The sequence below is a fragment of the Dromiciops gliroides genome, chromosome 3 (genome assembly GCF_019393635.1).
Source record: "Dromiciops gliroides isolate mDroGli1 chromosome 3, mDroGli1.pri, whole genome shotgun sequence".
Taxonomy (NCBI): domain Eukaryota; kingdom Metazoa; phylum Chordata; class Mammalia; order Microbiotheria; family Microbiotheriidae; genus Dromiciops; species Dromiciops gliroides.
Window position 1 is genome coordinate 441,695,519 of NC_057863.1, and position 64,114 is coordinate 441,759,632.

The 64,114-nt window shown below is 37.1% G+C and overlaps 1 protein-coding gene across 2 annotated transcripts; it reads right to left on the reverse strand.

Annotated features, from left to right (window-relative positions):
- Positions 1 to 28,089: 28,089 nt before the first annotated feature.
- On the reverse strand, positions 28,090 to 55,096 carry PDK1 (pyruvate dehydrogenase kinase 1). 2 transcript variants are annotated; one of them, XM_043992103.1, is made up of 12 exons: positions 54,807 to 54,943; positions 53,406 to 53,464; positions 51,488 to 51,629; positions 49,150 to 49,221; positions 46,665 to 46,849; positions 46,309 to 46,404; positions 45,028 to 45,105; positions 43,002 to 43,078; positions 41,152 to 41,250; positions 36,560 to 36,670; positions 31,041 to 31,154; positions 28,090 to 30,690 (listed from the first exon to the last, which is right to left on the reverse strand). In XM_043992103.1, exons 3-12 carry the CDS (start codon positions 51,595 to 51,597, stop codon positions 30,550 to 30,552), a joined length of 1,083 nt encoding a protein of 360 aa, XP_043848038.1. In that variant the 5' UTR covers positions 51,598 to 51,629; positions 53,406 to 53,464; positions 54,807 to 54,943; the 3' UTR covers positions 28,090 to 30,549. The 2 variants fall into 2 exon arrangements, with proteins under 2 accessions (XP_043848038.1, XP_043848037.1); XM_043992102.1 differs by lacking the exon at positions 53,406 to 53,464 and having other exon boundaries at positions 54,807 to 55,096.
- Positions 55,097 to 64,114: the final 9,018 nt, after the last annotated feature.

Below are 64,114 nucleotides of genomic sequence, written 5' to 3' on the forward strand. Positions count from 1 at the left end.
TTTTCTCCCTCCCTCCCCTCCCTCCCCCCTCCCCTAGACAGCAGGTAATCTGATATAGGTTATATCTATATATCTCTATACATATACATATAGATATATATATACACACACACATATATATACACATAATAACATTAATCCTATTTCTGCATTAATCCTGTTACAAGAGAAAGAATCAGAGCAGTGATGCAAAACCTCAAAATAGAAAAAAAAAAACAACAGCACCCAAAACAAAAGAAATAATATGGTTCAATCAGCTTCTATACTCCACAGTTCTTTCTTTCTTTTTTTTTTTTCTTGGATTTGGAGATCCTCTTCTATCATGAGTTCCCTGGAACTCTTCTGTACCATTGCATTGGTGAGAAGAGTATAGTCCTTCACAGTAGGTCAACACTCAATGTTGATGAAACTGTGTACAATGTTCTTCTGGTTCTGCTCATCTCACTCATCATCAGCTCACGTAAGACCCTCCAGGTTTCTCTGAACTCTTCAAGAAGGATGGCTTCTAAAGGCCAAAAGAGGAAAGACTTGATGACACACTTAGGAATGATAGGCATTTGGGGCTCCAGCTAAAATAAATAAAGTATTACCTCTTTTACTTTGACAATGGTCTTACTGCCCCCAAAGTATTCATCTCTTTAGCAGATACACATCAGTAATAAAGTGTTTCCTAAACCACAGAATGCTAATAGAGCTGGACATTTTATCTTTTTTCTCTTTCTTCCTAAGATGCTAAAAAGCTGTTAAAGCCAAGCCTTTATCCTAACCTCAATTGAATTCATTAGGCCTAATGTGTAATGGGTTCATTGAGGAACAGATAGTAGAGGTGCACCAAGGAAAGATACATCCACAACTCAGGAATCTGAGATGTAAAAATTAAGAGAAAAAAGATGGAATAATTGGAAAATGAAGGATTGAAAAATCTTAGCAGAAGCTAAAGTCAAATTATCTATGTTGACAAAAAGAAGAAAATTAAGACAGAATTAATGAAGAACCAAGATAGAGGGAAAAGAACAGCCACCCGTGGACATTTCAGGAGGAGGAGTAGAGACCCATGAGTCTTCAGGTTTGGGTAAGCCTGACTGATCATGGATTCAGCTGATGAAGGGAGGCAGAAATACTTGAGTTTCTCAAGATCATCTTAAATGTCTAGAAGAGACATCAGAGACATTAGGACTGGTGTAGTAAATTTGAATGTTTAGGCAGTTTCTGTCTAGCAATGGAGAAAATTGTCTATATCAATGACAATTTTAATGACTTGTTGAAAACAGAATAGTTGATATGAAATATATTGAAGGAATTTTTCACTTTTCACTCACTTTTCACTTAAGATCCAGGAATGATAGGCAGATTAATAGATAAGGATCTAAGAGAGCCTTTTATACTGCTTAGTATATGGAATTAACTCCTTACCTTAGAATTATAGTTATTTCCAAAGTTGCGGATTCCTTTCTTCCCTCATCTTTTCTTCCCTTGTTCCTTCCCTTGGCCATTGTGTTCAAAATTGTTTTTACCAAGTAGAAAATAATTAAATTTTCTTTACAAAGAGATTTGGCATCAAAAGTTGACAAGACAGAAGGCAGATTGTCAAGAAGATCCAGAGATAGGTAAAAATAGACAGCCCTCTCTGGTAAAAGAAAATGAGGGGCAGCTAGGTGGCGTGGTGGATAGAGCATGGGCCCTGGAGTCAGGAGTACCTGAGTTCAAATCCAGCCTCAGACACTTAACACTTACTAGCTGTGTGACCCTGGGCAAGTCACTTAACCCCAATTGCCTCACTAGAAAAAAAAAATGAGATCACTCTCCAGCTCATTACAGAAGAGACTGAGGCCATCAAACAGAAATGCTCTCTGCCAGGTGTTTTTCTCCACTCCAGCTATTCTTTAACTGGTTATTTTGAGGGTCACCTGATTCCTTGTATATCAACTATTAAGAATTCTGTGATCTCAGATCTTTCAACAGTTCTTTGAGTCTTCCACATTATCCACTGGGGTTGTTGTGGCTTTGTGAGCATGTGCTCATTCAGCCTTGCCCTGTTCTTTAGCTGTAGCCCTCAACTGAGTCCTCCATTTACTGATTAGTAAGATTAGTAAGATTCTCCCCATCAGACAGAAAAATCTACACCCCTCTCTCTGTCTCTCCATCTCTATCTCTGTCTCTCTGTCTCTGTCTTTGTCTCTGTCTCTCTCTGTGTCTGTCTCTGTCTCTCTCTGTCTCTGTCTGTCTGTCTGTCTCTCTCCTCTCTCTCCTCCTCCTTCTCCCCCCCCCTTCCTGCCCCACCCCATCTCCAGAGCACTTTCAGGAAATGACAATAGTACCTCAGCTGAGGACTATAGCTAAGAAACAGAAAGATCCTGAAAGAGCAGGTTGAAAGGTGAGCAATCCCAGTGGAGAGTGTGGCTGGCTCAAAGAGCTGGGGAGAGCTGAAAGCACAAACTCCCTAGTGGATGTTGCACAAGAAATCAGGTGGCCCTCAAAATCACCAGAGTTGAGGAACAGTTAGAGTGGAAAACAGCACCTGGAACAGTGGGGAGCAATGCCAGGGAAAATGAGCAGCACAGTGAGACCTGGAGGAGAACCATGGCCATGTAGCCTAAAACTGAGTCAGTAGTAAAGAGAACAGTTGGATGATATCTGCATGAGACATGAATGGCTTCCAGCATCCAAACAATGAATTGCCCTTGCGTGTATGCGTTTTGCATGGGCATCTCTTCATATAGGAATTGTCATGGAGGATTCAGAATAAAGGAGCCCCAAATAAGGGTATATAGCCTATGAGCTCTGGATAATAGAATTCAAAAGAGACTGGAAGGGAAGCAGAAACAAACAACATAATGTGAAGAAAAACTTCTTGGAAAGGGGTATAGGAACAATTATATTTAATAGGTAGGGTAGGGAAAGAGAAGGTTCCAAAGGAAGAGAGAAAAGTTAATAAATTGGGAGTTGGGGTGGAGGAGACAGCTAAGTGGCATAGCAGATAGAGCACTGGCCCCAGAGTCAGGAGGGCCTGAGTTAAAATCTGGCCTCAGACACTTACTAGCTGTGTGACCCTGGGCAAGTCACTTCAACTCCCTCCAAAAATAAAAAAAGAAAAGAAATTGGAAGTGAGCAAGAAAACATAAGATCTGGGGAGAAGGGTGCCTGGAATGGATTAGCATCATTGTACTATAAGCAAAATTAATCACCGTACTTGATTAAGGAAAAGGATTATAATCAATGCCAATAAAATAAATGGAAAAAACCACCAGTCTGATAATCATAACCTTAAAGGTAAATGCCTCCAAAGAAAGAACTGATATTGATTGAACACAGACTGAAGCATGCTATTTTTTACTTTCATTTTTATTCAAGTTTTCTTATACAAAATGACTAATATGGTAATGTTTTACATAATTGCACATGGATAACCCATATCTGATTGTTTACCTCCTAAGGGAGTGGGGAAGGAAGGAAGGAAGAAGGGATGGAATTTGGAACCTGAAACTTTTAAATAAAAATGTTTATTATTAAAAAAGGTAAATGGATTAAATAGTCCAATAATTTTTTAGGGTTTTTTTTCCGGGCAATTGGGGTTAAGTGACTTGCCCAGGGTCACACAGCTAGTAAGTCTCAAGTGTCTGAGGCCGGATTTGAACTCAGGTCTTCCTGAATCCAGGGCCGGTGCTCTATCCACTGCACCACCTAGCTGCCCTAACTTTTTAAATCAAGGTTAGCTAAGAAAAAATTAACAATGGAAGAAATAAATCTGAAAAATGAATATACATTTACAATGAAAATTAGAAACTTGGACAAAATATCCTGTGTATTAGCTGAGATCCACAACACCAGCCCCCAAACAAAAGTCATAACATGCTTTTAAACAAAATTAAAAATCCTTATTCAAAGTGGTGAGATAAAGATGTTACAGTTTGCTTAGAAACACCATAGTCAATGAAAAAATATTAGTACCAAACATGTGTACCAAAGGATAGAATCCCAATTTACAAGGGGAAATTTAACTGAATTACAAAAAAGAAAAGAAAAAAGAAAAAGTAACTCAGAATATAAAGGTCTTCCCTCAGAACTGGATAAACCTAAAAGAAAAAGGAAAAGAACCCACCTCACATCTTCTAAAGGGAGATTAAAAATACATATATACATAACTATAAAGAATATAAATATGTAAACTTTATTAAAAAATAAATCATAAAAGTATTCTATAATTTTCTAGTTACATGTAAAGATAGTTTTCAACATTTGTTTTCCTAAGATTTCTAGTTTCAAATTTTTCTCCCTCCCACCCACCTCCCCAAGACAGTAAGCAATCCAATATAGGTTATATATATACAATCACATTAAACATATTTCTGCATTAGTCATGCTGTGAAAGAAGAATCAGAGCAAAAGGGGAAAACCTCAAAAAAGAAAAACAAAAAAGTAGAAATAGTATGGTTCAATCTGTATCTAGATTCCACAGGTTGTTTTTTTCCTGGATTTGGAGAGCATTGTCCATCATGAGTCCTTTGAAACAATCTTGGACCATTGTACTGCTGAGAAGAGTCAAGTCTATCACAGTTTTATCAACATACGAAGCAGTTGATACTGTGTACAATATTCTCCTGGTTCTGCTCATCTCACTCAGCATCAGTTCATATAAGTCCTTCCAGGTTTCTCTGAAATCTGCCTGCTCATCATTTTTTATAGCACAATAATATTCCATAAGGAAGTGAATTTTTAAATACAGAAAGAACCTTAAAACTCATCTTTCTCATATAATAACAGTAAAAATAGTTGTTCATGGTGAAACAGGTAACTAATAAAAGCAAAATAACAGACCTAAGTGAAGACTTGATATGACATGTTAAGTAATGAGCTGTTTAATGGAACAAAAGATGAATATTAAGAAGGAACACTACACACATCCTTTAAACACAATAACCATGCAAGCAAAAGACAAGATATGAATGTATATGTAATCATAACATGTTCAATGATGAGTCAAAGTATAAGTCACCAAAACTATGTGAAAGAAACTGATAAAGTTGAAACATTATGCTAACATTTTTGTCATGTAGCTGAACGTCCTTGGAGAAAACATTTCATACACTAAAAATATATATATTAGCAAAAATAAAAAAAAAATTAGACCTATCCATAGATAACTGGGACTAGAAAAGCACAGAAAATCAGCAAAGAAACTAGTTAAAATAATGGGGGAAAAGTTTCAGGATACAAAATAAATGTATAAAAATGTCAACATTTCTAAATAGCAATAACAAAGTCCAGGAAGACATAGATCAACATCTTACACCATATACCAAAATAAGGTCAAAATGGGTACATGATTTGGACAGAAAGGGTGATGCATAGGTAAATTAGGACACGAAAGAATAGTTTACTTCTCAGATCTATGGAGAGGAAAAGAATTTATGACCAAACAAGATATAGAGACTATTATGAAATGCAAAATGAATGATTTTGATTACATTAAAAAGTTTTTGTACTAACAGAAGCAATGCAGCCAAAATTAGAAGGGAAGCAGAAAGCTGGGAAACAATTTTTTTCTAGCCAATGTTTCTGATAAAGGACTCATTTCTAAAATATATAGGTAACTAAATCAAATTTATAATAATGCAAGTAAAAAAATACAAGTCATTCCCCAATTGAGAAATGGTCAAAGGATATGAACAGGCAGTTTTCCAATGAAATCAAAGCTATCTATTGCCATATGAAAAAATGCTCTAAATCACTTTGATTAGAGATTAATTAATTAATTAAAACAACTCTGAAGTACCACCTCACACCTATCAGATTGGCTAATATGACAAAAAAGAAAAATAATAAATGTTGGAGAAGCTATGGAAAAATTGGAACACTAATGCATTTTTGGTGGACTGATCCAACCATTCTGGAGAGCAATTTGGGACTATTCCCAAAGGGCTATCAAATTGTGCATACCCTTTAACCCAGCAATATCACTATTAGGTCTATATCCCAAAGAGATCATAAAAAAGGGGAAAGGACCTGCATGTACAAAAATATTTATAGCTGCTCTTTTTTGTAGTGGCAAAGAACTGGAAATTGAGGGGATGCCCATCAATTGGGGAATGACTAAACAAGTTGTGGTATATGAATGTAATGAAATATTAGTGTGCTGCAAGAAATGATAAGCAGGTGGATTTCAGAAAATCCTGGAAAAACACGAATTGATGCTGAGTGAAATGAGCAGAACCAGAACATTGTACACAGTATCAAGAACATTGTTTGATGATCAACTGTGATGGACTTAACTCTTTTCAGCAATACAATGATCCAAGATAATTCCAAAGGACTCGTGATGGAAAATGTTCTCCACATCCAAAAAAAGAAGAAAAAAAACAACAGTGGAATCTGGATGCAGATTGAACCATACTGTTTCTACTTTTTTTGTTTTTTTCTTTTGTGAGGTTTTTCCCTTTTGTTCTGATTATTCCTTCACAACATGACTAATGCAGAAATATGATTAATGTGATTGTACATATATAACCTATACCAGATTACTTGCTGTCTTGAGGAGGGAGGAGGGAAGGATGGAGGGAGAAAAATCTGAAACTAGAAGAATTATAAAAATAAATGTTGAAGACTATCTCTACATGTTACTGGAAAATAATAAATACATTTAAGGTTTTTTTTTTAACCCACAAAGTCCAGGAAGAAAGAGGAGAAAGGGAAATGACATTCAAAATTCAACAGTCTCATAAAATTCTGTGTCTACAACAGAACTATGAAAAGATAGGCAAGCTAGTATATTGTTGGTTAAACTATGAAATAAGCATTTTGGAAAGCACTTTGGAATTATGCACATAAAGTAACTAATGGGTCTCCACTCTTTGACCCAGAGAGGCTCCTACTAAGCTTATAAGGCCAAGGAGGTTGTTGATAAGAAACTTATACTTCACAGAGGTCATGGATAAGAAAGACTCCACACACAACAAAGGATTTATAGCAACACTTTTTATTTTATAGTAAATAAATGGAAATAAAGTAGATTCTCATCAGTTTGGGAATAGCTAAGCAGACTGATAAATGAATATAATGGAAGATCACACTGTTGTAAGAAACAACAAATATTACAGCACTTGTATAAGCGCTTCTTGTTGATATGATGGAGACAGAAAAGCATAGAAAGACTTATATGAATTGAGTGTAGAGTGAAGTAAGCAAAGTCAAGAAAACAACATACACAAAGACTACAACCATGTAAATGGAAAGAACAAAAACCACAAAACAACTGAACATGAATGTTGCAAAATTACAAAACACAAGTCCCCCCAAAAGAGAGAAGACAGCTCTCCAAAAATGGGGAATACACTATTGTCTTTTTTAATCATAAAAGTATTTTATTATTTTGCAATTACATGTAAAGGTAGTTTTCAACATTTGTTTTCATAAGATTTTTAGTTCCAAATGTTTTTCTCCCTTTCTCCCTTCCCTCCCCCCTCCCCAAGACAGAAAGCAACCTGATATAGGTTATATATGTATAATCACATTAAACACATTCCTGCATTAGTCATGTTATGAAAGACGAATCAGAAGAAAAGGAGAAAATCTCAAAAAAAGAAAAGAAAAAACAAAAACAAAAGTAGAAACAGTTCAATCTGCATTCAGAATCTACAGTTCTTTTTTTCTGGATGTGGAGAACATTTTCCATCATGAGTTCTTTGGAATTGTCTTGCATCTTTGGATTGCTGTCTTCTCAGCAAAGCTAAGTCTAACACAGCTGATCATCATACAATGTTCCTGTTACTGTGTACAGCGTTCTTCTGGTTCAGCTCACTTCACTCAGCATCAGTCCACTTAAGTATCTCTAGGTTTTTCTTAAATCTGGCTGCTCATCATTTCTTACAGCACAATAGTATTCCATTATGGAATATACTACTTTCATACTTTTTCTATATATTAATTGAATACACACATATGCAAAGAAAAAAATGAAATGCCCTGTCTCCCTGCTTCATATCTCTTTCTGCTATACTCTTTCACATAGCTAAAAAAGTTTTACTGTTAACATAATTCTGAACTTGTCACTTCCATACTCAGTAAATTTCAGTGTATCCCAATTACCTCTAAATTAAAGTATATACTCTTTGTTTTTAAATCCTTTACAACCTGCCCCAACCCTCAATCTTTCTAGTCTTATTATATGGTATTCCCTAGCCTATGATCAAACAAAATTGGCCTCTTTTTCCTTACTATTTACACATGCCACCCCATCTCCCTTCTCCCTGCCTTTGCCCTTGTGGTCTCCTCTGGCTAGCATGCATTTCCTCCTCACTTCCATCCCATAGAATCTCTTCTTCAAGATAAAAACCAAACCCTACATTCTACAAGAGGTCTTTTCTCATCCCCACCATTGCTAATGCCCTCCCTTTTCCCCTTCCCAGATACCAACTATCTTTCATTGGATTACAATACCTTTTATTTCCATTTATTCTCTAATGGAGAGGTCCTTCCCCCCACCTCAGTTGGTGTAATCATAGAGGACTTGTCAGCACAAATTATTGCACAGGTGTTGGAATTTTTCTCCTGTTCCACAACAAGGAAAGAATCAGTTCCTTAATCATTCTGAGAGGGTTATAGGGAGTAAGCTATTGGATGAAAATAACAGAGCTTTTTCACTGACCTTCCCTCATCTCTAGAATGGTTCATGAGGGTAGAATAGCTGCCTTTTAGATCTCTTCTTAGCCCTTTTTCTAACCTGGAAAGAGAGAGAAGGGATGAATCCAACTGGGCTTTCACTTTTCTGGGGAGAAGGTGATACAAGGCCACTCATTATTCATTCCATTTCTCTCTTTCCTTTTCTCTCTGTCTGCCAGGAGAGGGAAAGTCTGCAGTTCTATTCCCACTTCTTCTATGAACTATTTATGATGCTGTGCAAGACATTTAACCTTCATTGAATTCAACATCAATGGAACAGAGGCACTCAGATAACCTCTCCAGATACCTCTCAGTGTCAACATTATATGACTACTTAGGACTAGAAGTTGGCTTTCAAATGGACGGTTCTCAGGTTGAAATATTTTTTTCATCATAAAAATATAATAAAAGTGATGATTTCTTTCCTAAAACATTGGAAGAAAGACCAATAGCAAAAAATGAAGAAACTTATCTATGGATGATTTTGTTATCTTTAGCATTTAATGCAGCCTTCCAAACATTCCCAGTAGAATTCTTCTAATAATTGTGAACATTGTAATAGCAACACTATGAAATTCCATACCTTCTCAAATGTTCAGTTCAAGAAAAGGCTGTGTCCACACTTAGAACATGAGCAAAGTGTTTCTTGCTCACATGACTGATCTAGTCTGTACATGGCTTTAGTGTTATTCAAGAAAAGGTTGTGTTCATACTTAGAACCAATATGAACAAAGTATTTCTTCTTCTCATGATGGATCCAGCCTATATATGGCTTTATTATTTCTGTGTGATCTAAGTAAAGGTTACTGGCACAGGACTACATTCCAGGCAAGAGTGAGCTATTACTAGGGCTTCTAATCACTCAATCCTACAATCAATCAATCAATCAATCACTTAATCAGCTCACTTAAGCAAAACTGAGTGTCAGACATGTTAGGTGCAATGAATACCAATACAAAGAATCAATACTTGCTATCAGAAAAACATGGAAAGTCCTACATGAGCTGATGCAGAGTGAAATGTACTGTATACAAAATAACAGCAATATTGTAAGATGATCTGCTGTGCATAACTTGGATATTTTCAGCAGTGCAATGATCCAAGACAACTCTGAAGGACTTATGAAAAATGCAGTCCATCTACAGAGAAAGAACTGTTGATATCTGAACACATATTGAAGCATAATTTTTTCATAAGTTCCTTTATCTGAAGTTTTGTTTTTGTCTGTTTTCTTTCACAACCTGGCTAATGTGGAAATGTTGGGGGCAGCTAGGTGGCACAGTGGATAAAGCACCAGCCCTGGATTCAGGAGGACCTGAGTTCAAATCCTGCCTTAGACATTTGACACTTAATAGCTGTGTGACCCATGGTAAATCACTTAACCCTCATTGCTCCACAAAAAAAAAACCAGCATATGTAATGTGGAAATGTTTTGCGTGACTACTCATGTCTAACTTATATTGAATTGCTTGAGTTCTTGGGGGGAAGGGTGGTGAGGGAGGGAAGAAGAGAATTTGGAACACAATGGGTTTTTTTAAATGATGTCAAAATTTGTTTTTACATGTAATTTGGGAAAATAAAAATTTTAAATAAATAAATAAAAACCTTTTTTAAAAAGAATAAAAAAACTCCCAAAGAATCAATACCTACTTGCAAAGAACTTTCATTCTAATGGGGGGGGGAGGGAGGAGAACAACAATTACCAAATTATAGACAGAACAAATATAAAGAGAATAAACACAAATCAAAACAAAGTAAATTGAAAAATACATGATAGTTTGGGAGGACACTGGCAATTGAGAAGTACAGAAAGGCTTCATGTAGAAAGCAGTGCTTGACTTATGCCTTCAGTGAAGATAAGAGTTTCTTTTTTTACTCTGTGATATTATTTGTTGATTTGATTTTCACTCCTCATATTGCTATCCAACAAAGTTCTGCAGCTGATACTTGTCTTATGAAACATCTTAGATATTTATGTACAAAATACATAAACTTATAAGAATTATAAGTAAAGACAATATAAAGCAATGGATGGCAACATGACACAGTAATTTTATTTTCAGAGGGACATATATTCAAATACTGCTTTTGCCCCCTTACTATCTGTGTGATGTAAGAACAGACACTTTTCTGGACCTTTAAACAAATCTGTAAATCCAGGACATTGGACTAAATGTCCTCTAAGTTCTTCTCTAGCTCTAGATTGCTGATCCTATGCCTGTATCTCAAAGTATAAAAGGATAGTTGAACAATTATGCAGTAGTGAAGCTTCTCCCACAAAATAAGCTAGATTCTAACTCATAACCACCTTGATTCAAAAAGAGGAATTCCATAAGGCAGAGATAAGAATGGGGTACGCTCAACACAATGAAAAGGCATGGACATTGGGAATGGAGTATCCTGTAAGGAACAGAAAGAAAACAAGTATAGTTGAGTCATAGATTATGAAAAGGAGAGTAACATCCAATGAAGCTGGAGAGAGAAACTGGGATCAAGTTGTGAGGACTTTAATGTTCAAACAGAAAAAATACCACTTGATCATTGCAACAATAAGATGATATATGGGCTGTTTGAGGAGAAGAATAACATGGTCAGATGTTCTTAAAGAAAATTATCTTGGCAGAAGTGTAGAACTAAGTGGAGTGAGAAAAGACTTGCAGAAAGGAAACCAATCAGGAAGGTGATGCAATAATCAAGAGAGAGGTGATAAGGTCTTAAATCAAAGGGGTAGTTGTGTGAATAAAGAGAAGGAGTCAGATGTTTTGGAAGGAGAGATGGCAAGATTGGGAAAATGACTGGATATGAAGGTGGGAAAAAATGAGAAGCCAAGGGTAATGCTTTAGTTGTTACAAAACTAAAAGACTGGAAGAATGGTGGTACCTTTGACAGAAAGAAATGGGAGTTAGGAAAGAGTTTTGTGGGGAAAGATGAGCTTGGTGTTAGCCACATCAAGTTTGAGATATCTTTCAGATATCTAGTTTGAAATGCTCATTAAGTATTTGATGATGCAAGACTGAAGCTCAGGAGAGACTGGAAGCGCACTGTGCACACACACACATACATACATACATCATACATATGCACATATATGTACCTAGATAAAGATATGGATAGATGATAATCTATATGGGAGCTGATGGATGAGATTACCATGATAAAATATTGAGAGAAGAGGGTTGAGAACAAAATTAAGAAGAATAGCTTCTAACTCAGGAAGATGAGTCTTCCTGACTCCAGGCCTGGTGCTCAATCCAGTATGCCACCAATCTAATTATAAGCCAGAGCCTCTAAAGAACAGAGGCTGCATTGGATTTCTCTTCTCTGCAGTACAAGGTATAAATATATAAAAACATATTAAAAAACTAAACTATTCAAATACACATAAGGAACTTAACATTTTAAGCCAGTTGTCTTTTTATCACAATGGTTTGTCATTTTTGTTTCATTCTAAATATGACTTACAGACACTAAATGGAAACTGTTTTTTGTTGAGCAGCATTTCTTTGAAGCCATTTCAAATGCCTAGAGGTTATCTATTAGTCAACAATATCACTATTTGGTCCTGCAATTTATCAGCATATATTGGACCATCACATTTTAAGTAAAGCTTTGGTCATGGGTAGAACAGACTTTGCAAGAACAGACAGGTGTAGGGGCAGCTAGGTGGCGCAGTGGATAGAGCACCAGCCCTGGAGTCAGGAGTACCTGAGTTCAAATCTGGCCTCAGACACTTAATACTTACTAGCTGTGTGACCCTCAGCAAGTCACTTAACCTCAATTGCCTCCCCCCAAAAAATAAAAAATTTTTAAATTTAAAAATAAAATAAAATAAGGGGCAGCTAGGTGGCGCAGTGGATAAAGCACTGGCCTTGGATTCAGGAGTACCTGAGTTCAAATCCGGCCTCAGACACTTGACACTTACTAGCTATGTGACCCTGGGCAAGTCACTTAACCCCCATTGCCCTGCAAAAAAAAAAAATAGACACGTGTTTTGAAAACCCAACTGGAATGATTCTAGTGTGGACCCACCCTCTTTGGGAAGGAAAAGAGTATGCTTGGCATAACTGATCTCCACTCATGGGACATATTCACCTTTTACAAATAAGGTGTATTTTAGCTATTTTACTCTTACCTATTTATCAAAAACTATATTTTTTAATTCTACTAAAATCTCATAATTGCAAGCAACTAAAGTCTTTTAAGCACTAATTAAGCACTGATAATTGAGGACTATCTAAAAGATGGTCCTCAAAAATGTGAAATAACACATTTGGTGATTGGTAGTTACATATAACTAACTAATAAGAAATAAGAATTAAAATAGTTTTAAAAGTGCTTTCTATATGCAGGGTACTATACCACAGTTACAAAGATGAATAAGATAACCTATTAATACAAGCTATTAGAATTTTCTTTTTTTAAAAAAATAAGTAGTTTTTACTTAACTTTAGCAATTACAGAGGTGCTAAATAGCACCCGATAGAATCAATGTTTATGCTAGTACAGAAACGGGAATGAATTGAATCATCAAAAAGGTTGGCCTTTCTTTCACTAGGGAAATACAGCGTCTTTGAATATTACAATGGGATATTGTTCAAATTATGATTAAGAATGTACAGCTTCAGGGCAGCTAGGTGGCACAGTGGATAAAGCACCAGTCCTGGATTCAGGAGGACCTGAATTCAAATCTGGCCTCAGACACTTGACACTTACCATCTGTGTGATCCTGGGCAAGACACTTAACCCTCACTGCTCTTCAAAAAATAAAATAAAATAAAAAATAAAAAAAGAATGTATAGCTTCTATGGAAGAACAGATTGAGGTAGTTGAGAATGGAAGGTTGATCACAATAGATTCAACTGTTCTTTAACTCCAAGATGCCTGTATCCTATCACCTGACTTCTCTTTTCTTTCACCCTTTGTAAGCTTAAAGCTATTATTAGGAAAAGAGGGAGGTAAGATCAGAGGAAAGAATGAATAAAACAAACTTTTTTTGGTCTGCCAATGTATTTTTTAAAAAAAAAAAAGATTATTGGAAGGTATTTCATGCAGTATGAAAAAAAATGCCCCTTTAAAGGGAAACCTTTATCACATCCAAAAATCAAGTCTTTGCATGAATTTAAAGAAGCTGGGTGCTTAAGATCCAAATAGTTTTCCCTGTAATGCTATGCTCTTGGCATTCTCTTAAAAGTCTCAGTATATCAATCATTTTGGCATCCTCTCACTGTAATTAAATGCTACCACAAGTATTACCAGTAGAATTGCTTCCCCTAAAAAGGATGGTATATGCTGAAAAGTGAGCCAGCAACCACTGAAGAACAATTATTCTTTCCTTAGCCTTATAACATACAAGTTATAAATGAGGTCTTAAATCTGGAAGATCTTTTCTTCTGTCCTAAACGTCTCTGAAGAACCCATGAAAAAGCCGTTAAGGTGACAGAGGCGTTTGTCAATTTATGTTTCTATGGTATTTGGATGGCCTATGCCTAAAAATAAGTTTATAGAGGCTCCATGGGACATAGGACATAACTATCCCTAGCATTATAGACTTTTAATCTCTCATCTTCATTTTATTTCTGTAGAAACTGAGACCCAGTAAAGTAAAGCAATTTACTTAAAGTTAGGCTAAATCTACTCATTTTTGAGAAAGCTCAACCAGAATTCAATTCTCCCTACATATAGTCTAGTACTCTCTCTCCTACGCAATAGTTTTCCATCCCATAAGTGGAACTAAGCAAGTAACTGTTGGTGGGATGAAGAGTTGAGAAAATTCTATTATCCTTTGTACTCATCTGTTGGCGAGTCTAAGAAACATGTTCAACCAACAAGCATTTAAAAAAATGTTTATTTTTCCCCAATTGCATGTCAAACAATTTTTAACATTTAAAAAAAGTTTTCCTTCCTTCCCTCCCTCCCATCTCTAACCCTGGCCTGAGATAGTAAGCAATCTGATATAGGTTATGCACATGGAATCATGTAAAACATTTCCATATTATTCATTTTGTATAAGACTCAAATTTTAAAAAAAAAGAAAGAAGGTGAAAAACAGTAAGTTTCAGTCTGTATATAGACAGCATCAGTTATTTCTCTGGAGGCAGATAGTGTGTTTCATCATGGAGTCCTTTGGGATTGTCTTGGATCATTGTCTTGCTGAGAATAGCTAAGTCATTCACACTTCATCGTACAATATTGCTATGGCTGCGTACAGTGTTCTCCTGGTTCTGCTCACTTTACTTTGCATCAGTTCATGTAAGGCTTTTCAGGTTTTTCTGAAGTCATCCTGCTCCAACAAGCATTTTTAAAGCACCTACCATATGCTATACTGTGCCAGATGTGGGGGATACAAAGACAAAAATAAAGCCATTCTTGCATTTGAGGGAATCATAGTCTATTAGGGGATACAACATATACATAGAGAGAGCATATGCATAAAGAAATACGGGGAGCTGTTGGCATTTAAGAATGGCCTTAGAGATCATCTGTAACAAGATTCATATAAGAGATGAGGAAAGCAAGGTTTGAAGAGATTCACTTCTTTCTTTTTATTTTCCCCCCAGTGGGTAGGAGGAGGTAGGAGAGAGAAAAAAAATACTTCGATAATTTTAAAAAGTATGGGTTGTCACTGATGTCTCTTCTATCTCTAAAAGTCTGTGGTTCTCTGTGTGATTAGGTAGCCAAAAAAAAAAAAAAAAGCTAACATGATATGAGGCAGGTAGGTGGTGTGGGAAATACAGTGCTGGGTCTAGAATCAGGAAGACTCATTTCCTGATTTCAAATATGGTTTCAGACACTTACTAGCTGTATGACTCTGGGTCAGTCACTTAACCTTGTCTTCCTCAGTTTCCTCATCTATAAAATGAGCTGTAGAAGGAAACAGCAAACCTCTCCAATATCTTTGAAAAGAAAACCCCAAAACAGAGTCACAAAGACTTGGACACAACTGAAAAATGACCCAACAACAAATGTGATAGGAAGGCTGGCATAAGAGTGAATTTTCAAGCCTTCAAAAAGAAGGACATAATAGTTTTGCTCTCTACTTTCTTCAAGCCTAGAATCTGGTGTGTTTTATGCAGTTCTGGGAGCCACATTTTAAAATAAAATTCTTGATAAACTGAATAGTATCTAGAGCAAGGGAGGCAGACTGGGGAAGTTAGGCCTTAAAGCTATAATAATAATTGGCATTTATATGGTGCATACCATGTGCCAGCTATAATGCTAAATGCTTTACAATTATCTCGTTTTGTTACAGCAACCCTGCAAGGTACGTGTTATTCTTATCCTCATTTTACACATGAGGAAATTGAGGCAAACAAAGGTGAAGTGACTTGCTCAGGGTCACACAGCTAGAGAATGATTGAGGCCACATTTGAACTCAGCCTTCCTGATTCCAGATCCACTCCTCTATCTATTGCACCATTTATCTGCCCCGTGAAACATTAGTTGAATGAATTGGGCATGTTCGGCTTGGAGATGAGTTTACTGTGGGCAATATGACCATTATCTTCAGATATTTTGAGGACCGTCATGTGGAAGTTATTAGATAGGTTCTGTTTGGACTGAGAGGACAGAAGAATGATGAGCAGTTGTTGCAAGTAGGCAAATCTAATCTCAACGTGTGGGGATATTGACATGTATACTTAAGTCCCTTTGTATGAAGGCAGAGGGTGGGGTGGGGTGGGGTGGAGAGACAGACACTAAGCCAGTGGTTGAACTCACTGAGAAAGGAAGGAGAATAATCTGGGACTGTATGTAAGGGCCAACAGGATTAAGTGATCATTTTAGACAATGTGAATCTAAAAGGAAGAAATATTACTGAGTGATGGGAATAGGGATAGAGTATAGAATAGGAGATGGAAACATTCCAACTTGTCCCCAACAATCAGTGGAAGCGTACAAGAAGAAAATATAGCCAAGGCTGGAAAGATTGCCCAGGGAGGCAGTGCCAGCAGGAGACAGCCAGGTATCCATCAATACCAGAAGATTGAAGGATGAGATAAGAAAACAAGGAGTTAGGTCTTTCTGTAATACCTTTATGATAAAATCCTATTCAAATCCCTCATCATCCCCCTCCCAAAAATGATGAGGAAAGAAGCAAGAAACAAACACATGAAAAGTAAAGCCATTGAAAATGGAGAAGGGGCAGGAACTGGAGCCCTCCAGGACAGTTCAGTTGCCCTGGAACATGAGCTAACCTAGACCTGGTGAACCCATCTTCCAGGCAACTCGTCACCTTATTTCCATTTCCTGGCACAATAGAGTTGAGGATAAGGAATAGAGAGAGCTCTAGGACCCTTTCCCATTCTACCCCCTCTTCTACCATTGGCTAGCCTAAGCTTAGCAGGTACAGAGGAACATCCAGCCTCCAGACAGGCCCAGCCAGAGAAGACAGAGGCTAGATTTCCCAAGAAGGGTGGGAAGGGGATAATCCAAGATGTGCCTGCTGTAATTCTCAGAATGGGGGGTCTGGACAGAGAGAAGAGCAAATCTTGCCCTCATTTTGATGTCTCCAATCATGGCAAGTGCCTAGAGAAATCCTGGGCAGTTTTACCCCATTTCAATCAAAGTTGCCAGAAACTCTTCCTCCTCAGAAAGTCAACCAGCATTCATTAATAACTAATTTAATACTATGTGCCAGGTAGCATGCTAAGCACTAGGGATGCAAAGAAAGGCAAAAAAACCAGTTTCTACTGTGATAAAATAATAGGATTTGGCAGATGCCCAGGGGCCCCACCTGAAGATTGATTTGGAATTGATTGAATTGGGTGAGACTGAGAAACTGACTGAGAACCTATTTAAGGATGATTAAATCGAGACCATGCCTGGCTGGTCCTGAGTGGGGTGTTGTTCTCAGAGGCTGTGGACTATGCCATCAACAGGAGACCACTCTCAACCAATCAACTTGAAGGACCTCCCTTTTTGGGGAGGGAGACAGGCAGTAGGAAGTGGAGGTTGGCTCACTGGATCTTCTACTTTTCATTCAGGAACTGGTGCGTGGTGGGAGATGGAGAAAAAGAGAGGGCCTCTTCATTTGGGACTTTGGCTTGGTGGGAGACAGAGAAAAGGTGGACAGAGAAAGAGAGCAAAGTAGATAGACTTTTCTGGCGTTACGGGATCCCATGTGCTGTCTTTACTCTTTAATAAATCCTTGAAAGCCTAAACTCTTGCTGAATTTATCAGTAATTTTAGCAAGTTTCCCCCCCCCAAAAAAAAATGGGGGGGGGGGGAAGGTTAGGAGCCACATTTAGATTTTTAAACACCACACGAGTTCACAGTCTAATGAGATATTAAATTGCAAGGGATGGCTTGGGGCAGGAGGAGTCTCAGAAGGCACTAAGAGCCAGGAAAATTGGAAAGACTTCTTGCAGAAAGTGAAACCAGCCAAAACTTGAAGAAAGCCAGGGAAGCAGGCTAAGAGGCAGAGATGAGGAAAGAGGTCATTCCAGTCATAGAGGGCAGTGAAAACACTCAGATTCAGAAGATGTGCAAGATAGTGTCCATGGATCACAGAGTATATGAAGTAAGGTGTGTAAGAAGGCTGGAAAAGTAGTGTGAGAAAATTTTGTCCAGAGGGGTAGTCCCTCATGGACTCGCACTTTGACAATGTCTACAGAGGGAAGGCCTCTGCAAAAAATACATATTACAGATGTTGTATATAGTAACAGAAGGAAAAAACAAAAATATTCATTTAAAGTCCTTGAAATCTTGTCTTCATTGAGTGCTAAGATGCCATCAGGGAGTCTGGGTTCCAGTCTGGATTCTGGTTGTCTCTGGATACTTTTACCTCTTTAGCTGTTTAACTGCTGGATTTCCACTCATCTTTAGCATAGCATTGTCAATGATCAAATTAAATAGTGAGAGTTCCTCAAAATATAACTCATATAGAACAAATTTAAACTTGCTACATACAGCATATTCCTTTGAAGGATACTTATACCCATATGCAATACAGAGTTGAGGCAGTTATGACATCAATAACACTTTTTACCACCATATGTCTGGATCAAGATCAAATTTAGTAATGTGTCCGTGATGACACCTGAAAATGTTATGGGAAGGTTACCATACCACATCTCATGGTTCCGTAGACATCCAGTAATTGTGCTAGGCCTCAGGTGGATGGATTCTGACCATGCCACCAGACTGAGTGAAGAAACCAAGTTAAGTTAAACCAGATGCATGTGTTGGAGCTTCCATGACAAGAGGCCATTTTAGGAGGGAGAGAGGAAAAAACTGGACTATATCCAGCAATTGTGCTCTACATAGCCACTATCATCAGCGAACTATGGACTTCCTGAATGTATTTGGACTAAAGGAATCCCGCCTCCAGGTTTCACTGAATGGCTGTTCTCTCAGCCATGGCTGTTCTTTCAGTCTCCATCAGGTACACACCTGTCTCTCCTCCTGTTGTACATATATTCTCTTTAGGGCCTGCATCATGGAGTTGAACCCTCTCCTTGTCAAGCTCAGTATAAGAGCAATTAGTCTCTGAAATGATAAGTTTCCATAATTTGTAAATCTCATATTAATTTCACCAAAGATAATATGATGGTAAAAATGTATGTTATGCTGCATAACTCAGAATATATTTGTACTATATACAATAATCCCAAACCATACCCAGAGTAAACATAGTCACAATGACATATAAATGTAAATGGATGATAATATTAAACATTATTACAGAATCTTCATTAAGCAAACCACATCATTTTGTCTATGAATTCTCTATCTAGTACAATAACAATAACAGATACTTGAAGTGATAAAAAATTTATCAAAAAGAAATAAAACATCAGCAAGACTCAATATGTTCATTAATTGCCTTATAAATCAAGCAATAAGATTCAATAACGCTTTCTAGAAGGCAGAGCCATGTGCTCTTGGTGGAGAAGTTCTTCACCTCTAGGAGTAAAAGCTTGTTTAAGGTAAGAGCTTATATTGCTAGAATTTGGGGTACACCACATTCTTCAAACTGGTTCCTCCATTCTTTGCATGCCAAAGTGGAAGGGGTTTCCAAATTATCAACTAAAGAGGCACAGTCATGCAGCAGCTCCCCTGAGAGTGGTAAGTTAGGGAGCAGTGCTGCTGGATTAAGGACTATACAGCATTTTAAAGCTAAATTTAGTTCCCTAAAACTTGGGACAATATAGGGCAACCCCATATAATTTTAAATACCACAATAGGAAAGGTAGGGGTTATGAAGAACTTTAAAAGCCTTTTGAAAAAAGATGAGCAGCCCATGGCTAGGAGCTGAAACCTGCTTTCTGATGGGCTGGGGTGCTTAGCCCTCTCTACTGCCACAGGCAAAAGACACTGTCTTCTAGCACTGGAGAAGGGAAGCTTTAGAGTTAAGACCTAAACTGACTCCCCTCCAGAGAGCTGAGTGGAGACTAAGACTCAGCCTGGTCCCTCTGCTACTCCCTGCCCCACCCCCAAAATTCCACTCTTTTTTTCTGCTCCAACCCAAAACTGAGGGGGCTCCCTATCTCACCCTGATGCTCCTAACCAATCAGACCAGTTACTAGGCAGAACCACACACCTTACACAGCAACCACAGTTCACACTAGGACCATCTTACTACTCCCATCTGGGAACAGAAAAGTGAATAGTGCATCCAAGAAAACTTGAACCTCAATAAAGAGATTTCAGTATGTAAAAGACCTAACAGATAAAATTCCTCCAGAAATCCAAGTTGAAAAATTGATGAATGAGCTGGAAAGAGCACCAGTGGAAAAATTAAATCAGGCCATTAACATGGATCACAAACATCTGGCCTCAAATGCAATTTCACCCTGGGGAAGTTGCTTAACCTCAGTTTCTTCAACTATAAAATGGACAATAGTCCTACTTCCTAGGGCTGTTGTGATGATAAAATGAGATTATACTTGTAAAGCACTTTTTAAACCTTAAAGTTCTATATAAATGCTAGCTGTCATCATTATTAATATTAATATTATTCGACACTGGGTTTTTCTACAATTTTTTTTCTTTGTAATTCTAATACTGGCTTGTCAACATATGCTGACTAGATATATAGAGAAACTTTTAAGTGGATGTTAGTTTACAACCATTCAAAATGCATTAAACATTCAGGAAGGTCTTTCTTTGCATCCCCAGGGGGGAAAAATGTTCATATTCCTTAGGTCTGACCTATGATAAAGAAAAAGAAGAATTAAATAACATCTATCATTGACTATATGGAAACCAATCACTCAATAATTCAGACCTGCCAAGTCCAAAATAAAATGTATAGGGAAAAAATGAATTGGAATAGGAAGGAGACAGGAAGAGGTGGGAGTGAGGGGGGTTGAAGCATGAAATGGATGCATTCAAACTAGCATGCAACATTTCCTATGTAAAGCTAAGTGGTCAGAGGGAAAGAAGTTTCTGTCACAGTCTGGGCACTGGAAAGGTTCGATCCCAGCATTTTTCATGAGAATACCTTGTTAGTTCAGCAGATTGAGCACATGCACAACAACTAGCTGTACCAGAGGAAGAATTCCAGGGTTTCAAATTCCTTGTGCAGAAAAAGCCACCATCGCTAGAGGGATTGACACGGGCCAGCTGAGGAACTGTACACCTTGGAGGTAGAAGTGGTGTAAAGTTTTCATATGTGGCTAGGAAAAGTCATCTTTAATACATGTGAAATAGTGCCCACGTAAAGTCTGAAATTTTGGGGGGAAAGAGAAATTCTGGTTGGTGACAATGATATCTATTATTTGTATAGCACTTCTCATATGTCAGAAGCTGTGCTAAGCATTTTACAAATATTATCTCATCTGATCCTCACACAACAACCCTGGGAGGTAGGTGCTATTGTTATTCCCATCTTACAGATGAGTAAACTGAGGCAGGCAGCATGACTTGCCTAAAGTCACACAGATAATAAGTGCCTGAGGTCACATTTGAACTCAGGTCTTCTTGCCTCCAGGCATGACTCCATATCCACTGTGTCACCTAGCTGACCATTATTGGTTGAGGTGCAAATTAATACAATCTTTTTGGAAAGCAATTTGGAATTTTGTAAACAAAGTGACTAAAATGTTCAAATCCTTTGACCCAGAGATTCTGCTACTAGGCTTTTATTGATACTAGGAATTTATTGATAAGAAGAAAGTCTCCGTTTACACCAAAATATTTCTAGCAGTACTTTTTGTAGTAGCAAAGACTGGAAACAAAGTAGATAGTCATCAATTAGGAAATGGGTAAACGTAATATATGACTAATAGAATATTACTTGCCATAACAAATGACAAACATAGTGAATATGGAAAAGCAGGGAAAGATTTCCATGATTTGACACAGAATGAAGTAGAACCAAGAAAACCATACAAAATGACTACCACAATGTAAATGGTAAGAACAACCACAAAGCAATCAAAAATACTGTGAACTTATAAAGAACAAATATAGCTGCCAAAGAAAATATATGAGAAGATACTCCTATTCTACTCCTGTGAAGAGATGGGAGACCCATGATTGTGGTTTATTGTGTTTTCAGCCTTTTTTTTCAAGTATTGATCAGTTTTGTTGATTTTTCATCTCTTCTTCCTCTTTCAATTTTTTATCATTAAAAATATTATTTCCTATTGTGAAGGCCAAAATTTGATATACGGAGCATTACTTGGGTGACTCGCCTTAATATTGGGGGCCCAGAAATATGAGGGACCTTTTAGGTTTTCCCTCTGCTCTGAACTGCCCTTTTTAGATATTTCTCCCAGGCCAATAAGAAAGGAGCCTCTAAGCTTTAGTTTACAAAAGGATCAGATTTTATTACTTGGGAATTAATTAAACAACAAAGGTGAAACTAATAAAAATCAAAGATAAGGAAATAGGAAAATAGAAATACAGATAAATATTCTTAACTCTAAGCTTAACCTATTCACTGCCCAGACCGTTCCCAATTAAGCTGGTTCAAAGGAATTTAGGGTTTTCCGTAATTAGCTCACCAAACCTGAAAGTCTACAGTTGCTCGAGCCACCAGAACAGCTAACATGCCACTGCAAGAGGAGTTGCCAGACAGAGAGCAAACACGCCACCAGTGCAAGGACCAGGAAGGAAAAAGACCGAGTTCTGAAAGACACCTAGCATTCCGGAAGCAGTCTGCCTCCCTTCAGGGAGTGTTCAATCTCCTCTCCCCCAAAAGGGGAGGTCCTTCAAAAGCTGTCGCTGGAGAGTTCTCCTTCTGACCTCAGTAGCATACATAACCTCAAGGTGGACCAGGTGTGGCTCCTCCCAAATGATTCAGCTAAAACTGCGATATTAATCTTTACCACAAATAATTTTTACCACACTATAGCTGCTCTTTTTGTGGTGGCAAGGAATTGGAAATTGAGGGGCTGCCCATCAGTTGGGGAATGGCTGAACAAGTTGTAGTGTATATGAATGTAATGGAATTCTATTGTGCTGTAAGAAACGATGAGCGGGAGGAGTTCAGAGAAACCTGGAAGGATTTGCATGAACTGATGATGAGTGAGATGAGCAGAACCAGAAGAACATTATACACACTATCATCAACATTATATGTTGATCAACTGTGATAGACTGGATTCTTTTCACAAGAAAGTTCCAGGGGATTCATGTTGGAAAAGGCTCTTGAAATTCAGAAGAAAAAAAAAAGAACTGTAGAATATGGATGCTGATTGAACCATACCATTTCTTGTTGTAAGATTTAAAATTGGATATTAGAGCATTAACCTTCCCTTTTTAACCTTTCCCTTCTTCATCTCCCAGACTAGTAAATGGAAGAAGCCTCTGGTCTCTAGTTAGAGCTTTTATTGTTTGGAAATTACAAGGTGATGTTGATTAGAGGGAAATACAAAACAAATAGTCTTAAGTCTAAGCTTAGTCTATATTCCATATAAAACTCACCAAAAACCCAAGGCCACCTTTGAGGGGGAGAACCGCGTCAAGCACGTGCTGCTATGGCGAGCCGGGCCAAGTCCAACCTCCGTCAGCGTCTGTGTGTGCAGCGCAGTCATCGGACAAGGAGAGCGGAAAAGAGATCTCACTTCCGTTCTCTCCTTGCCTTTTAAGCTCGCACCCCGGAAGCGGAGTGCTTAGCAGCCGGACAGGCGTGCATAGCCCATGCACGGCCGTCAGTCTCCTCCCCGAAAGGGTGGTCCTTCAAAAACTGGCGTACTTTTTACCACATTGTTTTTGGTGCTGTTGTTTTTCTATTTTGAGGTTTTTCCTTATTGCTCTGATTCTTCTGTTATAGCATGACTGATACAGAAATATGTTTAATGTTGTTATATATATATATATATATATATATAAAACCTATATCGGATTGCCTGCTATCTAGGGGAGGGGGGGAGGGAGGGAGAAAAATTTGAAATTGGAAATCTTATATAAACAAATGCTGAAAACTATCTCTACATGTAACTGGAAAATAATAAAATACTTTTATTTTTAAAAATACTTTGGGATGATTTACTCAGAAGTTGTAAGGGAGAGATACTAGGAGAAACTCTAGTGATATAAAAAACAAAAGACATTAATAAGAATTTCTTCTTTTTTTAGTGAGGCAATTGGGATTAAGTGACTTGCCCAGGGTCACACGGCTAGTAAGTCACCTAGCTGCCCCAAGAATTTCATTTTTTAAAGAATCTTCCCATCACATTTTTTGTATATAGGTTTATGTCAGTGTGGGCATCTAGGTGGAACAGTGGATAGAGTTCTGGGCCTGGAGTCAGGAAGACTCATCTTTGTGAGTTCATATCTGTGTGATCCTGAGCAAGTCACTTAATCCCATTTGCTTCAGTTTCCTTATCTGTAAAATGAGCTGAAGAAGGCAATGGCAAACCACTCTAAAAAAACCCCAAATGGGGTCACAAAAAGTCAGATACAACTGAAAAATGAACAACATATGTCAGTGTAGACATACTCTCTTCTCTTTATATTTACAAGAAATTGTTAGTATCACATTTTCTCAATATCAGTCACTGGGTATACGTCCATGAATGAATGGGTAAATGAATGAATGAATGAATGAACAAAAAAGCATTTATTAAGTGTTTATTTACTATGTACCAAACACTATACAAACAGAAAAGAAATATTTCTTGCTCTCATAGAACACATATTTTAATAAGGAAATACAACATATAGAAGGGCAATTAGGTGATGCAGTGGATACAACACTGGCCCTGAAGTTAGGAGGACCTTAGTTCAAGTCTAACCTCAGACATTTACTAGCTGTGTGACCCTGGGCAAGTCATTTAACCCTATTTGCCTAAAACATCGGGGGGCATCTCTCGTCATCCTGATAAGATATCTTTTCACTGGATCCAGATGGAGGAGAAAGTGAGGCAGGTGACTATGCAAAGTCCTCCCTCATTTAAATCCAATTCATTGCAAGTCATGACATCTGTCATGGTCCTCTTTGAGAACGAAGGACAAACAACATATAGAGAATAAATCATTCAGCAAGGCAATGATCCAATATAACCCTGAAAGACTTATGAAGATTGCAGCCCATCTGCAGAGAAAGAACTGATAGTATCTGAAAACAGATGGAAACACATTAAAAAAAATTTTTTTTTCATTTCCTCTGACAATTCCTTAATCTAAAGTTTTGGGTTTTTTGACTGTTTTCTCTCACAACTAGCTAATATGGGAATTTTTCCATGACTACTCATGTATAACTTATTTTGAATTGCTTGAGTTCTTGTGGGTGGGGGGTGGAAATGGAAGGAGGTAGAGAAGTTGGAACACAAAGTTTTTTAAAAATTGATGTTAAAATTTTGTTTTTACATACATTTTGGAAAATAAAATTCTATTCAGAATAAAAAAAAAAGAAAAAGAAAGAGAATAAATCAGCTAAAGGACAGATGGAAATGCCCAGTTGACATTAGGATGAAGCCACAAAGCAAATGTCATTCTTTAACATCATTTCTATTAACAAAACCATATCGGCTTTTTTGTCCTGATGTAAGTACTGAGTTCATTAGAAACAATCTTAACAAAGCTTCATTTCCAAGTTCACTGTGCTGAGGCTTAGGCAATTTGTGTGACACACCAAAGAAGGGAGATGAAAATTCTTTCAATTTTCTTTCAAAATTGACTTAGTATGTGCAGGGAAAGAACCCAATCCAAAATGAAGAAGAAAATAATGGTTATTACATGAACACAAGAACTGGAAAAAGAAATTTATGAATTCAGAGAGAAGTTAGAAAGATGGAAAACTGGTAGTTACTACTAAAGTCAAGAATTGATGAATAATTTATAAAAGCATGATAGACATTTTTCAAAAATGGTTATAACTATTCTCCGAAATGTTATTTTTGTGAATGCATGTGTTTCAAATACTGTATTTTATAAATATGCATATACACATATACAGATGTATACATACACATATATCACAAATTTTATATACATGTATGCTATGTTAATGTGGGACAAAATCTATACTTTGAGAAGAGGGGTCCAAATCTATGATTTCTCTTACTGTATAATGTTCTCCTTGGTCTATTCAATTCACTTTGCATCAGTTTATGTAGGTCTATCCACCTACTCATTATTTCTTATAGCATAGTAATAATTCCATTATCATCATATACCACAACTTGTTCAGCTATTCTCCAATTTATGGGCACCCTTCAATTTCCAATTCTTTGCCACCACAAAAAAGAGCTGCTATAAATACTTTTGTACAAATGCCCCCCACCCCTTTATGGTTTCCTTGGGATACTGACCTAGTAGTAGTATTCCTGGGTCAGAGGGCATGCACAGTTAACAATTGTTTCAGTTCAAACACTACCAACAGTGCATTAGTATCCCAATTGTGTTCATATACCCTTCAACATTATATTCTTTTCCTGTCATATTAGCCAATCCAATAGTGATACTTCAAAGTTGTTTTAATTTGCATTTCTCTAATCAATAGTGATTTAGAGCATTTTTTCATATGACTAGATAGCTTTGATTCCTTCATCTGAAAACTGCCTGTTCCCATCCTTTGACCATTTGTCAATTGGAGAACGATTTGTATTTTTATAAATTTATTTCTTGATCCTAGCGCTAGTTCCGGGGGCCCTGGCTTCTCTTTCTGCCCTGGTATTCTCTCTAAGCTCGCTTTTTGTCTCTGGGTACTGTAATATTCCCTTGTCCCCATGACCATTGCCACCTGCCCCAATATTGGCAGACCTGTCTTCCTGTTTCCCTGGGCTGGAAAAATGATTCACTGTGACTTTTTCTTGGCTTTTGCCTTTAGAATTTGGTCTAGAACATTTCCTAGATTGTTACGAAGATTTTCTGGGAACCTAAGGCAAAAATATTTCTCACTCTACAATCGTGACTCTGACTCCAACATATCTCTTTTCAAATGTAATAAACATGCCATTTTCTATTAAACATTTTGTTCTCTCTGAACCACTTTATTTCACAATGTCACCTAGAGAGGATTTTGCACACTGAATCTGAACTGTATGTGTGGGCTGTATCTTTTCTTCTCAATGCAATGCAAAATCTGGGGGAATTAATTTATATATTTGTCAATTTCAAATGTTGTTTTCTCAAGGATAAATACTAGCTATAATAATGATAATTATAATATAATAAAATATGTAGTATGCTATTATCGTTATTAATTATGGTAGGTGCTAAAATGTTGGTTGAATTAAATAGAAGCCTGGGAGCCAGGGATCAAGATGAGGAAGGATGGAGATCTTTGGGGACCAAGTGGGAGGAAAGCTGCAAAGCCTTGAGCATGTCCAGAAGAGGTGATCCAGATGGGGAGGCTGGAAGCCATGCTAGGCTGAGGAGTTCCTTTACATCTCACCACATGAAGTAACCTTGTTCAAATATCTTTCATGACTCCCTATTACCTATAGGGTAAAATACAAACTTCCCTGTAACATTTAAAGCCCATCATCATCTTGCTAGCTCCATCTTGTTTTTTCAGGTTGATTTTATGTTACTCCCCCTCATGTACTCTTTAATTTCAATCATACTATTGTTTGAATACAGTCACTTGGGGGGAGTTGAGACACCTCTTTTTCGGAATTCAGGGAACTGTACCTGTTCATTCTCCCCCTCCCAATTTGAAAAGACTTTAATCTTTCCTCCAATTAGAAATCAGATTGCCTAATTGTATATCCTAATTGTGTCCTGTTAATTGTTTTCTTTTAATTAACTGGTCTTATCTAATTTCCCCCCCCATACTTCCCAGTTTCAGGGTCCAGTGCCAAAGGTGAGGAAGACCACTGGTCACCAATTTGTTACACAATTGGTACGCATTGCTTAATAAATCAATATGCTCAAAAGCTTGAACAACCTTTGTTTCTCCAGTCATTTTCCACTCTCCACAACATCATTTATATCTAGCCACTAAAGAAAAAAAAGGATTCATATAACTCATAAAGCTGCAATTTCCTATTTTCACCTCATCCTTTTCTGATGAAAATGTACTTTAACAGTAAACACGGATAGGGAGGAAAAGTTGACTTTATTGTGTAAGACACATCGGCTCTGTAGTAAAACTTAATTAGTTCTGAAAGGTTAGGGGTTTTCTTAAGTTTAATTCATGGTATCAATTGAGTTCCATATACAAAATGTTTCAGAAAATTATGCTTTACATTGTCATTTGAATAGCTCACTTAAATTTCCTAATTCAAGAAAAGGAAATCACAGCAAAAAACAAAATTATCGATTTTACTATAACCTCTGTCATAGTAACAGTCCATGACTTTCTCAGCTCTGTTGATTTAGAAAATGAATGACATCTATATATTATAGTTAAAGGTAAATTATCTCCACCATATTTGCATAAATTAGGTCCTGATGACTATGTTTTAAAATAGCTTAGTCATCAAGAACTGTTAATCACTCAAGTAATAAGCAAAACTACAAGGAACCAGGAGGAAACAAAACATGTCATATTTGTAAGTTTCTGTGGATGATCACAATTATCAGAAAGAAGTCCACATCAATCATCCTATCTACAAATGTTAGTATGTCTAAGTTAAGCTGTCTAAAGGAAAAGGGCACTCTTTATGACAGGATAAAAAAATTAAAATGTCAATCTTATATGCCTCAATTGCAAAAAACAAAAATTCCTTTTAAGAAAGACAATGATCATTTTATAATTTATTCAAAACCTGTTCTGATTTGAATAGTTCCAAAAATTTATACATCATTATTGCTGGAAAATTTTAAGACAGTTATAAATAGCAATGGTAATGCATGAGAATCATTTGCCCATCATCAACTAATATGTAGTAAACTAATAATACATTGTTTTTTTTAAGTGGTCGATTATTCCTCCAGAATTAGGTCACAATGCAATGTTTATATAGCATACACAGTAATACCTCATGTAACCTGCATCATCAGAAAACACACTATTTTTTGTAAGTGAAACTATTTTAATATTTTCCAATAAAAAGCTTTTTAAAAAAATGCACGAGACACTTCCCCCACTGGCTTAGACAAAATGATAAAAGGTTCACAAAATAAGTCTTATTACTTTATAGTCAAATCTCCAATACTGAAGAACTGACCTCTTTTTGGTAACATCACAAAAATCAATTACTACTGGTGTTGACAGAATAATGCTACTGGGCCTACCAAGATACATAGGATTTTTATAGGTTAGTCTAATTTCTGCAGTCAATTGTTATTTATTCTATTCTTATTCTTTCAGTTCTACTGTGCTCTCTTATATACAATTGGCTATATAAGTGCCCTACCTATACAATCAGATTCCCAGTAATTAGGAAGCTAGGAGACTGACCAATTGAGAGAGAGAGGTTTTATTATGCTTTTCTAGATGTCTATGGAAATCTAATCTACACCTGTATCATTATGCCCATGTGATATGTATGAATTATTCTAACATTATTAGGATCCCTTTTTTAGGAGGAAGCTAGATCTGTGATTTCATTGTTATGGTGAATTCTTGTTATGAAAATTCCCCCCGCCAACACAAATAAACTTATAATCTTAGCAAATTAAGGCAAGGAGAAGTTAAATGGCTGACCTTTGGTAAACACAACTGGTAGGTGTCAAGGCAAGTCTGACCTAGGTCTTCCCACCTCCAATGCCGGCCCTCTATCAATTGTCAAACTGCTTCTTAATGGCATAATTAGGATCACCACACAAATTATAATCACATAGGAAATAGTGATCCCCTCAAAATTTCTGAGGATTTTGTTAAGAGTTGCTAGTTATTTAGCAATAAACAATTTTCCTCCTGAAATTAATCAAAAGAACATTCATTGTAAATTTCACAGGATCTTGATCTTGACTTAACACAAAGAACTAGATACTGATTGTTCAGAAAAAGAAAATTTACCTCTAAAAGTAAGTGGCTCGAAGTCAACTACAACATTTAAAAAGTAGGTGGTATTAAACCCACAGGGTAATAATTTTCTGCCTTAATATGTGCAACCAATAGGCAGTTATTGATTAATGTGAAAATAATTTTCATTTACTCTCATTCCTGAGTAGAATCAAATAACAGGATTTTCCAGACTATGAAAAGCAAGTTAACCAATTAATCAGTACAATTAGGGAAATGCTTCTACCAGATATAAATGAAAGATATAAGATAAATTGCACGGGTCCCATGAGGAACCTGATCATTTCTATACCTGAAACCTAGTCCCTGAAATCCATTGAAAAAGAAGCAAAACATGTTAGCCATATTTGCAGTAGTTAAAGTACATGTACACAGTAGCTAGAATTTTCTTTCTTCTTAGAGTTAAAATGGTACAGTTCAATGCTTTGGGAGGTCTGAAAGATAGCTATGGAATTCATTTTCCATTTATTCTACCCAGTCATTGAGTGTGAAAATCAGAAGTGAAACATTTGGCATAAGTTTTTCAAAGTCCCTCTCAAATATAATATTTGAAACCTGCTTTGTTTTTTCAGATGGCCTAGATAGAGCTAAGCACTGCGGAACGTGGTCATGTCCTTTGGTTCGCTACTTGGCACACACCAGTCATCTGCTTCATGATTGGTATTATAATGTTTCCAAGCAGCTTTATTATATACCGGGAGCCTTTCCACTGACTCTGTTGATAGGGCCTAGAAGAAACAGAAACTCTTATTAATTTCAGTTTACAACATAGCCACTTAAACCTTAAAATGGACATGTCTCAGCCAATGTTTCTCTATTAGATAGAACGTGGTCTGGTGGCCACTGTAGGAAAATGAAGGTAACCAAATTGATAAGCTAGGTTTATCACTTATCTCATTGCAGTATTTCTCAAAGTTCATTAAGATGCATTTTTTTATAGTCATACACATATATAATGCAGACACACATATATGCACACACACCCACTGATGTAAAGTTGGATTATAACTTAAAATTAAGCTTTTTGACCAATCTAAGACAAACTGACAAGGTAAATAAAAAGGGCTGTAGTCATTACCTTAATGTAGATAACAGCATCTGTTCCATAACCTTCTAAGGAATACAATTTTAGGTCTCCTTGAAAGTACTGTGCATAAAGCCGAGATATGGGCAATCCATAACCAAAACCAGCCTTTTTAAATAGAAGTAAGAGAATAAAAAACAAAAGCAGTGTAAGTTATAATAATGCCTCCCAGATCCATTTACTTATTAGACAACAATTTGTTCACTTTTACATATTATTTATAATCCACATTAACATAAATGTTTAAGAAAGCTCCAGTGAATTTTTTCTCTTAATGCCCAAAACAGTTTATTGTAAATAATGAATCTTAAATCTGAGTAGCTTTTGTTTACTTCAAACTCCCATTTCCTTTATTTCATATAAAATGACTTGGTCTTGATGTGTTCCTACTAAGCTGACTGTTTTATGTGCCATTATATGGCACAGCCCAAACTCCCTTTTTCTTTGGTATAATTTGTCTTTGGCTACCCCTCTCAAAAGAACATTCCTCTCTGACCATTTCTAGAGGTACCAAGGAACAAGGAACAAAAGGACTTGGAGTCAGAAGACTGTGACTTGAGTACTGGATCCACTACTTACTAGCAGTGTAGACCTTGGGCAAGTCACAAAAACTTTTCTAAACTTCAATGTCCTCATTCTGTAAAATGAAAAGAATAACAGACCACTAAGTACCTCACAAGGTTTACTATAGGGATAAAAGGAGATAACGTATGTATATAAAACATCCTGACGCCATGAAATGCTAAGAAACAAATGTCACTTATTTGACACTTTGGCCTAAAAAAGCTGTGATCATAAATCTAATATCTGTAAGCCATGAAAAAAAAATCAGTTGCATAACTTTAGCCACATCACGAATTTTCTTTCAGCTACATCATTAATTTTCTCTAAGTTCTCAACCTGATGAACTCTTTTTTTTTTTTTAAACCAAGCCAACTTCCTTGGCTCCACTGTCACTTTTATCACAAATGCTTTCACTTACATAATGGTTACAATAGACTTTCATTCATACACACATGCGTGCATACCTACACACTTATGTATATACATACACACCAATCATTTGTGCCTTGGGATCTACCACTTGATCACTAAAAGTCTTAACAGTAGATTTCCAAACAGCTCCTCCTTGCTAATTAGAAGAAATAAAACCATTTTAATAAAAAATAAAGATTTAAAATATCATTTTGCTCAGAGGACCTTATAATATTTTGCTTTCCCAGTAGCAACCCAATTAAATTAAAATTCTTCATTATTACTAGATCTTGATTTGGACGATATGATGTCTTGTAAAAAAAGTTTTAATCTAGTTTGGGCTGCATTCAAGAGTGCTGTGGGCCACATGTTTGACACCTCTGTTCCACACCCATTACTGCCTCTCTTTAACCATGCTGGTTCCTCTGCCTGAAATGTCCTCTCTTCTCCCCTTGGTCACACTTATTACACTCATCATAAATAATATACCACTTAGCACCTGTTCTCTAATTCTTCCATATATGTTGTCTGTATCCCCAAATCTAAGCTCCTTAAAAGGAAGCATCACATCTTATATGTCACATAATGTCAGGCACAAAATTGGTACTCAATAAAATACTTTTTATTGATTAAAGAAACTAAGGTTGTCCTAAATTGTCCCGCTAACTTATGAATTGTTTTTTTTTTAAAAGCATTTTCTTGAAGTGAATTATTAAGCAATGACAAGATATGGATGTACACATATGTGCATCATACAGATACATGAATATAATGTGTATGTATAGAAATATATAGTTACATATGGGGGGGGAGCTGTAAGCTGCTGGAGTCATGAGAAATTGTCTTTCCATAAATTCTCCACAAAGAATCTACCTAATGCATGGAAGACCTTCCCTTGGTTCTTTACAAATTTTCTGTATAGCCAGTGAAGGACCTGGACTATTTATCAGTTATCCTCACAGTACATGATCAATTGCTTTCTTTTCTAGTCATGAATGCCTCTTGCACTACTTCTCAAAAGCAAATTTGCAATGATAATTTGTTGCAGTCTATTCACACCCACCATGCATCTCTCTTTTCATTGTTCTTTGGGTACTTTGAAAGGGTTGCATATTATTAATTGGCCATCATAGAATTATCTCTAGGAAAAGATTGATTTTTAAAGTCAAGCAATACATTACAAAAAATGTACAGTCGAAGTATGAGTAAGAGGGTTAATGTAAAGATAATGATCTATTAACAAAGAAGTTTGTCTATTACTTTCTACCATTTAGATCTGAATTTTGACTCATCAAAGAAGGTGGACAACCCATCACCAAAGGATATGAAGCCAGATTCTTTTAAACATGCTTGTGCTTCATCAATTAGAAGAAAATGTACAGTAATTAACAAAGAGGAACTTAGTATTTATCAACTATTTTCAAAGGAACCTATATCCTGGTATAAAAGAAAGAGAATTTTCAGGGAAGATCACTACTGATGAATTTTAGAATATGGATTTAGTTTCAAAACCAAAGAGCTAGACAATCAGCACTACAGAAAAAGTAGGCATCTCTGACTTCAACCAACTCAAAAAAATAGATGCACCCAGAAAAGTCATCTCCAAGTCAAATTCTCAAAGAGGACCTCCATAAATGACTTCTCCAATCATGAATTATTACCACCAAATACAACTAGGTCCAACTCATGGTCAGAGCCAGGTGAACCTAGTTGGGGAACTGGCCCAAGAAGTAACAGCTTCTTGGAGGAGTACAGCTTCAACCACTGAGGTTGCTTGCTCAGCATGTTATTTCCCCAAACCATCACTTTGGTTCCTCCCCAACTCTAAGACCATCAACTCAACTTCAGTTTTGTGCTTTCTCCAGGCCAATTTCCCAGGAAAACTTCAATCAGTGTGCATCTTCCTGGGCCCTGAAAGAAATGCAAGGGCCAAAGAATTATAGCATATAGGCCTCCTTTTATGGAGGAGTGAAGCCATCACTGCATCCTCAGGAGCAGGACAGGACAATGGTATGCGTACTCACACTATCACCCACTGCCTTTTTTAGATATGTACAGGAGCTCCTACCTCAACTGCAACAGCCACATCCCCAATAGCCATCAGTTCTGTTGCCCTCAGTGTCCCAGCATCCCACCTTCCAGGTGGAACAGCTGACCCCATCTCATAATCAGTCACCATGGCTGGATCAAGACCGGACACAGGCACCCCCATTGGTAAGTGAAGAGCAGCCAAATGAATTGTTCCCTTCTTTTAACCAGCAAGAACTACAGTCTGTCCATCTGTCCATCCATCCATCCAGTCTGTCCAAGATAGTTGCTGGGTTTAGGTTTACACTGATTCTCCCTAATGTCTATCCCTGCCCCCCAGATCTAGATACCACCTTGAGAGATCTGCCTTCCTTTCAGAAACAGCTAATTGCTGAGATACCAAAGGTTAAATACAAGGCAAATCAATGACAGTCTGAGGAATGTTATATACTGTGGTGTGACTCAGCACTATAATGGTGCCTGTGACTCTAAAAGTCATCCTGAGATAGATGTTTCTTGCTTTCAGGGCTTGCAAACTCACAAAATGGAAAAGAATAAAAGAATGTATTAGAAAATCAAAGAAATCCTACAAATACTACTGTCTGCAGATTATATTGTGCTGATTTCAAAACCATTTGAGCTATATTCAATATAATCCTATCTTTTTCCAATTTGAGATTCAAAGTAAACCTTTTCAGGAATTACATGGTAATGCCTTACATATAAAAATATATGTGCTTTTCTCGTGTCCATGATGAAATTTATCCTGGTACTAATAACAGCATTTATATAATGCTTTATGGTTTGCAAAATGCTTTAACAAATATTATTTCATCCAATCTTTATAACATCCTAGGAGGTAGGTGCTACTATCCCCATTTTACAGATAAGGAACTGAGGCTCAGAGAGGTTAAATGACTTGTCCAGGTTCACACAGCTAGAAAGTATCCAAGGTCAAATTTGCTCAAGTCTTTGTGACTACAGGACCAGTACTTAATCACTGTGCAGCCTAGATGCTTGTTACTGAAAGTTTCACACCAGAATTAATCATCATTTTAAAGAACCTGTGGTGTTTTTTTTTAACTGAAGCACCTTTTTCTTATATGGATTATCACCTCCTTTCTAAGTCCTAGATTTGTATATCAGGTTTCTTGGAGTAAAACACACTAGTAATAAAACATTAGGCAACTTTTAAAAATTAGCCTAAGTATTTAATAGAATCTTAAATATTATTTTTCATCCATAAAATGAAAAGCATTTTGTTATTTCATGTTTGCCTATTTTACTATAGTGCCATAAACATACTTTAATAATTTAAGGATAGGTGACACCCTCACTGTGAGTATTCCTTCCACCAATGCAGATAACTTCTAGGCTTTAGCAGATTATTTTTGTGAGTTGTTGTGATGAATAAATCTGTAGCTCACTGGCCAATTTCCTGGCATTGAACCTCTCTGAATCTAGCTAAACTCGTTCTCATATGAGACACACAGACCTCCGCTTAGATTTTTTGGGCTGCCGTAAAAGTTAATGTGATCTTGAGCTGCATTACAACAGTCACAGCTTTTGAAAATAATCAGCTCTCCTCAGATCTCATCTAAAGTACTGTGTTCAGTCCTGGCCACCACAATTTAAGAACAATGGCAAACTGAGTGTCAGGTAAGGACAACCACAATGGTAAAGGACTTTCGAGTTCAAGTCAAATTACTGAAGGAACTGAGGGTGTTTAGCTTGGAGAAAAACTCAGCTGGGACAGGATATGTGTTCAAGTACCTAATGTTCTATCACGTAGAACAGGAGCAAACTTGTTCTGTTTGGTCTGAAAGGGCAAAACTAAGAACAATGGGTAGATTTAGCAAGGAAACAAACTGATTTCACGTCAGAAAAATAGCCTAACAATGAGAGCTGTCCAAAAGCAGAATGGGCTGTACAGAGAAGAGGCAGGTTACCCTTCCTTACAAGTCTTCAAGCACAGGCTAGATAACCACCTGTCCTATGTTTGGAGGCATTCCTTGAGGGTGGAGATTGGACTAGACGGCTATCAAAGTCCCTTCCAACTCTCAAATTCTGTGATCAACATATTTAAGACTTTCCAGATTGGCTTAACCTTCTAATGTTTGCACCCTGGTAGTATAACCTTCAAGTGTTAAGCATCACCTCCATGCTATGATGAGTCATAATTCAATTTGACAAGCCATTTATTAATTTATTCTTATGCCACATAGGTAAAAATACACCAGAATATGATTTACCACTTTTTGGCTTTGAAAATCTAACAAATACTCAATTCTATTAATTTTGTCTCTCTCTATTGAACTAACTCCAAAAGATTTTGTAAGAGAAGGCACTGTTTTCTTTACTGAATGATCTTCCCTTATTCCTTGTATAGAACCCCACCTTGTGGCCATCCTGAGTAGTTTTTAAACGCTGCCTTTGCTCGCCCATCTCTTTCTACCTTGGGTAGAAAGGAAAATCACTAGAACAGATTTCATTATTACAAAATTACATACCAGGGGCACAGCTCGAGATGTCTCAACACGAGGTCGAGGTGCAGTTGAATACATGTAGTTGAAGAGTCTATCGATTTTCCTCAAAGGAACACCACCTCCACGATCACTCATCTGCCAAAAGAAAACACTTTCTAACATTATCTTACAAAGAAAAACAGTATTAACCTAGCACATAATATACAACTGCAGCTTCATATAGCTTTTGAAACAAAAGCTTTTAAAATATGGTATTTGGTAAATCAGATCCAAGATATGAGAACATGTGGACACTGTCTTTATTGGCAGTTCTAACAACTGAGGCAAAGAAAATCACTTATGTGCCTGTTCTAATTGGTTAATTCCTATTCAATAAAACCTACTCCCATGAAGAGTAAAAGGCTTTAAACAGAACAATGATTTTACACAAAGGTCAAAGTGCTGTTGTTACAACAAAGCCTGATAAAGTGCTGAATTTGGGTCCTTACTTGAATATTACTTAAAAGTTTTTTGAAAGAATATAACACTTTGCTGCCTATAGCAAAACATGAACAATTTTACTGTGAGACAAGAATATATAAATTCTTTAAGTCTTTGTATAGTTTTAAATTTTTAATAAATAAGATTGTAGGTATATAAATAGTATTGAAAGCTAAACTGATTTTTTTTTTCCTCATAACTCCTATGAACTTTAATTCTGTCAGTCAGGAGTTTATCACTTTTCACATGATTTTTGAAATAAGAAAGCACTGGATACTACTGCACAGCATAGATGTCTGAGCCTTAGTAAATTTGTTTTAAATGCCATACCATACCATACCTAATCCATTACTTAATTTTTAGAGACAGTAAGATCTATGAAGACCGAATATATGAAAACTTGGTGTAGGAGAGCTAAGAGCAATTTTGAAATGACCCTTGAGCTTCAGATTCAAATACTTATAGGAGATATAGTAATAATTTGTCTTAAAAAAATCAATGAAGGGGGCAGCTAGGTGGCACAGTGGATAAAGCACCAACCCTGGATTCAGGAGGACCTGAGTTCAAATCCAGCCTCAGACACTTGACACTTACTAGCTGTGTGATCCTGGGCAAGTCACTAACCCTCAATGCCCTGCCTCCCCCCCAAATTAATGAAGTGGTTCTAGGAACTATATAAAGGATTTTTCATATTCCTTAGTTTAGAATCGTCAATGTTTAATGCAAATACTGAGTACTTCTAATTCATTTGCAACTGTCTACACAAGCAATCGACATGTTAGCTAGTTACTAAATAAAATATACATAAAAGCTGTCTCCTTTCCCCCTAAAAGTGAGGAAGGTATTAATCTTAAATAAACAAGCACTCAGAAGGATAGGGACCATTTCGTTAGGAGGAGGAATTGAAGTAACAAGGCAGATAATTATACATAGCTCTCACTGTTTGGTTTCATTTACTCTTTCCAGTTACTATAACCCAAATGCTGCTGAAAGGATTTCATTCAGCTCTGAATAAAAAGGCAAATCAGCAAGAGGTTGTTTCAGATTAATCAGAAAAGCATGAGAAAAGACAGAAAGCTGAGAAGCAACAAAAGAACCCTAACTAAGGTAAAGGGAGAACAACTAGTAAAACCAAACACTATATGTAAAAGAAAAATTATATGAAACCACCTATAAAATTTGAGTGCATTAATGACAATATTTAAGTGCTTACTTTGAAACATTTTAGCAGCAGAGGGGGCCAGCAGCATACATTCAAATAAGTAAGCAACATCTTGTGGAATAGTGTGTGGCAGAGCCTACTTATTACTTTCTAATATCTTCATTGAGGATGTCCTTGATACATGTGTAGATTTAAAAAAAATAAACATTTTATATAAATGGGAAAGTTGGAGGTTTTTTGGGAGAGGGGTTGGGGGGAGGGTAGTAATAAAGTTTAAAATTATTTCCACACCTTTGGAACCTCCTCTCCTTGAAATACCTTGATATAATTGATCACTCAACATCCACAAAACTGTGACACCTCTAACACAGATTTCCTGTTTACAAATGGTCTGGTCCTGCTTATTTTACCATCCTTTTTCTCAAGTGCCTTGAGATTGTGATCAGTCAATCAATCAATCAATATTTATTGAGTGCCTATTATGTCCCAGGCACTGTGCTGGGGGGTACAAAAGATAATCCCTTCCTTCAAGGAGTTTACAATCTAACAGAGGAAGAAAACACACACACAAGGGAGGGGGAAGGAGAGAAACCAAAGCAAGGGCATGGAGGAGAAGTCCAAAGGAGCACAAGTAGGTAGGAAGTGCAGAGATGGCTGTCCTGAGCACCCTCCTTAAATGGAGGTTGGGAGAAGAGTTCTCTTAGCCCTCTAATCAGAGGTACCAAAGGAGAGGCTACAGGTGAGGAATGAGTATCAGGCTGATATGACTGATCTCGTAGGATAAACTGTACCAGGACTATGTCTAATCACTTGCTAGAGGTTAACAGCTAAGTTAAAGTTTTAGACTTTCTTAAAACTGTAAAATTAGGGGCAGCTAAGTAGTGCAGTGTATAAATCACCAGCCCTGGAGTCAGGAGGGCCTGAGTTCAAATCCAGCCCCAGACACTTAACACTTCCTAGTTGTGTGACCCTGGGCAAGTCACTTAACCCCAATTGCCTCAAAAAAAAGCAAAAAACCTGTAAAATTTCAGTATTGTCTCCTTTTCTACCCAATTGCCATTTATTAAAAGGAAGGATTTCTACTTACGGGTGGGGGATTTAGTGGATATGGATTTAGGGGGATAAGCAAAAAAAAAATTTTTTTTAAATGAAAAGATAACCCAAAAAAGTGAAAAAGGGGGACACAAAGCATTTTTGTTACTACTTTATTAAATTTAATATAGATTCACTTCTTAAACTATATATGAGAGGTTCTGGTTTTTAGACAAGCTTTTACTTTTTGTATATGAAAATGTTTCCTGACTGTTAAGTTCACAATAAAGAAAAATCCTCAGGTAAGTAGAAGAGGGATATACAAGCCTAAGGATCATTTTGTATTTTCTTGTTGTGCTTTAATGAGTTGCCATGGCCCAAGAAGTCATCATCAAGAGAGAACTCAATGAACTTTTACCTTTCTTTGTATTCCCCAGAGCTTAGCACAGTGCTTGGCACATACCAGGGACTAAATAAATGCTTACTGACTGATGATGGAATTCTCTTGTAATTAGAAAGGTTGAGCCTCAGAAAACAGACAATTTTTTCACCAGTATCTAGTATAACTTTTTTCCTAGGATATCTCAGAATTCCAAAAAATGATTGGGGGGGGAGGGGTTTATTAGCCCATAAAAATAAAAATTATTTGAAAAACAAAATTGCCAAGAATGAAGTCCTAGGGCAGAGCCAGCATTAAAACTGTTAAATGCATCACAGTTCTGTCCATGTGGAGAACTATAAATAGCAGTAAAACATCAAAACAAACTGATGAATGGCAAGTTAAATTTTGACAGCCACATACAAAATAAATAAGAAAAGGTGTTATCATGACCTGCCAGAATAAGTTTAAAACAGTGTTGACTAACTTCAGCTGCAATGTTTTATTTGGAATAGAAGCACCCTGTACTCCAAGAATCATAAAGGCAGAACCACAAACACAACTGCTAGAGCAGTAAACCAAAATAAGTATCAATTATATCTGTATGGAAAGAAATAAGGCACACAGGTTTTTTAAGTCCTATAGATGAGAATGCTGTCAAGGGCCATCATCTAATACAAAGGAACACAGTACTGACTATAAACTGTACAACATATAAATTACTACAAACCCACCACACATTTTTTTAATTTCTTCCAATAATGGTAGCAAGATATGATGAGCCACCCATATTTCTTTTGAGGTGACTAGTCAGGTTAAGGGGGAAAGGTATATGAGGAAAGTTTCTCTATACAAAGTTAATTTGTGCGTATTGGAGTTAAACCATTAACAAGAACAGTAATAATTCACATTTATATAAGGGGTTTTAAGATTTATATGGCTCTGGGACAGCTAGGTGGCACAGTGGATAAAGCACCAGCCCTGAATTCAGGAGGACCCGAGTTCAAATCTGACCTCAGACACTTGACATTCACTAGCTGTGTGACCCTGGGCAAGTCACTTAACCCTCATCGCCCTGCCCCCCCCCCAAAAAAGATGGCTCTGAGCAACTGAACTAACCTGCCTTATATAAAATTATATTATATAAAATCCTACATAAATATTCATACATTTTGAAACTGATTTGTCATAAATACCCCAAATTATTGTTGAGATGATGTGTCTATATTTAAAAATCTACTTTGGCCTGTACTAGTGGTAATTCCAGTTTAATAAGGTTGATATATAACTATTTGCCACAAGTAAAAAGATTTTATTTTATTTAATCATGTTTTTAATTTCACATCTTCAAATTAACAAATCCTTTTCGTTTTGGCATATCTAAGCACATTGGGGGGGGGGGGGAAATGAGGGTTAAGTGACTTGCCCAGGGTCACACAGCTAATAAGTGTCAAGTGTCTGAGACCAGATTTGAACTCAGGTCCTCCTGAATCCAGGGCCAGTACTTTATCCACTGTGCCACCTAGCTGCCCCCTAAGCACCAAATTTTAAAATAGCATTTACCTTCACAGTTAAGTCCTCATTACCCAGTGTTACATGAACCTGAATAGGAGGGTAAACACCCTTGTCGGCATGGTGTTCCATAGTTGCTCTCATTGCATTCTGAAAAACATTAGTTATGTTAAGAACTTCAGTTTTCCAAAATTCATAAGTTTTTTTGAAGTTTTTAATCCCAGTGAAGGAAAATAACAAATGGGCACAAATGACCCAGAGAATTCTTTTAAGTATTTTTAAAGGATCACTTTTTAAAAAGTTCTTAAGAATTCTGACAGAGAGGGGCAAGCTTAGATTACTCTCTATAAACAATAAACATATTTCTAAAACTCTTAAAAAGTTTCACTGAAGCAGAAAATTCTGCCAAAGAACTATTATGTAATCATACTAGATACTAGGTAAAAGAGCTTTCCCCTCCTACAACAAATGTTTTTATAAACACAGTTCCTATCTTTTACATAAGATTTAGAATGTCTTAAAATGCCCAAAAGAACAATTGTTTCCATAAACAATGACTTCTAGAATCTAATCTTAAACCATCTCAATTAAAGATAGGGATAAACAATTCAACAATAATATACATTTCTAACCAATACCTAGGACCCATATCTCCAAGTTTTCTTTATTTTCAACTTGCATTAATCAGTTCTTATAATATGGTAAGGAACACTGTCTTGTTCTACATTTCACATAACATGGAATTAAGTGTTAATGAATAATAAAAACATGTCTACTCCTTTTATCCTATGGAAATTAAACTGTAACAGTAGGTTTTTAAAATAAAGACTTTTAGTTTCAAGTGTTCTTAAAACTCATTCAACAAATGCAAAAAGATAAGTCCTTGAGATAAAAATGCTTTAGCAGAAAAAATTTAAATTCAGCAATGTCTCACTTATCTACCATCACTGTCAAGGGGAATGTTCTAAAGAAAACACCAAAATTTTACTTAAACACGATGAATAGAAATCTTTGTAAAATACATGTCTCTAACTTGATTAAACAGAGCACATCGGGGTAAAAAAGCCTTTCTTGATGATTAGGGTCATCATGGCAGCATGATTTAATACAAAGAACTTAAAAGTTTGGAGTAACAGGTTTATACGTTTATATCCCAGTTCACCTCTCACTTAACACAATCTCTTTGGACCTTGATATTCTCATCCATAAAACAGGAACTGATCTCAGTGGGCCCTTCCATCTCTAAATCCTATCAATCTGTTCACGTAATGGGAAGACCAATGGCTGATCTGAGTTTAAACCCTGGCTTTAACACCTGCCTGCTGAACAACCCTGAATGAATGAATCATTTAACCTTTCTATGCCTGTTTCCCCATCTATTAAGATGAGGATAATACACTGTTTACTTCAGAGCTGCCACAAAGAAAGTAGTTTGTAAACCTTTTAGCTCTCAGTAAATGTCAGCTGATAATTAGCATTATCCATTACAATAGTGCCCCAGATTAGTTTTCTGGTCTCCCTTACATGAAGACTGGCACCTGTCACTCCTAATTAATGTCTACTGTATTTGTTATTAAAGATAACTCCTTTCTCCCAAACACCGGTCTTCCTTCACCTATGTATAAGCTTTTAATTTTCTATGACTTAGAAATTAGATAAGAAAGCTTACTAAGAATTATGTCTTAAGTAAGAGTAAAAAACTGGGTGAAAGGTTATATTTCTCCCTATGCTGTCCATTTCCAGCAAGGCCACCAGAACACTGACTTTCAGATAACTTGGGTGTTATATATTTTTAATTAAGTTACATTTTACTTTTAAAGTGGCTTTAGAAATTGATCAAGATTTCTAAAACTAAGGAAAAGACTAAGCATACAAAGCTTATGTAATCCTACTTCACAAACCTTGAAAAGTTCAAACACCATGTGATAGAGATGTGATGGTACATAAACCACTTGCATGGGCTGTCCTGGTGCTTTCACTACAGAGTGGAAAAAGAAAAATGTAACTATGGAATTGGATCTACTGAAGCATCTTAAAAAGACAAACAGTATAATGAAGGAAGAAAGCATGATGAAAGGTAGTATTGTTTCTGAAGAGTTATTCCATAACTCTCTTCATCTCTTCACGACAATAATGTTTGAATCTCCTTGCGCATAAAACTCACAACTGATAAGGACAACATTGGTAATAAGGTAATCTCAAGAAACACTCCAAAATAACCTAGGAAAGAAAAGTGGCTGTCCCCTTCTCTTTTTCCATTCCTCTGACTCTTACTAAGTATTTTAGGAGGCGCTAAATCTTCAAAATTATAGCACTGTACTTTCCCAAAGAGAAGTTTTTTGTTTTGGGTTTTGTTTTGTTTTGCAGGGCAATGGAGGTTAAGTGACTTGCCCAAGGTCACACAGCTAGTAAGTGCCAAGTGTCTGAGGCCAGATTTTAAACTCAGGTCCTCCTGAATCCAGGGCTGGTACTTTATCCACTGTGCCACCTAACTGCCCCTCCAAAGAGAAGTTTTAAAGAGCTTAAAGAAACACAAACTTCCAGCTTATAGTCTTTTTTTTTGTTTTTGGCCAGTTCACATAAATTCAGAAAGTAAAAAAACAGGACACTGAAAATGGCTCATTAAGGCAGAATTTTTCTATTCTTTTTCAGGTGTCTATAAGTACCTTAATCAAAAATGTATTACTTGTAATACTTTAATGTATTAAGGAATATAATTCAACATTCAAATGTTCACTAAGATCATGATGACAATAAATTAGTCTGCAAATTAACAGTAGGGTTGGGGAGAAAACAAAAAATTATGAATCACTGTGGTTTATTATTCCAATTCTGTCAGAGTGACATTTTCAAAAGATTGGGGGAAAAATCTCTGGAATCTAGGTTCAAATCCTACTTCTGACACAAGCTGTGTTACCTGGGAAAGTCACTTAAACTCATCTGTATGTGACTTTTCTAGGTCACACAGCTTGTGTCAGAAGTAGGATTTGAACCTGGATCCTTTGACTCCAGTGTCAGTGCTTTTCCCACCAAATCTTTTGAGAATGTCACTCATTGGTGGAGAGAACTGGAATAATAAATAAGCCAAAGTGATTCATCTAAAAATCACTTAACCTCATCTGTAAAATGAGGAGGTTGAACTAGATAGTTTCCAAGGCTTCTTCCAGTCCAATATCTATGATCCTGTTTCCTAAGGAGTAAGGTCAGTACTTTTTGGGCCTACCTAAATTTCATGTCACTAAGATTATATTTAATGCACTAAAATAATTGCTTACGTAAAGCCATCTAATGGCTTTACGAAGCTGTTTATGGGGGCAGCTAGGTGGTGCAGTGGATAAAGCACCGGCCCTGGATTCAGGAGTACCTGAGTTCAAATCTGACCTCAGACACTTGACTTACTAGCTGTGTGACCCTAGGCAAGTCACTTAACCCTCACTGCCCTGCAAAAAAAAAAAAAAAAAAAAAGAAGTTATTTATGCTTACAAAAATCCCCACGTCACTTCCTTTATCAGTTCCCTATCTTCTCCACCTACATTTCCATAAGCACAGAGTTTCCTACCCACATGTCCCAGAATCAGACTTAAAAGGAACTCCAGGATCTCTAAGGTCCCTCCCAGCTCTAAATCTATGATCCAATGATCCTTTTATCCTCTTTGAGGATGTTTCCTCACCTGTCCCTTCTAGCTCTAAGCTCTATGAAGTTATAAAATATTTACAATAGTTAAAATAATTGTTACAAAGTAAATATTCTGCAAGCTGTAAATTGTTTTTAAATGTGAGCTGTTATATATTTGTTTTACATAACCACAAAATCTGTGGCTCAATTAATCATTTTACTTATTCATTAAAAAAATCATTAACATTCCTTATCTCTCAGTTAATGTTAACACTAACCATTAGTGAAAGAAAGGTGATACACAGTCTTACCATTTAATTCTTCAAGTTCTAGTTCTGGAGAATTAATATAATACAAATCACAAAGACGCTTAGCATTTTCATAGCCATCTAAAATAAATTGAAAAGGAAAAGAGTTAAATACATTCAGTTAACTGAAACAGCAGAATTGTTGCACTAAACCAGGCCAAACTGCTGAATAAAGTCTTAAAATTGTATAATCAACTATTTCTGTCTCTACTTTGATGGGCTGAAAATCAAAATGAGAAGAATGCTTTTACTGAAAGTATCCTACTCCCATATGCAAGAAGTATTTGGAATATATCCTTACAAAATTAATTGCTGGTGTATTCTGCAAAATATATTCATTTTGTTATTAGTATGGTTGTTAAACATGTATGAAAAAGCATAAAAGTTTTAGACATTTTTAGTTCATCCTTAAAAAGTTTCTCTCCTAGGTATATGACACACAGATGAAGCATATGCTGTAATTCCATTTCTTAAAGTTTTTGCTGCAGGAATTCATTATCAGACGGCTGAAGTTATGAAGATTACTTTTTCAGCTGATAATTTCTGGAAAGAAGACACTGAAGATGAAATCTCATCTGGAGATATGTTATTTTAATTAAGGAGATAGAATAAGTTAGAAAAACTTATAGTTGGGGCAGCTAGGTGGCGCAGTGGATAGAGCACCGGCCCTGGAGTCAGGAGTACCTGAGTTCAAATCCAGCCTCAGACACTTAACACTTACTAGCTGTGTGACCCTGGACAAGTCACTTAACCCCAATTGCCTCACTAAAAAAAAAAAAAAAAAGAAAAGAAAAAGAAAAACTTATAGTCTATGTAACTGACTTGTGATGCCATACATACTGCCAAAATATCATAGGGAAAACAAACTATTGCTCTATTCATTCTATGCTCTTTCCAAACCAGATTATTTGTCATTTTCTGATCAAATTTGGTGCTTTACTAGCTGTCATGTTTACAATGTCCTCCCCTACCACCCACATCTTCTGAAATCCTAACCATTTTTCAAGGTCCAGCTCAAATACCACTTCCCACATGAAGTCTACTGATTCAGAAGTGTTCTCTTCCATGAACTCTTATAGCATCTTGTTTATACCTTTCTTATTTATTGCATTCTGTTTTGTATTCTGGTTATTTGCATACATTTCTTATCATCACTAGATTATATATAAACTCTTTGCAAGTAGGAATCATATCTTACTTATCTTTTTATCTCTCCTGGTGCCTAGCACATTAACACCTTTCATTTCTGTATATTTTTTAAAATATAAGTTCAGAGGAAATTACCTTTAATAACTTCAACAACATTACAATTTGGATTAATGCTTCCAATGTGTTTTCGGTGTGTTGAACTTCCTTTTCCTTTTCCACCAAACAGTAAAGCTACCCAAAATAAAAAAAATTACAAGTTAAAATAGCTAAATACTACATTTCAGTCCTACAGTTTTCTTCTCTAAGTAGACTTTAAACAGGAAGATATAAGTATTTCCTAAAAGCATTAACATAACCACTAATATTCACTGAAAATTAAGTTGCTATATGTGTTTAGCTGATATTGCCAATGGGCACAGAAGGAACTAATTACTTGCTACTGTATCAACAAATTTCATTTTAGTTTTTCACCTCTGCTTCTAGGTACTTACAGTGCTGATTGAGTAACATTCTGATTGAAATGCGACTCATGTAAAAACGATCCAAAAAATACTGTACATTCTGGCTGGTCACTGGATCTACACCAAAGCTTTCCTTGTATTCAATCACACCCTGAGCCATGGTAGGAATGACATCATTATGTCGATTCCGGATTCTTATCACAGTGTCTGTAAAGCTAAACAAAACACACTTGTTAAACTGGTCCTACATTTTGTAACTTCTATTTAGACTTAATAAAATAAACTGAATTAACAGGAAAGAAAAATAGAAATCCTCAATTTCTACACAGAATAGATATAATAAAAATAGCATCAGTGCTATGTGTGGTACTTTACCAAGATATCCTATCTTAACACAAAGCACAGAAGCAGTAAAAGAGTAGCAACGTACAAATTTTCACATTCTGGCTCACAAATACCAAAACTAACAGACTCTAGAACTCTTTATTAAGCATCATGAGGGGTCACATTCTCTATATAACTGCCAAAATAACTTTCCTAAAGCCCAAGTCTAACAACATCACTCCAATGGCTTAAAAACCTTCCCTGGCTCCCTATCACCCCTAGTATAAAATATAAGTCTCCCGCATAGGCCAGGCTTTAAATTTAAAACCCTTCATAATCTGGCTTTCATTTCCCTTTGGAGGCCCACTATATTACTCCTCTTCACATGCTCTATGTTTTAGGCAAATTGGTCTATGGACTATTTCCCAAACATGGCATTACGTATCTCATGTAAATGTCACTGCACAAAGTATCCCATGTAATATACTTCTGTTTTTAGAATCCCTTCAAGGGACTGAGCACCATCATCTTAAAGATGATGTTAAACATGCCTACTGGGACCATCACAAATTTGATGATGTACAAACCTATGTCAATATTTACTGTTGGTACAAAGAAATAGTAGTCTAGACTAAGTTTTGGTCATTACCCAACCCTTTTGTCATCATCCCCTTCCAGCCTTCATCCTCATGGTGTTAATGTGGTAGAATGAATGCAATAATATTTTCTAAATCAAGGCTCAACTTATGTACCATCTCCTAAGAGGACCCTTCCCTGATCCTCTTAAGTATTAATGTTCTCTCTTGAATTGAAATCATCATGTAGATACTTACCTTTGTATACTTCTATTCTCATCCCACTGCAAGAACACAACCTAAGCTGCCTCAGGGAAGGAATACTTTTTCATCCTGTCTTTGAACCTTCAGGGTCTAACACAGCATTTATACAAGGTAGGGGACTGATAAATGCTTGTTGGGTTTGAAGTCTTTATCAAGCACTAACTATAATAAGCATGGTATGACAGGGAAGCATCTGGAGCATGACAAGACAAAGGTCCTGCTCTTAGTCAATAGTGAATCAAGACAAATAGGCAATTATCACTACTTTAGTGTTGGAAACTGTCATTTACCCAGAGCAAAAAATAATATATGTTGGATAGTATTACTTTATTCATTCTACTATGTTAACACTATGCAGATGAAGGAAAGGAAGGGGGTAGATTAGTAAAGGTGGATGTGAGGGAGAAGGAGGGAGTGTCACTACATCTTTGTGCCAGTAGTCTAAATACTGACATAGGGTTATACATATATGATCCAATTTGTGGTGGACACAACAACCATGTTAAAGACAATTATGCTCAGACCTGAGCTCAATTAAGAAAAGAGTAACAGAAGGAATGTAAAGAAGGTAGTTATTTTTTTTTAAATATTGCAAATATATTTTAAATCTAATTTGATGTTCTACAGAACAAGCTATGTTAAAATAGTATTTCCAAACTATCTTGCACTCCCCTTAAAAAAATCAGTTCATAGGAAATTCCAATAAACAATCAAAATGGTTCAATGAGGTACAATTTTAATGGAACTTATTTATTAAAAACAATAACAGAATTTATAACTCTAAGTGAGTATTGACCCTGTCAAAGTACTGGGAGGCTTATACTCAATACTTATTCTTTCTTTAAAAAATTAAAAACTATATACTCAGCTTGATCATCCTTATCAACTAGCCTTTAAAGGATCTTTATTTCCAAAAATCATATTAAATCTTTATCCTTTGTTCACCATTAACCACATTCAGAAGTATGCGCCACAAGTTCTAAAGCAGAACTCTAAGGATTTTGAGCAATGATTGCATTGTTGGACTAAGTGTACAGTGTTCCACAGTAATCTTTGAAAGGGACAAGATTCTTTCAGATGTGTAAATTCTAGTGTATTTTTTTTTTTAGCAAATAAGTCACATAACTTAATAGCAGTCAAGCCAAATAGAGATAGAAAACCTTAAAACTTAGTTAAGTCATTGTGCCCTAAAAGAGTTAATAAACCCTCTAGCCACCCCAGCCCCCAAAAAAAACCAACTCCTTTTCCTATTAGCAAAATTAGGCCCAATGTATTTACTTTTTGGAATAGTATTTAGAGGACTGAAATTAAATAGTAAAGGCATTACAGGAATGGGATCAAGTTATACTTACTCATAAACAGCTTTAGCATCTTCAGCACTTTTATCCTTAAAATCGAGGAGCTCCTGTAGACTCTGAATGTACCTAAAATGTAAATCACCAAGTTAAATTTGAATTTGAAAATCACCTTTCAATCAGAAACAATACTATGGTGTCATATTAGCAGTACATCAATTGTTGAAGAGATACTTTTTATATTTACTCATAAGCTAGTATCCCTTCTTCCTGGAAATACCTTAGACAAGATACTATTCAAGAATCTTAAGACCTCATCCTATTTTTCCCCTTAAATTCTATAATTTTACTCTAAGTACTTGGACATATCTTTAATTCAAAAAATGGTGGTATAGTTCAAATATACATTTGACTGATGAATCAAGAGACCTGGGTCTTAGTTTCCTAATGTGCAAACTGAAGCATTTGAACTAAGTGTTCTCTTAAAAGTTTTCCCAAAGCTAAAATTCTAAAAATCTAACTCAAATGTCTTAACTCTAAAACTTTCAGTTTTGCAATGTATACGATTCTCTAACAGAAGATAAGCATAAAATAATAATAAAACTAAGTTTTTAATTTGTTTAGTACTATAAGAAAGCTGTAGTACTTGAGATAGTATTGCAGTTCTAAGAGATGATGGTATCATCAGCTCAAAAATGAAAAACGGGAAGGCTATTTAATTTTTTCAAGGTCATAAAATTGTAATTTTTCTAACAATAATAAGTTTAGTACTGAAATCACCGTACTATAGTCTACTCTTGATTCAAGAGAACAGTTATACAATGCCATGAAAACTTCTTCCTGCCAAAGTTCCCCACTAGGTCTCAAACTGTTATGAAAGATCAAGCAATAAAGATATCTTAGGTAATATCTGTATAATCGTGTTTCTTTTTAATGTGTTCCTGACTGCACATGTCTGACTGAATTCCAAAGGCATATATTTTGTTCTTGTTTAGTTGATTAGTCCTGTCTCCATTTGGGGTTTTCTTGGCAAAGATACTGGAGTGTTTTGCCATTTCCTTCTCCAGCTCATTTTAACTCTTTACAGGGTTAAGTGACTTGCCCAGGGACACAAAGCAGTAAGTGTCTACAGCCACAGTTGAACTCTGGTCCTGACTCAAGGGCCAGCACCATACCCACTGCATCATCTAGCTGCAATGAAAACAGAAGTCAGAGAAAGTATTGTTGTTCAGTCATTTCAGTATATGTATGTATGTGAGTGTGTAAGTTATATATATATTTTTTCAGACACAGATATATATATATATATTCAATATATGTAAATATATACATTCACTATACATCTGAATATATCCTCTATTCTATATTAATCATCCCATATTTTCTGTCCAAGGGTACACTTAACAGTGGAATAACTATTTTTAAACATGAAAAGTCCTATTTTGCCTACAGTACATCTTTCAGGCATGAAATTCCTCAGAAATATTTCAGCTTTCTTCTCTACTTTAATTCATAATCATTTTGTGCTTAATCAAATCTGTAATAGTTTAATACTTAAAGCTGAAATACCATTTTTAAAAATTAGTATGATTATGCTAATTATGACCCACTTGTTTCTTTTGTGAACTTAAAAAATGGATATGCAAGAGCAGATTCTCTCACCGAGGTATAATTTCCACAAAGGAAAAAAAACAACCTAGAATCTCTTAAAATAATAACTATAATCAAGGAATAAAGTTTTTGTAACTAAATGATTTTCCATTCAAAATGTATGTTGGCCAACTCTTTTGCTAAATGTTTATGATGCTTAAGAAAATAGCAATAATGAAGACAAAGTAAAGTACCTGAAAACAGCACAGCAGTTAATAAGATAACCATTTTTTAAAAATGTGGTTTACAAACTAAAGATGTTTTCAAAATTGGATTAGTCTATTTATTAAGATACATTTCCTCATATTGATTGCCTTTGTTTGAATTTTAGAGTGTTAAAAAAAAACTTTTTTTTTGGCAGGGCAATGAGGGTTAAGTGACTTGCCCACAGTCATACAGCTAGTAAGCGTTAAGTGTCTGAGACCAGATTTGAACTCAGGTCCTCCTGAATCCAGGGCCTGTGCTTTATCCACTATGCCACCTAGCTGCCCCTAAAAAATCATTCTTATGAAATTTAACAAAAAATATATCACAAAACATACTTGACTATGGCACCTGCGTTTCTGCACAGTACTGCTTTTCTCAAAGCAAAGTGAAGTCTAGGACTTAGGGAACAAAAACACACACCAAAAATAAGGACTGCTGTACGATCCTGGTAGCTCAGTGAAGATTAACAAAAAGGCCATGTTTAATGTTAGGTAAGATATTCTCCACCAATATTCCAAAAACAAGATGAGATTCTTACCAGCTCTGTACCAGTTGAACTGAAGGTGTTCTCAGAAGATTATCTGGAAGAAGACTTATTTCTTTCATTATGTTTGCCAATCTCACTGGCAACTCCTGCCGCAAAAACATAAATGAGGTCTTTTCACATGCATTCACAGATCCTGAAACCAAAGGAATTTGGAAATCAAAATGGAAGTGCGAAGGAAATGAGGTTCTCTAAATACAGAACTATTACTCCATCAAAAGTTGCTTTTATATTCTGTCTTTGTTTCTAAATGGTTAAATTCTGAAAATATCTGCTTACACAATTACCATATTGTTTGAAAACTGAACCTTAAGGGAAACAAGGAAATATGTAGCAGAAAGAAAATCATAAGTCTTCAAGTTCAAGTCAACTCTGCCTACAAAGAAGTGTAGTTTTAACAAGAAAAAAAATTCCCAATGACTAGAACTATGCATGCCCTTTAACATTGTACCACGGTAGCTCAATTACTTAAGGAACCTCAACAACATGAGATGAATAACCACCAACATAGTCTTAAATTTCTATCAAACATTTCACTTAAAAGAATGGTTTCCTGATTCACTATCCAAATGAAAGTTTGGAATCCTGCTGAAGGAATTAGAGGATTGTGTACTCTGTGGGAGAAGAGTATTCTTCTGGTATAAAAGAATTAGACTAAATATACCAATCAAACTATTCTGATGGGAGCTATCATTGTGCTTTTATGTTCCCTCATATTATACTATAATGGGATCAGTATGTCCTACACATACTGATAACTGTAACTAAACACCAGAAACAAGAGGTGTGTTTTTTTTTTAGTAACAATGCTTCGTTACCATACGTACTTTGTAGCTACTCTCAGACTAGTGACAAATCCTTTTCTCTTCCCTTTGAAGCTACTACAGATGGTTTGAAATTTCCTATGATTAAATATTGTCTTTTATCCTATTCTCTATTCTACAATACCAATATCTAGACATAAAATATGTAAAATAGTCCATTTTCATTAAACTTAAATAGGGCAACTTTTAAAAAAATTCTAAGTTACACTACCCATTTTAAAAAGCAAGCTTTTAAATGTCTCAATCTTACTAATTTTTTTAGTTACATCTATTCTTTTGATATAGTAAACCTGTTTTTGAAAAAGTAAAATGATTTGCCTTAGGTCATGCAATCAGTGGGAGAGCAAGAATAGAACCTGTTTCTCCCTACTCCCAGAAAAGTACTTTTTCCATTACAACAATACTTCTTCATACCATGTTGTCTCAAAAACTTTAAAGGAAAATACTTTCTCCTAAAAGTCATCTTTGATGCATTCTTAAAGAAAGGTAATGATCAGGTCTTAACTATCAAAGTAGTTGTTTCAAATTACAAATAAAAATAAAAACATGCAGAGGTCTTCCAGTCAAAACAAGCAGAGCTCATCAACTAGGAGTATTTATTTTAAGATAATAAAATCATCGGGGCAGCTAGGTGGCGAAGTGGATAGAGCACTGGCTCTGGAGTCAGGAGTACCTGAGTTCAAATCTGGCCTCAGACACTTAACACTTGCTAGCTGTGTGACCCTGGGCAAGTCACTTAACCCCAATTGCCTCACTAAAAAAAAAAAAAGAAAGAAAAAAAAAGATAATAAAATCATCAAAATGATGCTGTGGGTATTCTATTAGAACACTGCAGTGAATCCATCTTGATAGCAAAAGAAGTAGATCATTGTCCCCAAGGACCCCGGGTGTACAGTGTCCATAAAAGTGCTTTCCAAAGATTACTTATTAAAAGTTTTCTACTTTTCTCCTTTTTCTACCACCTTCAGGAAGTCTTGAGTTCAAATTGAAGTTCAAACTTCAGACACTTACTAGCAGCCTGGGCAAGTTACTTAACCTGTTTTCCTTTGTTTCCTCATAGATAAAATGGAGATAATAATAGCACCTACCTCCTGGGTTGTTGTGAAGATCAACTGAGATAATAATTGTAAAGTGCTTAGCACAGTGCCTGGAACATAGTAAGCATTATATAAACATTAACTAGTAGTAGTAGTAGTAGTAGTAGTAGTAGTAGTAGTAGTATAGGGTTTGGCTTTGACAAGAAGACAAACTAAATTCCAAAGGCTTTTTAAATGCAACCATCTATTTCCTTTTCTATAACCAGCTGAGTATCTTCCTTCATTTGGGGAAAACTTTAAAAAAACATTAATTTGAATAGGAAGAAAACTAGGCTATAAGTTACTTAAAGGCAGTCATGGATTAGATTAACCAAAAAATTATGAGTCTCACAGCATTTTGTTTTCATGCAGCTTATCTATGCTCAATATTTGTTTAAAATTAAAACACTTTCCCTGGGTTATCAACATTTATCAGTCCATAGGCATTTACAAAGCACTCACTAGGTGCCAGGCCAGGTGCTAAGCACTTTTACAATAATTATCTTCATTTGATCCCGGGGATTTAAGCATTGGAGAGACAAAGAAAAGCAGAAGGTGAGAGGAGGGAAGGTTGTCCCCTGACTGCAAGAGCTTACAGTTCAATTCCTCTAAATCCCTAGAAAAGTATGATTCTCTTTCAAAAAAAAGAACAAAAATATGTTTTCTTTCACAGGTGTAGATGACCAGTTACTTCCTAAAAAAAAGAAAAGGGAACAGTAATCTTTGGATAAGAAAAATTCTACAGCAACATAGCCATCATAAATCATTTTTTACCAACCATAATAATTTCTGCCTAAGGTGGTAATGATTTTGTGCCAAAATAAGAATTTATCATTATGCTGACTCTCATTGTATATTACAAATACAACTGCGGCTTGTGTCTGGGATTTTGTTCTCAATTTTGAGATCTGGTTACGTCAAAAATAAAATAGATAAGTAAAAATGGGGGGGGACACTTGGCAATGGAACGAGGCCCTGAAATGCTTCCTTGTCTTCCCTTCCCTCCAGCACTAGATGATTTTTCTAACTCTAATTTTATTTAAAAACGAGAAATGCAAGACAAAACGCAGAACGGGGGGGTTGAGGGGGGGAGAGGGAGGGACAACAACACTAGCTTAGGAAGCGAAGGTGAAAAAAATAAAAGGAGTGAAGGAAATGGACACGAGGAGAGAGAGCGCGACCCAGACGGACGGGGAGAAGGGTGGACAGAGAGCCGGAGAGAGCCAAGGGCAGAGCAGGAGAGGCACAGATGCGCACGGCCAAGGACAGGCACGAGTGACACGGGCGGGGGAATGGGGGGGGGGGGCGGGTAAACACGGACAGAGGGACCCCGGGCGGGAGCGGGCAGCGCCCTCCCCTCTTCCCCCAGCCCATCACGGGGACCCGCGGGAGAGGCGGCCCAAACCCGCTCACCGAAGTCCAGAAACTGCTTCATGGAGAGCGGGGACGGGGAGAAGCGCGAGTAGAAGTCCACTTGGCCCGGGACACTGCGCTCAGGACCAGCACCGGGACCCCTGTTCGGGCTGGGAACCGGGCTGGGAACCGGGCCCGGATTCGGGCCGGCCGAAGCGGCCCGCCGCAGGTACCTCATTAACCTCATAGCGAACTGCGTTCCAGAAGACGCAAAGAAACAGAAGCCCCGAAACCGGGAGGCGCCATAGCGCGCGCGGCTCCCGGCATCCGTGGCGCGTACGTTTGGGGCGTCGGGGCGGGGCCCGGAAGAGGCGGGACCACCGGCGCCATCACCGCACGAGGTACTTGTGCTTTGGAGCTGAGCGCCCCGCCCCCAGGGGTGGAGGGAGGGAGGGGAGATGGGAGCGGATTCCAGCCTCGCCCCGCCCCTTGTCCTGGATCGCGTGTGTCGAGTTCTGCCGCACTAGAGGCACCACCTGGGACTGGGGTAGGCAGGCGTCCGCCTTCCACCCTGTGCTTAGCCTCTGTTCATTCTTCACCCGCAGCGGCGCGCTGTGCCTTGCACCCGCCATAGTAGGGTGAGGAGAGGGGTCCACAACGACAATCCCACTCCAGAATGGGCCTGGGATGCTAGGATACGAGTGCTTTCTCACCAGGTGCAATGCTCACCCCCATCCAACCACTTAGCGTTTATCCCACCTTGTTTCCCCTAGGATTCCTCCTGCCTTCGGAAATGCACGGGCAGATGAATGCACACTATGGATGCCTTAACCTGGAAATAGATTGGAGGGGGAGGTGCGTGGGGAGGACAGGACTATAATCTCTGTATTCAGTTATTTGAAAGGGCTGCTCTGTGGTGTTCAGGGATTAGAATTACATTGATGAGACTCCAGAGAGAACTAAAGTGGAAGTTAATTCATTCGACAAGCATTTAAGTGCCCCCTGTATGTGATTAGTTCCTATTTTACACTCTATATATTTTATGAATACATTGTTGTTTGCAGGTTGTCTTCACCCCCTTAGGGTGGGGACCATGTTTTTGCTTTTATTTGCATCCCCAGACCTTAGCACACAGTCTAGGACGTAAAAAACATTTTAAGGAATGCTTGTTTACCAATAGAGTGCCAGGCACTGTGCTAAATCCTGAGATTCAAAGGGAAGGGGGGGAGAAGTATCATCCTCCAAGGATGTTACTTTCTATTACTCAGAAACAACATAAAAATAAATAAAATATATACAAAGTAATTTTTGAAGAGAGGGCACTGGCAAATATGGGGATCTAAGTAATTCTTCTATAGGGAATGGCTCTTCAATCGAACCTTGAAGGGAGCTAGGGAGTCTAAGAGACAGAGAGAAAAAGTGAGTGCATTCCGGTGATGGAAAAGTCTTAAAGAGGTCAGATGCATGGAAGTTTACATTCAATAAGATAACAAAATGGGACATTCATCATGGAACTTTCAGCAGTTAACAAAAGGAGATTTACTTAGCCACAGTAGTAAAAAGAAATACATGATATTCAAAGTTAATACTCTTTAATTTAGCTGGGTTGCCGCTGAGTTGCCCTTGGTTGTGCCCCTCTGCAAGCAGTTTCTGTGACTTAAGGTTGCCAGAAGGATCAAAAGCAAATTCCTTTGTAAGGTATTTGAGCTCCTTTTACAACCTGGCTCCAACCTACTTTTCTAGGCATAATGTAAATTACTTCCTTTGCTATCATGTGTTCCAACCAAAGTGGCCTTTTTGTTTTGTTTTTTGTGAAGCAATGATGGTTAAGTAACTTGCCCAGGGTCACACAGCTATTAAGTGTCAAGTGTCTGAGGGCAGATTTGATCTCAGGTCCTCCTGAATCCAGGGCCGGTGCTTTATCCACTGCACCACCTAGCTGCCTCCTCTTGGTGTTCCTTATAAAGAAGATTTCTTCTCCTTTCTCCATGCCTTTTCACAGACTGTCTTTCTTACATGGCTGGTGTTGGAAGGGATACGTACCAACATCCACCATGTCAGCTGGAATTGGTCCAGGGAACTAAGACTCAGTCTCTTGCCTATTTTCCCAGTCTTCTGAATAAAAAACAGCCATAAGGAGCTCCAGTAGTGTCCTAAGATGTGATCCTGTACTCTACTAATATCAATTAGGCAGCTGTGGGGAGTATAAATAGGAGAGGGGAGAGAACAGAGAGGGAGAGCCCAATTAGGTCATCATCTCATTTCACCTTTCTAAACCTCCACCCCCATATTAAAAGAGGCTGGCATGAATGGCACTATATTTGGGCTAATGAAGAGTGAAACTGAGGCACAGGGACTAGTGGGTGGAGTAAAGAAGGAGCCATTCTAAAATGGAATCAGAATTCAGGTCCTCCATTTCCTCATTCCATCAAATCTAAGTAAATAAAACAGCACATTCTTCTGGCACCACAGGCTGAAGTACCTTTGACTCCCCTCTGCTTCCCACCCCTCTCACTTCCTGAACCTAGGTGGCTATCTAGCTTGCACCCTGACTAATGTTTTTTTGTTTGTTTTTTTTAGTGAGGCAATTGGGGTTAAGTGACTTGTCCAGGGTCACACAGCTAGTAAGTGTTAAGTGTCTGAGGCCAGATTTGAACTTAGGTACTCCTGACTCCAGGGCCAGTGCTCTATCCACTTCGCCACCTAGCTGCCTCCCTGACTAATGTTTTAATTGACCTTTGTACCCTTAGAACTGGCAGCCTTGGGAAGAAAGATGTGAGGGTTGTTATCTGTTGTCTCACTCCATGACACTCCCTAGATCTTCAAGTTGGAGAAAAATCCATAATGTAATGGGGAACTTTGCTCTCACCAACTCAGGACCATTTGTGTGTGTGTGTGTGTGTGTGTGTGTGTGTGTGTGTGCGCGCGCGCACCTTTGGACTTAGGTAAAGATTAGGGAAGGCCTAAGCAAACCCTAAGAGTCTTGATAAAATGCTCCAGCCTAATCTAGAACTTGGTGAAAGTATATGAATTGTTGCTCGTGTTACAGACTTTCCAATGGCAGCAAGAAATGCTGTGCCTGGGTTGAAACCAGATCAAAATCAGTGTCTTTTTGTCTGTTTGTTTGTTTTTGGTGAGGCAATTGGGGTTAAGTGACTTACCCAGGGTCACACAGCTAGTAAGTGTTAAGTGTCTGAGGCCAGATTTGAACTCAGGTATTCCTGACTCCAGGGCCTGTGCTCTATCCACTGCGCCACCTAGCTGCCCCAGTATCTTTTTGTCAATGGGAATATAAGCAGTCCCTAAACATTAAGCCAAAATATGGCCACATCAAATTTGGAGGACAGGAGAAATCCTGCAAGTATAACTGAAGCCCAAATTTTAGAAAAAAAATTTAATAAAACATTTTTATTTAAAGTTTTGAGTTCCAAATTCAATGCCTCCTTCCCTCTCCCCTCCCTGAAGCAATAAACAGTCAGATAGAGGTTATACATGTGCAATTATGTAAAACATTACAATATCAGCCATTTTGTATAAGAAAACACAAAAGGGAAAAAATGAAAGAAAGCAAAAAATAACATGCTTCAGTCTGTGTTCAATCAATATCAGTTATTTCTTTAGAGGTGGATAGTATGCTTCATCTTTAGTCCTTTGGGATTGTCTTGGATCATTGTATTGCTGAGAATAGCCAAGTCATTCACAGTTCTGCATCAAACAATATCGCTGTCACTGTGCACAACTATCTCCTAGTATTGCTCATTTCACCATACATCAGTTCATATAAGTCTTTCCAGGCCTTCCTGAAAACATCTTGCTTGTCATTTCTTGTAGCACAATAATATTCAATCACCATCATATATCACAACTTGTTCAGCCAATCCCCAATTGATGGGCATTCCTTTGATTTCCAATTCTTAGCCACCACAAAAAAGTTGCTATAAATATTTTTGTACATATAGGTCCTTTACTCTTTTGGGGGATGTCTATAGTATGTAAACCTAGAAGTGGTATTGCTGGATTAAAGGGTATGCACAATTTTATAGCCCTTTGGCTATAAATTTAGGTGAGAGGTGATGAGGACTTGAACTAAGCTGGTAGCTGTCTCCGAATGGAGACAAGGAGTCTGATGCAAGAGATGTCCTGAAGGTAGAAATAAAAGATTTGACAACTGATTAAATCTGTGGGGTGAAGGACAATGAGTTACAGGTAATATCAGTGTTATGAACCTGGGAGATTGGAAGGGTGATGGTGACTTTAACAGAAATAGGGAAGCTTGAAAGAGGAGTAGGTTTAGATGGAGATAATAAATGCCATTTTGAACAGGTTTAGCATAAGATAGCCATTTTTTTTTTTTGCGGGGCAATGGGGGCTAAGTGACTTGCCCAGGGTCACACAGCTAGTAAGTGTCAAGTGTCTGAGACCAGATTTGAACTCAGGTCCTCCTGAATCCAGATAGCCATTTTTAAAAGGTTTAATGGACAAATAAATAGTGATGTAGGACTAAAGTTCAGGGTAGATACTAGGGTTGGAAATAGGTAGATAGATGAGAGGGAGAGAGACAGAGAGAGAGAGAGAGTCAGAGAGTCATATGCATAGAGATAATAGTTAAACCCACAAGAACTGATGAGGTTACCAAGAAGGAGAAGATGACTTAGGACAGAACCTTGAGGTACATTCAAAGTTAGGGGGCATGATAATAGATGATAAGCCAGCAAAGGAGAATGAGAAAGAACGTTCAGTCAAGTGAGAAGAGAACCAGGAGAGAGTAGTGACATGAAAACTTGGAAAGGATTTCATCATCACCCCTTTCTTCCTCCCAGTTTCTGGGTATTTTAGTGTACTAGCTTTTGTTTGGATGTATAGTTTAGAAATTTAGGTAGGTTTTATTTTTTATTTTCCTAGAAGGGGTGGTGATAGAAAAGAGCAAAGAGAACCGAAGAGTTACTGATGCTTGATTATAGAACAAAACTGGTACAAGAAGCTTGGTATTTATTATTATTATTAATTTTTTTTGCAGGGCAGTGAGGGTTAAGTGACTTGGCCCAGGGTCACACAGTTAGTATATGTCAAGTGTCACGAGGCCAGATTTGAACTGAGGTCCTCCTGAATCCAGTAGCCGGTGCCTTATCACACTGTGCCACCTACTGCCCCTCAGTTATATTTTAATCTCAAGTGGAGGAGGGGAGAAGAACTGGAATGTCCTTACTACAAAAGCTTACTATTTTTTACTGTTGAAATTGGCTAAAAATAGGTAATAAAATGTGTGTGCTTCTAATCTGCTACCTATGTTTAAAAGCTTTTTTGAATCCCACTAATTAAGAGGCAGAGATGAGTATGATGCTTGAAAGTAAGATCCACTAGTAGCTCTAATTAAATTTCAATTAAATAAATATTTGTTAAATTGTTAAACCCCTCAGCTAGGTGCCGGGCATATAAAGACAGAAGTGATGGAGGTGCCCTTTCACTTTCTATTGGAGGGACATGGCACATATACCTACTAATGATACCTGTGATTGAGTTATATTATAGTCACTTCCTAACATAAGACTATTAATCCCTGAAACAATACATTTCAGTAAACTATACAAACATAGCATAATGTGATATACAGGGTCCCTTGTTAAAATATTCTGGATGTCCAGGGGTTCTCCAAGTTAAGTGGCATAGTAGATAGGGTGCTGAGCCAGAAGTCTGAAAGACCAAGATTTAAATCTGGCCTCAGACACTTAACTAGATGTGTGACCCTGGGCAAGTCACTTAAACCTCTGTTTGCCTCAGTTTCCTCATCTATAAAATGGGCATAATAATAGCTCCTACCTCCCAGGTTTATTCTGAATATCAAATGAGATGGTAGTAAAGCACTTAGCACAGTATCTGGCATATAGTATGCACTAAGTAAATGTTAGCTATTATTGTACTGTTAACAATGGGTTAGTTTCAAAGGTAAGTTTTATCTACATATAAGCAGTTATTAAATAATCAATTCAAGGTTTTTGTTTTACTATCCCCTTTTCAATCCTTTCTGCAACTTTCAAGATTGTTGACCATCCTTGCCTCCTGGACACTCTCTTCCTTTTGGATTTTCAAGATACTGTCCTGTTCCGGTTCTACTCTCACCTTTTTTATTGCTTCTTCTCAGTTTCCTTTGCAGATTCATCAGCCATGGCACTCCCCATAAATGGAGGTATTCCTCCAACACATTGTCCTGGGCTCTCTCTCTCTCTCTCTTTTCTCTCAGTCTCTTGTTCACTGATTTCATCAACTCCCATGAATTTAATTACCTTTTCTTTGCAAATAACTTCTAGATATATTCTTACCTAGACCTTCTTTATTTTCTAAAGTCTAAAAGGCATGCTGCCAGGCAGGTCAAAGAAGACCAAAATTAGTGCAATCAGTTGGAAAATGAGGGGAGATGATCATGTCTCATTTGAAATATTGTATTACCTCACAACCCCAATTAAAAGAAATACTAAGTTCTATCCCCTTCTTTCTTTTTTCTACAGTCATTTATTCTTCCTTTAACATTCCCTTCCCTTTCCCCTCTTCAAGCACTCAGAAAAGAACCAATCCATTCCAAGATCTCTATTTTTCTTATTTAACTCCCTCAATAAAAGAAGACATATGAGAGGACAGTTGTATCTTCTCCCCATTAGAATATTAATTTTACATAATTACACACCCCCATTCCAACTGTTCAAATGAATTTACCTTCCGAGGTTTCTGTTTGTACTTAAAAGCTCCTACTCAACTCTATGCTTCTGACCACTGCCTCCCTAAATCTGCCCTCCTTATCACCTCTCCCCTTTCTCTTCTCCTTTTCCCTTCCTACTTCCCTGTTGGGTAAGATAGAGTTATATACTCAAATCAGTGTGTGTGTGTGTGTGTGTGTGTGTGTGTGTGTGTGTGCATTCTTCCCTTTTTGAATTGGTTCAAATGACAGTGAGTTTCAAACATTATCCTCCCCCATTTTCCCCTCCTTCCCCCTTCTTCCAGTACCTGCTTCTTTCTCACCTTTCCATTTTTCTGAGATCATCACAACATAATCAATTCACACTCTTGCCCTCTGTTTATGTCAACTCTCTCTAACTGCCCTGATAATGATAAAGTTCTTAGAAGTAACATGTCTGTCTGCTCTTCCCATATAGGAATATAAATAATTTAACTTTATCAAGTCCCTTAGAATTTTTCTTTCATGTTTACCCTTTTATGCTTTTCTTGAAGTTTGTGTTTGTCAAAATTTCTATTTTTCCTGGGGTCTTTACATCAACAATGCTTGAAAGTCCTCAATTTCATTGAATATCCATTTTTCCCCTTGAAGGATTATACTCAGTTTTGCTGGGTAAGTTATTCTTGGTTATAATGCTAGCTCCTTTGCCTTCAAGAATATCCTATGCCAAGCCTTCCACTCCTTTAATGTAGAAGCTGCTAAATCTTGTGTGATCCTGACTGTGGCCCCATGTCTGCTTTCAATATTTTCTCATTGGCTTGGGAGCTCTGAAATTTGGCTATAATATTCCTAGGAGTTTTCATCTTGGGATCTCTTTCAGGAATTGATCAGAAGATTCATTTAATTTCTATCTTGAATACCCTCTAGTTCTAAGATATCTGGGTTGTTTTCCTTTATAATTTCTTGAAGTATGATATCTTGGCTCCTTTTTTTGTTCATATCTTTCAGGTAGTTCAATAATTCTTAAATTATCTCTCCTTGATTTTTTCCAGGTCAGTTGTTTTTCCAATGAGATTATTTCACATTTTTTTCTATCCTTTCTTTCTTTTTTTGGGCAGGGCAATGGGGGTTAAGTGACTTGCCCAGGGTCACACAGCTAGTAAGTGTCAAGTGTCTGAGGCTGGATTTGAACTCAGGTCCTCCTAAATCCAGGGCCGGTGTTTTATCCACTGTGCCACCTAGCTGCCCCTATCCTTTCATTTTTTGACTTTGTTTTATTTTTTCTTGATTTCTTGTGGAGTTAATAGCTTCCATTTGTTCAATTCTAATTTTTAAGGAATTCTTTTCTTAAGTGAGCTTTTGTATTCCTTTTTCCATTTGGCCAATTCTTTTTAAGAAATCCTTTTTATCAATGAAGTTTTGTATTATTGTGTGGCCACTTCTGTTTTTGAGATGTTATTTTGTTTAGTATTTTTTTGTGCCTCTTTTACCAAGCTATTGTCTTTTCATAACTTTCTTGCATTGTTTTATTTATTTTATAAAATTTTCTTCTGCCAATCTCATTTGATTTTTTAAATCTTTTTTTGTTCTTTCTTTAGTTTTCCCAGGAATTCTTGTTGGGCCTGTGTTTAGTTTACATTTTTATTTGAGGTTGTACTTGTAGCCGTTTTTTACATCATTGTCTTCTGAGTTTGTGTCTTGATCTTCCCTGTCACCATAGGAGCTTTTTATGGTCAGGTTTTTCTTTTTCTGTTTTTTTTTGCTCGTTTTTCTATCCTATCACCTGGAAAGGGGCACTGTCCCAACCTTGAGGCTTCTTTGGGCTGCTATTTTCAGAGATACTTTTGAGGGTTTAGACATTTTCAATGCTTCCAAAATGGTATGATTTAGAGAGAGGTATGCTCATTGCTCTTCTGATCTGCACTCTGATCTTTACCCAGGAAGGATCCCTGATCCCTTGCTGCCATAAGCATTATTACTCCTCAGGGCCCCTGTTCCCTTGCAACCACAAGTGCTCTGGAACTATGAACTGGAAGTGAGTATAGGTATGAGTTGTTAAATGCCCAGTACTAGCAAAGGGGTCCCTTGCAATCTTTTTCTGACCAGTTTTCCAATACCATTACTGTCTCTAGGCTGAGATTTCCAAAGCTGCTACTGCTGTCACTGACATCTACAAGGCCAATAGCTGCTGTTGCCATCATGTATACTCTAGGTCAGTCCCCATCCCAGTCTCACAGACTTCTCCTTCTGACCTCCTAAATTATCATGGACTATAAAAGTGTCTCCAACTTTTTGTTGGCTTACCGCCCCAGATTTTGATTTGAGGCATTAAAGTTGGTTTTTTTCAATCCTAGTTCTTAAGCACTTGTTTTCTTCAGAGAGCTTTTGTATCTCCTTTTCCATTTGGCTTTTTAAACTGTTGATTTTTTTTCATGACCCTACTGCATCACTCTCATTTCTCTTTCCATTTTTCCCTCTACTTCTCTTACCTTATCTTCAAAGTTCTTTTTGAGCACTTCCATGGCCTGAGACCAATTCATATTTTTCTTGGAAGCTTTGAATGTAGGAGCTTTGACTTTCTTATCTTCTTGTGAGGGTGTATTTTGATCTTCCTTGTCACCAATGAAACTTTCAATGATCTGCCTCAGATATTTGACACTTACTGGCTGTGTGATGCTGGGCAAGTCACTTAACCCTCATT

What these genes read in the sequence shown, in the direction of transcription:
- PDK1 (XM_043992102.1), bottom strand. Translation starts at nt 54,993, where the DNA reads ATGAGGTTAATGAGGTACCTGCGGCGGGCCGCTTCGGCCGGCCCGAAT. An exon ending in GTTCAACTGGTACAGAGCTG is followed by an intron (nt 49,222 to 51,487) that starts GTAAGAATCTCA and finishes TTTACATTTTAG; the next exon opens with GTACATTCAGAGTCTACAGG. An exon ending in GATGCTAAAGCTGTTTATGA is followed by an intron (nt 46,850 to 49,149) that starts GTAAGTATAACT and finishes TGTTTTGTTTAG; the next exon opens with CTTTACAGACACTGTGATAA.